We start from the raw sequence: 72,089 nt of genomic DNA on the forward strand, positions 1-72,089 counted from the left end.
CTACCAAGGAAGACCAATATTGGACAGAGTGTTGGATATTCATCGCTTTGTTGATGTAAACTAGGTTGGAGATCTGGATCATAGAAGATCTACAAGGTGGTATGTGTTTGACCTATTTGGAGGTGCAATCAGTTAGATGAGTAAGAAACAATCTGTAGTGGCACTATCAACTACAGAGGCAGAATACATGACATCCACTCATGCAAGCAAGGAAGCAGTTTGGTTGTAGAGATTGTGTTCAAGTATGGGGTTAGTATAGGGAGCTATAAGGATAGACTGTGATAGCCAAAGTGCAATTTTCTGGGCAAATAACCCTGCATATCATTCAAAGAAAAAGCACATTGATGTTCAGTATCACTTTGTGAGGGATATGATAGAAGACAAAAAGGTGTTGTTGATAAAGGTGGACACTTTGAAGAATACTACAAATGCATTGACAAAATCTGTGTGCTCTGAGTAGTTCTCTTGGTGTAGAGAAACAATGGGCATTGTAGTGCTGGATAAATGATTAAGCTCTCTTGTTGCCCCCTATGGAAAGAAAACAATAAGTGGGAGGATGTTGGGTTGTGTTGTATTGTTTCCCCGACTAGCCCACATAGTTAACCAAGGGGTTAGAAGGGGGGCAGAGCCCCCCCTTCGTTCCGCCGATTGCGTAGAGGGGGAGTCACTGGGGGTCTAAGGGGTGCAGGTAACCCCACTCTATGGGGTCTAGGACAGCGCCCTAGAAAATTTTGTTTTTGGACCCTATATTAGGTTGGGCAGACCTACCTATGGTTTTGTGCATGTTTTTCGAACATGGTTTTGGACACAATGGTTTTTGGTCCATAGTATTCGATGCTTCAGCATATATAAATATGTATTGTAACATTGAAATGAACATAATGAAAAATCAAGCTGGTAGTCCTAGTTTTGGGATCCAGGGGAAATCTATGTGTATATGTGTTTTATGTGTTATGCTCTCGCATTATTTATTTTCTATGTTTTAGAATTCGTATGCAGGTAATTTCTATATGGGGTTAAAACCTACATTCAGGTTTCAAATAAGTGTCCCATCAACCGTGGTTATTATTTTTGTCTTTATTAACTTTTATTACATGGAATTTTCACGAGGGATGTTACAATAGATACATGATATTCATAACATATCAACAATGGAAATCACTCATAGTGACAATCAACTAAATACATCAAGAAATCATACGCAACCATGTAAATAACTATGTAGCATAGGAAAGAATGAACAACCACAAGGATTTGCAAGTCCCTCAAATCCATGAGAACATTCAGATAAGTAGTTCATTGTAGACAAAGAGGAATAACACTTTCTTCCATTAATAATGTTTATATATAGCATATCATAACACATAACAGTAATAGTCATCTTTCACACTGCAATATGTATAACTAAATACACTTATTTGATTAACTTGAATGACTAACAACTAAGGGAGGGACTTCAACATTCCACCTAATGATTGGTTATCTACACTACATGTTTCTTGCAGTTAATCATCCCTGAGTCAAAATGATATTTTGAGGGGTTAAGTGCTTAGGGAAATTCACACCAATACAAGTCAAAGGATAATTAAGGAGGGGAGTCCACTATCCAGGTGGTTTATCAACTACTTCTAGTAGTAAGAACCACTTTGACCCTCTATCTTAATATAAATCAATCAAAAGAATTCACCTAATGCTGAGCGAAATACAACTTAGTTCCAAGAGATTGAATGCACATTTAGGTGGTTTATCAGTTGGTTTTTGTATGAATTCACTGTAGGATTCAGGAGGCCACTAAGAAAGCAGTTTATAATATTACTGAGCAAGAAAATAAGTGGTTTATCAACTCCCTTCCAACAATCATCCAATTGTCTGAGCATGCCAAGTGGTTTAACAACCTTCTAGGAAGCACCCTAGTGGTTCAAGCACACCAAGGCAACCATTAAGTGATTCAACTCTCCATTTAAATTCGTTGGCCAATCAAACATAGACACACACCACTAGCCTCAAAAATTCACTAGGAATGCTTTCCCAATCACAATGCAGTAGCTAGAAAATTGTCATTTCTCCCTTGTAGATCAATGCCCACTATGATTCTTGCAATCTACATTCTTTCCATTAAGAATTCACTATTCCTTTTTCCATAATATCTCTCTAACATCATATTCCTACACAACTAAGCATCCTTGATCCAACACCACATTGTATGTTTGTTCAGCCTTCTTGTATACCATCTCCTGCCAGTCTCCTTTGTTTCACATCACTTCTCTTGTGTGTTGACTACACCTAAATGTTCTAAAAGAAAAGGGACTATACAAGCTCATCCTTTGCTTAGGAGGCCCATACACCAATTAAATTCTTGCACAAAGGTCATAAGTTCATCACGGAGATAATTCATAAAATAAATATAGTGGCTTGGTTTACATTCAGTACAAACAAATCCTCCTCCATGGACCTTTGAATTTCTCTCCACTCATCGACTTACTCATTATTTACATTTCCACATTACATATATGAATTACATTTCATAGTAAAATTTACAAGCAAGGTAGCCAAAAAGCATTATCACATTACTAATATTATTAAAAATATATATATGAATATAATTTAATGTGATAAATATTAATTAAATTCTCTCCCTACCATATTTCTAGAAATGTTCGTTCCCATCAACTGATTCAAAATTCAATAAACAAGTCTCAAAATCAAAATGTATAACCATGACCTATACCCAACAAAATAGATTATATTTTGTTTTATTTTTTCAAAATTTAAAAAAAAAAAAAAAAACAAAAAAACTCAAATACAAAAAAAAATATTTGAACCAAACTTTTTACACAATTGTATTCCAATCAATTTTTTACCTACCATTTACTTAGACTGAATGAAAAAAAATGTCCTTTTGAAGATGAGGCATGCAATATAGAGATCCCACATATTATTATATGCTTTTCTCATTGCGGCGTTCTTTTTTTCAAAGAAATTTATTTCAAGTGCCTTTGAAGCTATGAAAAGAAAAATTATATGAAATATGAAATCAAAAGTATGAAGGAAATGGTTTATTATCGAATCTATTAGTATCCAATCTAACACCTAAGATGACATAAATAAAGTTTTCACCACTTGAAAGTTCCAATTATAGAAAATACCACAACGAGGGGATGAAATTTCTATATTTAAAACATAAATTGAACAATTTAGCTTGACTGAAAGTTTTTACAAATATTGACAAAGGGATTGTTTATAATTTCAAATAACCTTCATAGAAGGATAGCTAACTCTTTATCAAGACCTTTGTGGGTTAATATAAGTAGCTCTATCAAGCTAAATCCCTTCATGACCAATTAGAAAAGGATTTCATTTTAAGTATATATCTTAATCATGGGTTTATTTAACTTCAAGATGAAGATATATAGCTAAATGAAGGATTAACTTAACATTATATGATATTGATAAAAGGTTTACAATTTTGTATGTTTTTCTTTTGTTAAAAAAAATGAATTTTCTTTGTAGAATTTATAGTATTAGGGTAGTAAGAAAGGGAATTGTTGGGTTTTTGGAAATTTTGCTAATTACAGTATGTAAGGCTGTGCTTATGTCTTTGAGTGGATAATATTCTAAACTTGAATTTATTTTGAACTCTATATCTACAACTAGGAAGGAACTTGGTCATTTTTTACAATATCAATGAAATTAATAGTTTCAGTTAAAAAACATATAAAATAAACAAGTTATAAGTACATAATATCTAGATTTCGAAATGGATATGGAATCTCTCAAATATGTGAGAATTCAAATTATAAGTCAGTGATATAATAGAAGAGAATAACATGATCTAAATTCTAGAAACATAGTAGATATATAGCCTTATAGTACATATTTAATCCTTCTATCATCGTAAGAAAATGATGGATTGAATGTAGAGTCTAACAATTGGTTGAAGATCCTCTATTAATTCCTCATTATACCTTTCCATTAATACTAATATTTCTTCACCAAGATGAATAAAATGAATCTATATATATATATATATATATATATATATATATATATATATATATATATATGAATCCAAATTAACAAAAGTTCACCCTTTACTGACGATTGTGATAAAAACAAAATGCCTAAATCATGTCATCCTTATTCATTCAAGTTTTGAGAAAAAAACAAAAGGAAGTGCAAGGTTAGGTAAGATGACTGATAACTCATTTGAAAAATATTTTTTCACCTGATAAGTATCCTCTTCTTCTCATTTCTCATCATTACAAAAAACCTATTAAACGTAATGATATCGATAATAAATAAAAATGGTTAGAAAAAGAGAAATTACTTGAAAAATGAACTAACAAGCTCTTAGTGCTTAACATGAAATTGCTTTCATAATCATAACTTTGAACCACATCATTGTTTCTATTCACCTTGCTTGTCACTATATTACACATATGAAATCCTTTGAATTATGATAATGAATAAAATTCATTAAATAATTTGATAAGTTATGAGTACTTGATATGAAATTATGTTTTAGATTATAGTGGTCTTCATAATCATTAAAATACCTTCTCTTTTATCGTTGTTTTTATTACATATAAAAATATCAAATGTTTCAAATTTTTATAATAAATTAAATTCTATAAATAATAAGATAACCAGTAGAACATGTTGAGTTGTTATGCATAAATACCCCTTGTAGAAAGGTGATTAGTCCCTTGGATGTTTCCTTCATATAAGAGGAACTATGAGATAGGATACAAAATTCACATATCGTGCATTGATCCTAATACATGCTATGGTGATCCTTAATTTTGACTTGATATTCATACTAGTGTTATCCTAATTGATGTTTTTACAAAGGTCCAACTCCACTTTCTATTACCTACTCATTGGAGACAAGAAGACAATATTACCAACATCAAACATTGACAAGCAACATGAGTGTCAACGATACCTATATCTCACCGAGTTTACACGATGAAGAATAGATCTACCATTTGACTAGCATATAAACTTGAATAAAAATGAGAAATGAAGATGAAGACTCATATAGAGCTATATAAATGAAATTAGAAACATCACAACAACCAAGAATATACCTTGAGTTCATGGTTGAAGGGTCCTCCTATTCCCTTGATCTAGTTCATCCTTGAATATTACTTTAGTAGAAACACTATGATTATGAAGATTTTTGGAAAGAGTCACCCTACAGTTTAGTAGAAACACTATGATTATGAAGGTTGCTGGAAAGAGTCACCCTACAGTTTAGTAGAAACACTATGATTATGAAGGTTGTTGGAAAGAGTCACCCTACAGTTTAGTAGAAAGAATTTACCATGAAATATTCATCCCCATTTACATCATTTACATTAATGGAGGATGGTAGGGTACGTATATAAAACTATAAAAGTTAGTGAATTTTGAGCCTAATACAGGTTCCAAAACTCATGATATGAGCTATCCAACTCACTGAGTGACAATGTATTTTTGATTGTACACAAGAAAAATAGGAGTTACATCCTTCCTTCTCCTTTTCTATAGACAAAAAGAAGTGCAAACTAGAGTGAGCGAATGTCGAAGAATGCTTATGGAGGCCTCCTAGTGAATGATTTAGAGCTTGTTTGGATATATGCTGTTACAAAATGAGAGAATAAATGGAAAATTAACTTAATATTCATAACCGAGAAAACATGCAAGAACATAGATAGCCACCCCCTTTTATACTCCTCAAAAGTGGGAAGTAGTTATATCTAATTGCATTGTTTTTTTTTTTAATATATTTTTCTAAATATCTAGCGTTACTTAACATTTTTTTTTATTAGAGGAATTGTCAACTACGTCAATCTGATACTCGCATGACATAAGGTTGATTTCGATCTCTACCACTATAACCCTAGGTGAACGACACTAGCACCAACACATAGCCATGAGTAAAATCACGGAATTTCAACCTGAAATTTCATGACAGATAACATGATATTTTTAGAAGAAACACCAATAAAAATGCCCTCTAAAATTTAACGCTATTTAACATTATTATTCTATATATCTTTAGCATTAATGTTTCCCTTCACTAAAACTACAAACCAAAAACATATACTCATTATAAACGAAACCTGTCACATGAAATAATTAAACCCATATAAAAAAAATAATGAAATTTCTCATAGACACTAACTTCCATCCAATTAACTAACTAAAAATGAGATATATTACATTTTAAAATTTTCGTTCTTATAAAATACTACCACAATCTATATTTTGATTTCATGACTATTAATTTTAATACTAATGTGATTGGTTTTTATAATATAATTTTTTATGATAATATGAGTGTCAACAATATAAAAATCTAAAATTTTAAAAATAAATAGTACAATAGAGCATTATTACGCGGCTTTTATTTAAAAAAAAAAACTCTAATATATTCATTAATATATTTTTGGTATTCAATTGGTCATGGCCACGATATGAAATGTCATGTGAACTCGATTTAGCGCTCAAGTTCCAATACTATGAATAAACATATAATATAATTAATAGTTTATTTTTATTTTGAGAATAGTTTTTTAATTTTAGATTCCCATATTATTTTATTAAAATATTATTAATAACAATTTTAAAATATAAATCAAAATAATAAAAATCCAATTCATATATTATAATTATTAATAAGAACGGCTTTAAATATAAAATACAAAACATAACTTCTAGTGAATACCATGCAAATTCTTATTCAACAGGTAAAAAGTCCATGAACTGTATGATAGAAATTGATTAAAATTAAGTGTAAACTATAGAATTCAATAGATAATAGAAAATTATTGAAATAAAGTGTAAACCATATAACTGAATTGATTCAAATCATCTGAAAAACTATCAAATTCAATAAAATTGAATCAATTGGAAATAAAGTGTACTGCATTAATTCATGGATGCATCTAAACCTTAGGGAGAAGCACCTTGGAGACTTTCAATACTAAAATGAATCCACGGTACGAATGATACTCATCACGCAAGTAGATGAAGGATTCAACCGAAAAGCGATGGTGAGAATAGTGATGTATTGGATGTTGACCCACCATATATTAAAATAGTTAGAATAAGAAATTACGCCATACTTTTAAAATGCTGACATGTTAACCAACGAGAGCACTTCCAGACACATTCTGATTCTCGAATGCATTCCAGGTACCTATGAAAATGGTACTAAGATACCTATAATGTAAATAGAGCAAAGATTCAGCAAACAGAGACGCGCAGAGAATCGTTGGGTTATATGGAGAAATGAAGATATGCGGTCAACAACAAAACCTAAGGTGGTGACCGTTTCTGAATACTTGAAAAATGTATGTCTATGAGTGTAGGGATATACTTCTAAACATAGTAGTTTGGACAGTTGCTAGGAGAGCAAGGCAAGGATGAAATCCATCTGCAGAGCTCGGATCGATGTGCATGTGCATGTTCATAAATATTCTGATTAGAAGTATGCATTCGTATCAAATTGTTTTATGGAGTGTTTATAACAATTATCTCTGAAAATCAACGGATGGTAAGTGAGTGGTGGGATGGATTGTTGTTTTCTTTGTTACCTGGGTTAACTCTAAGGTTATGAAATGTGTGATTATGTAACGCTATTATCTAGGTTAACTTTTTGGTAACTTTTTGGAATAACAAGTCATGTCATTATTTACTTTGATTCCTTGAAATAGTAAGCAGATATTGTTAATATCTATTTACTTAGATTCTTTGAAATAATAAGTAGATATTGTTCGTAGCTATTTACTTAGATTCCTTAAAATAGTACGTAGATATTGTTCGTAGCTATAATTAGTACCATATTAATATAATAAAAGACAATTAAGAAAAACAATTATCTCTCTCAGAAAAAAAGATAATAAGTAAAGATCAGAAGATTTCAATGCTAGTTAATATTTATTGAAAAGCCGAAAGAATCTATAGCCTGAGATGTTTGTACTTACAAATAAATATAGAATCTTCTCTTTTCGTTGATTTGTCACGCAGGCATATGCCTCGGTTCTCTCTAAAGATTGTATGAAACCAAAATTTATGCTTTTCTAACAATATGCCCATAGCTTCACTTATTCGCAGCATGTTTACAGGGTGCATGTCACACAAAGTCATCTTCTTACAGGGATATCTCTATTTTTTCAAATTTAAAATATAATTTATTAATAAAGCAAAAACACATTATCGCAAGGGAGTTGACAAATGCGAATTGAGAAAAGTAAAGCAGGGTATATATGAAAATATATATATAAGTTAGAGATTTAAAAATACGTATATTAAATTAAAAAAATACATGTACTAAATTAAAGACAATTAAATATTATAACTACTGATGTTAGTTAATATGATAAGCATAATTATTATATTAATAATAAACATAAAAAAAATAAATTCAACATTATTATTATAAATTATTAAATACATAATTCATTATAATTTAATATTGTTTTGCTAATTTATATTAAATAATTTTCATTTTCATAAATAAATTATTTAAATATTTCTACCATGACTTGTATAGTTTGGAATATGATTTCTAAAATTTAAAATTATCTCTAATTATTAGTTAATGGTACAAATTTAATTTTTCTGAAATATTTTAAAATATTTACCAATAAAAAATTAAGATTAATTTAGTTAATTAATTAGAAATTTGTTACATCAATTTTGTGCTTGTGGTATCGATAACTACATATTATAAAATCATTCCAAAATTTAATTGTATGTTAAAAATCTCCACCACAAAGTGAAATTAAATTTCCCGACACAGGTATATATATCTATATCTATATCTATCTATATATATAGATAGATAGATATATGTTAATTTTTATAAATTATATAATTTTGATAATGTAAAAAATATCATAAAATAAATGTATTGATATTTAGTTATATTACTAAATATTTAATTTATATAACAACACTAATATATATTTAAGTAAATAATTACATCATAGTTTCTATGATAAACTTATTAAACCAATTAGATACATCGAAAAGTGACTAATACTTATATTGTTTTTTATTTAGATTTCTATAGTTAATATTTTTTTTTTTTAATTTTCCCCAATATAATCCATGGAGTTCTCATTTCGAGATCAACTTCTCTGATCTAAAACATGATTTCTATGGTTAGTATTGTTACTTGATTGGAAGTCCAGAGGATAATCCATGGAGCTCTTCATTTTGAGATCAACGTCTCTAATTTAAAACAAGATCCATCGTCACGACATGGTAAAGACTACTTTAAAACAAGATTCATCATCACAACATGGTAAAGAGAAGACCTACAAAAATTAAGGTGTATAAGAAAAAGGAGGTGGGTAGAAAATCAATGTAAAAGTTATCAACCAAAAACTTACTTTTATGGCTAAAGAGAAATCCTTGCAACTTAAATATAATATCATAACCATTTTGGGATCTTAAGCGATGGAAATATTTCTTATAACAAAATATGTTATATTATTGGAATGACTGTTCTATGAATATCTTATGTGGAATATTCTAACTTTTTACATACTTGCAATGGGATGGATTGACAATATTTTTCGATTATTAATATGATAAGCATAATTATTATATTAGTTAGAGATGATAAGCATAATTATTATATTAGTTAATATGATAAGTATAATTATTATATTAATAATAAACATAAAAAATTAAATTTAAAATTATTAAATATATAATTTATTATAATTTAATATTGTTTTGCTAATTTATATTATATAAATTCCATTTTCATAAACAAATTATTTTAATATTTTTCTCATGATTTGCATAGTTTGAAATATGATTTCTAAAATTTAAATTTAAATTTAATTGTCTATAGTTATTAGTTAATGGTACAAATTTATTTTTTATGAAATATTTTAAAATATTTAGCAATGAAAAATTAAGATTAATTTAGTTAATGTAACGCTACACGAGAGGATTATTATTGAATTGAAAATAAATAAAACATAGTAACAAAATTCAAATGCAATTTAATTGATTCTTTTTTTTTATTTAACATAGGAATGATATTATTTATTTATAGAGTTACATCTAATCATTGTACCATAATACATAGCATTGAATTCTAACTCTGTCCTCAATCTCGAGGATCAACCTTCGGATTTGCAATGGTATTTCACACTTACGGTGGGACTGATTAAACATAAGGTAGTCGTTGTACCACGGACTGAGTGGCCATTTATTAATTTCCTGATTGGGTTAATGTTATTCACCTAAATATCCGACCTGGGATAGAGAGATGCCGAGAACTTGCTCGGACTACTGGCGCTCGGTGATCTGATCTTCCATACACCGTCCATCTGGCACAATGAACGCTTGACCTGCCAGTTATCTTGTAATGCAGCGTGCTAGTTAAACTCTCAGGCTTTCCAGGATTTAATGCTTCTAGTGCAATTCACGAATAAACCGTACGGCGGCTACCTCCTGGGTTGCTATGCCCATTTCTACGGTGGAGATGAGACCATCCATATCGATGATCGTAATCACTCCAGGTGGGGGTGGTATGGTTTGAAATCTTTTCAATTCGTTTTTAGTAATTCTTTGCAGCTCATTGTTATGGTAACCTCTGCCGTCCACAGGTCTCTGGCATTTTGTATTTCCGCACAGGAACCCTCTGCAACATGCGATTCTATGGCGGAGGATGGACTTTGCTTCCCGTTCTCGAACAGGGTAACCTGGTGCTCCCTTACCCTGGTGAATTCCTTGATTGTTTTACGATTCGTTTTCTTTTCTTTCTTACCCTTATCTCTTTTCCCAGTTCAGATTCTTATTTCGTTTTTGGATGACCTCTTGTCTCAGGTGCTGTAGCCCGCGCTCAATGGAGAACCAGCTCGATCTTCCCTATTCACCCCACATTCTCAGGTAAGAGACGTTTAATCCCATGGTTAAAGTTTAGGAAGATACCCTAGGTAACAAACTGAGCCGTTGTCCTTCCTCGCAAGCTATCTGAACTGAGCTTGAGCAAGAGAGTATGTCGTTGTTTTGGGGGTTTTCCATCGTTGTGGAAAATTTAACGGCTTCCCGCCTCTGTTACATGGTATATCATTTGGGTTATGCGCAGAGCAGAATAGGCGGAAACCCTGTTGGGTTATGCTTAATTCCTGTCCATTATTTGTATAAACTGTTTCAGAGCCGAGGGTTACACCCTACGGCGAATAGTTGTATAATGCCTTAGTTATTATTGTTAATTGAATTTTGGGTTGGATAATGAATTGTGTGTTGTTTCATAGAATCGTTTACGGTACCATACTTTGTTTTAAAAATTGCTGGGCTTCCATGAACCGATTCTCACCTGGGTTGTAGTTTTCAATATTCTATGTATACTTGATACGCTTATCACTTCCGAAGGTTTCCTGTAAATTTCATTTAAGAGAAAACTATCTCAAATTTTTTTGTTTACTGTTGTTATCTCTATTGAGGAATATGAGTTGCCGACTTCGTTTTCAGAAGCTCTTCGTCGGCTACTCTATAATATTCACACAGGATACGACCGTTTTTCTTTATAGGCTCGTCCCTTGAATATTGGAATGTCTGTTATTGTTAATCGTGTTTATGCTGTGGCCGCTAATCTTCTTTTTCTTTCCACGAGTACTGAGATGTTTCATTACTGTATTATTCATTCTTATATCACATTATTAGGATGGAGATCTTGCGAATCTTTGATTGGTTGTTTAATCGGGAGAATACACGCGTTGATTCCTTTTTGACCTACTACAATTTTCATTTACAGTAGCGTTTTTTGAAATCTTTATATGCAATATATTTATATACATACTGTTTCGATTTACCTGCATAGGCTGGAATAAATATAGGCAGTATTATGTTTTCCATTTAACTGTTACTTATGCTACAGGATTTGTTCCCGTATGGAAATCTATGAACTTTAATTAAATTTGGTTTAACTGTTTCTTCCTTCTGCTAGTTGCACAGGAACGCGTTCTTAAATGTTATTTATGTGTTTTACATTTTCCACGTCTGCAATTACAGTAATTCTTCCAAAGCCATACACAGTTTTAAGCCTGACTTAGACCCTAGTTATTTAAACAATATACATATACCATTAATAACCATTAAGTTTCTCAGTTAAAATCCATACCTAAACAGAGGCGAACCTCTCTATTGCGCTTGTCAACCCCCCGACCTTAGGAGGGTCCTCCTCAACCATCCACCCCCCAAGCACTTCTGCAGATTTTTTAGCTGTCTGCAAACCCTCTGGCTCTACCAGAGTCACGCTATTTGGTCCTTCCCAGATGTAGCGGTTCAGGAAAGCTTCCGCCTTCCAAACATATGCCATCTGATCTTTACCAGACATAGCGGTTCAGGAAAGCTTCCGCCTTCCAAACATATGCCATCTGATCTTTACCAGACATAGCATTTCTTTTTCCCAAAAAGAGCAACTCTCTTTTTGTTTCTTTCTGCCTGCTATCTAGTCTTTACCAGACTTAGCATAACTTCCCCCTTTTCCTATGAGGTCTCAACCGTCTCGTGAAGGTAGTTAGGTTTCTTTTTCCAACCACCTCAATAGCTACTAACAACAATTAATCAACATAATTAATTAAATAGTAGTAGCAACAATTAATCAACATAATTAATTAAATAGTAGTAGCAACAATTAATCAACATAATTAATTAAACAGGAGTAGCAACATAGTTATTTAATTTCACCAAACATAACCTTAGTCAACAGTTAAATTTTACTGCCTTACTTAAAACACTATCGATTTACTAGGGGCATTACATCTCCCCCTCCTGAAGTTCAACATCGTCCCGATGTTGTTCACCCAGAAACAATTCGGGATAGGCTTCTTTCATGCTCTGCTCATCTTCCCAGGTGGCCTCATCTGGCCCAAAGTGCTGCCATTGCACTTTAACCTGGGTGATGACTCGTTTCCATAGCTCGACCCTTCTCCAATCTAGTATGTTCACTGGCTCGACCAGGAATTCTCCTTCCGGTTCCACTTGAAACACACAATATTCGGATTAGCGTTTTCTTAACAATCAATCTTTGGTTTATGTTGTCTTACAACATCTTCTTACCTGAATGTCCTGCCAACTTATTATGTGTCTAGGGTCATAAACATATTTCTTTAAAACGGACACGTGGAAGACATTATGGACCCGGATGTGGCTAGGTAGGGCTAGCTGATAAGCTACCGGCCCCACTCGTGCTAAAATCTAGAAGGGTCCACAGAAATGGGGTGCCAGTTTGGCACAACCATTCCATTGTAGAGTACTTCTCCTTGCCAGAATTCTGACATATACATGCTCACCCACTTGGTACTCCCTAAAGGTCCTTTTCCGATCTGCAAAACTTTTTTGTCTGTCCTGAGCTACTTTTAAATTAGCCCGCACTCTCTTAACCATTGCTTCCATCTCTTTTAACATTTCAGGACCCAACATGAGTCTGTCCTCTGGTCCACCCCAGCTGGATGGCGTGCGGCATTTTCGGCCGTAAAGTGCTTCGAATGGGCTCATCTGCAAGGATGCATGATATCCATTGTTATAGGAAAACTCCACAAGATGTAAATACTCTTCCCATCGAGTGGGTTGCTGCATCACATATGACCTCAGCATGTCTTCCACCACTTGATTCACCCGCTCAGTCTGTCCGTCAGTCTACGGATGATATGCGGTGCTAAAATTCAATTGAGTTCCCAGACCTTCAAACAAGGTCTTCCAGAAGGCCGATGTGAATTTAACATCGCGATCGGATATTATAGTTTTTGGCAGCCCATGGAGCTTAAATATGTTCTGCATAAAAACATTTGCAATTTGTGCTGCACGATACGTAGATTGAACTGGTATGAAGTGGGCTGACTTACTGAGTTTGTCCACTACAACCATAATAGAGTCATTATTCCTCTTGGACTTCGGTAACCCTGTAATAAAGTCCATGGTGATAGTCTCCCACTTCCATTCTGGTATAGGTAATGGTTGTAGCAACCCCGCAGGGTGTTGATGTTCAGCCTTAATCTGTTGACATTCTATGCATCGTGCCAGATATTCTATTACATCTCTTTTCATGCCTGGCTAGTAATATTCCCTTTGAAGCGAGGTGATTAACTTTTGATAACCCGGGTGTCCAGCATAAGGACTTTTATGATATTCATCCAGAATCTTTTCCTTAATATCGCCCTGACTGGGTACATATATTCTTTTCTTGCAGCATAAAATGCCTGCTGCGTCCAATTCATAACCTTTTTGCATTATGTGGATGTTTAAGTTCTGCACTAATCTTTTCTTTTGCTGGTAGATTTGATCTTGCTCAGCAACCCCTTTAATTTCTTTGCTAAGGGTAGACCGTCCTTCACTAATGCCAATTTCATAAAGACAATGCACCTTTCGGCTTAAAGCATCCGCCACCCGATTCTCCTTTCCTTTTAGGTGTTTGATTTCAAAATCAAAACTGCCCAAAATTCCACCCACCTAGCTTGCCTAGCATTTAAAGTTGGTTGATTAAAGTAGCTAGTTAAGTTGTGGTGATCTGTCATCAATAAAAATTTCCTTCCCACCAAATAATGGCGCCACATTTTTAGTGCATGTACTACAGCAGTTAGTTCCAGATCATAAGCAGAATACTTCTGCTCATGTTCTTTCAATTTTCTGGATTCGTACGCGATCACCTTCCCTTCTTGCATCAGCACCCCTCCTACACCCTCTTTGCTTGCATCTGTGCAGACTACGTAATCTTTTTCCGGGTCTGCAATGCTCAGCACAGGTGCAGTGGTGAGCAGATGTTTGAGCTGTTCAAAGCTCCGTTGACACTCTGCTGTCCGCTTAAATATTTTTCCTTTCTTCTGCAAGGTAGTAATAGGGTGCGCAACCCTGGAAAAACCTTCCACAAATCGCCTATAGTATCCAGCCAGCCCCATGAAAGATCTGATATCTGCCACGTCTTTTGGTGTTGGCCATTCTATTATGGTTCTAATATTTTCAGGGTCCACGGCAATGCCTTCCTTGGTGATGATATGCCCCAAATACTGGATCTGCTCTTTATAGAAGTCACATTTGCTAAATTTACCATATAGCTGATGTTCTCGTAGCGTCTGTAACATGAGTCTGAGGTGCTCCTCATGCTCTTTAATATTCTGGGGGTATATAAGTATACCAACAATAAAAATTAATACGAATTTGTCCATGTACTGATGAAATACACTATTCATCAGGCACATAAATGTCGCAGGTGCATTGGTCAACCCGAAAGGCAGTACCACAAACTCATAATGCCCATAACAGGTTCGAAAGGTTGTTTTGGCTATGTCCTCCTCCTTAATTCTGATTTGATGATAACCAGACCTCAAATCGATCTTTGAAAATATCATCGCTCCTTTCACCTGATCAAACAGTTCATCGATGCGGGGTAGTGGATATTTATTTTTAACTGTCAATTTATTCAGCTGTCGATAATCTATGCACATACGGAGGGTTCTGTCCTTTTTCTAACAAATAGTACAGGGGCTCCCCAAGGGGATACGCTGGGACGGATGTACTTCTTATCCAACAGCTCTTGCAACTGCATTTTTAATTCTGTTAATTCCGGCACAATCATCCGGTATGGTGCCCCGGACACTGGGGCTGCACCGGGTACTAATTCTATGGTAAAATCTAAATCTCTTTTGGGTGGCAGCCCTGGTACTTCTTCGGGAAATACATCTGTAAATTCTCGCACTACTGGTATGCTTTCCATAGTAGCAATTTTATCTTCAGATTTGGCATAACCCACTTGAACCACATATATTTGACATTTTTTCCTGATGCTTTTAGCTAGCTGTGAGGCAGTAATTGGCTCGATCTACACTGGCTTCAGGATACCCTGAATTTCCTGTTCGTTTCCCAGTTCATCCCGATAAGAAATTGTTTTTGTCTTGCAATTTATTATGGACCACCGCCTTTCCAGCCAGTCCATCCCGATCAGTACATCATACGAGCCGAGAGGAAGTACATTCAATTCTGTCATCACTGTTTGACCTGCTATCCTCAGTGGGCAGTTGCTGACCTTGGCCAGCACCCGTCTTTTTGCCCTCAGTGAGAAGTTGCTGACGTTGCTAGCTATACTAACCATGGACTCTTAAACTTAATGGATTGCAAATTACAATTTTCCACAAATTTGGGACTAACATAGCTTAATGTAGCTCCTGGGTCTACTAAAACGGAAACAGTTCGACAAAAAATCTTACCTTCAAACTCTACCATCGTTGGCTGGTAATCAGCTTGACGATCCTGGAGGGCAGCATTTATTCTTGGTATGGACCGAGCCACGTATCCCACTGTGGAGGCTTCATAAACCTGGGACACCTGATCACTTCCCTTTCGGTGAGGGAAATTTTTAATATAGTGTGGCCCGCCACAACCCCAACACTGTACTGGTGGCCTAGCTGATCCCTCATTATCAACTCTACCCGGCTGCTCACTGTATTTAGGTTCATTAGGTGGCTTTAATCTGAGCTGATTTTTGGACTGGTTTCTATTGTTGGCCCCTTTGGAGAATCCCTTGTTGAAATTGCTGCGAGCTCCCTTAACTCCCATAGTTGTTCTGCTGCCTTTTCTATCTGCCCAACGCTTCCCAGAATTTTCTCCTTTTTGTTTATTCTGCTGATAACATATTCTAGCTTTCCATATCGCTTCGTCCATGGTCTTCGGATTATCAAATTCGATCCTTTCCCGCATTGTCTGGGGTAGGCTGCTAACGAACCGCTGCACCTTTGCCTTTTCCTCCCGAATATACGGTACATAGCGAAGCAGAGATGTAAATTTAGTAATGAACTCATCCATGGTCTGCTGCCCAAGCCGCAGATCATGAAATTCCCGTGCTTTTTCATCGTAGAAGCATTCAGTCAAGTATTTCTCCTTGAAGTATCTTTGAAACATTTCCCAAGTTACATCTTGGTCACTCACCCCCCTCACCATCTTGACTTCCTCCCACCATAATGTGGCTTTAGCCTGCAGCTGGAAAAAAGCCAGCCGTGCCTTAAGATGGTGATCATACTCATAGACTTGGAAATATTTGTTCATGTTGATTAACCAAGCTTCTGCGGCCTCCTCGGATTCCCCGTCAAAATGTGGTGGCTTGATCTTCCGAAACTCCCCTTGCAGTTCTATCCGCTGTCTTTTTGGGGTTTGATGTTCAGAGGCGTTATCAGATTTCTCTCCTCGAACCTCCGCTCTTTCCTCTGTTTCTTCCTGTTCGGTATGATAGCCCTGTTCATCTGATACTCGCGTTTGCTCAGGACTAGGATGAGGCTGGTGCTGGTTTTGTTTATCTGATAAACTTTTCATGATCCTTTCTTGTTCCATGGTTAATCTGGCGTTGTCCTCACGCAAACGGGCCATCTCGTTCTTCAGTTCCTGGACTGTCTCCAATATAGTCAAATTGGTGTTGCGTGCTTCCTCCCCCAGCTGTACCCATATCTCAGGATTTCCCTGAGGGTGGGTAACGTTGTCTGGTCGATTCATATTTCCATGAGGAGCGCTGCTCGTTCTCCTCATTCTGCTGTCACCTGATCAGGAGATTAGTTCATTTCAACAAATATGATGTGCAATATATTGGAATAACCCCTGCTTGCTTGTTAATTTGGTTATTTATGTATTGTTGTCTCTGTTATGATTAACCCGAGGTCACAGAGTTGTAACCTGGGCTCTGATACCACTTGTAACGCTACACGATAGGATTATTATTTAATTGAAAATAAATAAAACATAGTGACAAAATTCAGATGCGATTTAATTGATTGTTATGATATTATTTATTTATAGAGTTACATCTAATCACTATACCATAATACGCAGCATTGAAATTCTAACTCTGTCCTAAATCTCAAGGATCAACCTTCGGATTTTCAATGGTATTTCACACTTACGGTGGGACTGATTAAACATAAGGTAGTCGTTGTACCACGGGCTGAGTGGCCATTTATTAATTTCCTGATTGGGTTAATGTTATTCACCTAAATATCCGGCCTGGGATAGAGAGATGCCGAGAACTTGCTCGGACTACTGGCGCTCGGCGACCTGATCTTCCATACAACGTCCATCTATCACGATGAACATTCGACCTACCATCTATCTTGTAATGCAGCGTGCTAGTTAAACTCTCAGGCTTTCCAGGATTTAATGCTTCTGGTGCAATTCACGAGTAAACCATACGGCGGCTACCTCCAGGGTTTCTATGCCCATTTCTACGGTGGAGATCAGACCATCCATATCGACGGTCGTAGTCACTCCAGGTGTGGGTGGTATGGTTTGAAAGCTTTTCAATGCGTTTTGGTAATTCTTTGCAGCTCATTGTTATGGTAACCTCTGTCGTCCACAGGTCTCTGGCATTTTGTATTTCCGCACAGGAACCCTCTCCAACATGCGATTCTATGGTGGAGGATGGACTTTGCTTCCCGTCATCGGACAGGGTAACCTGGTGCTCCCTTATCCTGGTGAATGCCTTGATTGTTTTACGGTTCGTTTTCTTTTCTTCTTACCCTTATCTCTTTTCATAGTTCGGATTCTTATTTCATTTTTGGATGACCTCTTGTCTCAGGTGTGAAGCCTCGGTGCTGTAGCTTGTGCAATGGAGAACCAGCTCGATCTTCCCTACTCACCCCACATTCTCAGGTAAGAGATGTTTAATCCCGTGGTTAAAGTTTAGGAAGATACCCTAGGTAACAGACTGAGCCGTTGTCCTTCCTGGCAAGCTATCTGAACTGAGCTTGAGCAAGAGAGTGTGTCATTGTTTTGGGGGCTTTCCATCGTTGTGGAAAATTTAACGGCTTCCCGCCTCTGTTACGTGGTATATCATTTGGGTTCTGTGTAGAGCAGAACAGGCGAAAACCCTGTTGGTTATGCTTAATTCCTGTCCATTATTTGTATAAATTGTTTCAGAGCCGAGGGTTATACCCTATGGCGAATAGTTGTATAATGCCTCAGTTATTATTGTTAATTGAATTTTGGGTTGGATAATGAATTTTGTGTTGTTCCATAGAATTGTTTACGGTACCATACTTTGTTTTAAAATTTATTGGGCTTCCATGAACCGATTCTCACCTGGGTTGTAGTTTTCAATATTCTGTGTATACTTGATACGCTTATCACTCCCGAAGGTTTCCTGTAAATATCATTTAAGAGAAAACTACCTCAAATGTTTTTGTTTACTGTTGTTATCTCTGTTGAGGAATATGAGTTTCCGACTTCGTTTTCAGAAGCTCTTCGTCGGCTACACTATAATATTCACATAGGATACGACTGTTTTTATTTGTAGGCTCGTCCCTTGAATATTGGAATGGCTGTTATTGTTAATCGTGTTTATGTTGTGGCCGCTAATCTTCTTTTTTTTTCCATGAGTACTGAGATGTTTCATTACTGTATTATTCATTCTTATATCACATTATTAGGATGGAGATCTTGCGAATCTTCGATTGGTTGTTTAATCTGGAGAATACACGCATAGATTCATTTTTGACCTACCACAGTTTTCATTTACAGTAACGTTTTCTTTTTGAAATCTTTATATGCAATATATGTATATACATACTGTTTCGATTTATCTACGTAGGCTGGAATAAATATATGCAGTATTATGTTTTCCATGTTACTGTTAGTTATGCTACAAGATTTGTTCCCGTATGGAAATCTATGAACTTTAATTAAATCTGGTTAAACTGTTTTCTTCCTTCTGTCAGTTGCACAGGATCGCGTTCCTAAATGTTATTTATGTGTTTTACATTTTCCACGTCTGCAATTACAGTAATTCTTCCAATGCCATACACAGCCTGACTTAGACCCTAGTTGTTTACACAGTATACATATACCATTAATATCCATTAAGTTTTCTCAGTTAAAATCCATACCTGAACAGAGGCGAACCTCTCTATTGCGCTTGTCAACCTCCCGACCTTAGGAGGGTCCTCCTCGACCTTCCACCCCCAAGCACTTCTGCAGATTTTTGCTGTCTGCAAACCCTCTGGCTCTACCAGAGTCACGCTATCTGGTCCTTACCAGACGTAGCGGTTCAGGAAAGCTTCCGCCTTCCAAACATATGCCATCTGATCTTTACCAGACATAGCGGTTCAGGAAAGCTTCCGCCTTCCAAACATATGCCATCTGATCTTTACCAGACATAGCATTTCTTTTTCCCAAAAAGAGAAACTCTCTTTTTTTTCTTTCTGTCCTGCTATCTGGTCTCTACCAGACTTAGCATAACTTCCCCCTTTTCCTATGAGGTCTCAACCGTCTCTTGAAGGTAGTTAGGTTTCTTTTTCCAACCACCTCAATAGCTACTAACAACAATTAATCAACATAATTAATTAAACAGTAGTAGCAACAATTAATGAACATAATTAATTAAACAGTAGTAGCAACAATTAATCAACATGATTAATTAAACAGGAGTAGTAACATAGTTATTTAATTTCACCAAACATAACCTTAGTCAACAGTTAAATTTTATTGCCTTACTGAAAACACTATCGATTTACTAAGAGCATTACAGTTAATTAATTAAAAAATTGTTACATCAATTTTGTACTTGTAGTATCAATAACTACATATTATAAAATCATTCCAAAATTTAATTGCATGTTAAAAATCTCCACCACAAAGTGGAATTAAATTATATATAAATTATATATATATGTATGTTAATTTTTATAAATTATAGAATTTTGATAATGTAAAAAATATCATAAAATATTACTTAGTTATATTACTAAATATTTAATCTATATAACAACACTAATATATATTTATGTAAACAAGTACATCATAGTTTCTATCACAAACTTATTAAACCAATTAGATACATCAAAAAGTGACCTATCTTGTTTTCTATTTTGATTTTTATATATATATATATGTTTTATTTCTCAAAATAATCCTTGGTGGTCTTCATTTTGAGATCAACGTCTCTACTTTAAAACAATATCCATCGTCCCAACATGGTAAAGAGAAGACTTACAAAAATCAAGGTGTATAAGAAAGAGGAGGTGGGTAGGAAATCAACGTAAAAGTTATCAACCTAAAACGTACTTTTATGGCTAAAGAGAAATCCTTGTAACATAAATATAATATCATAACCATTTTGGAATCTTAGGCGATGGAAATGTTTCTTATAACGAAAAACGAAATATGTTATATGATTGGAATGACTGTTTTATGAATATTTGATGGCGAATATTCTAAATTTTTACATACATGGGATTGACAATATTTTCAATTAAATACTATAACTATTTACATTAGTTATCATAATTATTATATTAATAACAAATATAAAAAATTAAATTTAACATTATTATTATAAATTATTAAATATATAATTCATTATAATTTAATATTTTTTTCCAATTTATATTAAATAATTTCCATTTTCATAAATAAATTATTTAAATATTTTTACCATGACTTGTATAGTTTGGAATATGATTTCTAAAATTTAAGTTGAATTAAATTATTTATAGTTATTAGTTAATGGTACAAATTTAATTTTTATGAAATCTTTTAAAATATTTACCCATCAAAAATTAAGATTAATTTAATTAATTAATTAGAAAATAGTTACATCAATTTTGTGCTTGTGGTATCAATAACTACCTATTATAAAATTATTCCAAAATTTAATTGCATGTTAAAAATATCCACCAAAAAGTGAAATTAAATTTCCATATATATATATAAATTAGTTAATTTTTGTAAATTATAAAATTTTGATAATGTAAAAAATATCAAATAGATGTGTTGATATTTAGTTATATTACTAAATATTTAATTTATATAAAAACACTACTATATATTTATCTAAACAATTACGTCATAATTTATGTCACAAACTTATTAAACCAATTAGATAGACCAAAAAGTGACTAATACCTATCTTGTTTTCTATTTAGATTTCCATAATTAATATTTTTTTATTTTATTTTTGAGATCAACTTCTTTGATCTAAAACATGATTTCTATGGTTAGTATTGTTGCTTGATTGGAAGTCGAGAGGATAATCCATGGAGCTCTTCATTTTGAGATCAAAGTCTATGCTCTAAAACAAGATCCATCATCACAACATGGCGAAGACTACTCTAAAACAAGATTCATCGTCACAACAAGGTGGGTAGGTAAAGAGAAGACCTAAAAAATCAAGGTGTATAAGAAAAAGTAGGGGTAGGAAATCAACGTAAAAGTTATCAACCTAAAACTTACTTTTATGGCTAAAGAGAAATCCTTCCCACATAAATATAATATCATAACCATTTTGGAATCTTAAGCGATGGAAATGTTTCTTATAGCAAAATATGTTATATCATTGGAATGATTGTTCTATGAATATTTGATGTGGAATATTCTAAATTTTTACATACTTGCAATGGGATGAGATTGTCAATATTTTTCGAACAAGAAACGTTTTTCTTATGTATTTTTTTTAATATAATAAAATATTGTAGAGGAGTGTGAAGTTTCTAATAACAAAGAGGTAAATCTTGAGAACATCACTATGATATTATTATAAAATAAAATTATAATCATGAAAAAAATTAATTTATATGATTTTTTTTTGTAATTTTTAATAATTTGTACATGTTATATAATTTTTTTAAAACAACATCATTTTCTATATTTGAAACTTTTATATATATATATATATATATATATTTAAATGTGTTTGTTAACTTTACAACGAGTTTATATATTATATGTGTTGGTTAACTTTACATCTTTTAATTTAGTTTTTCTTGAATATTCAATATTTGATATTAAATTATCTATTTTATTAATTATTGTTTTAACATTTTTGATATAGCAATAAAACAAAACAAAAAATAATCATTTCTCATATAAGTTTTTATCACTTTTTCTAATTTTTAAAAATATTATATTATATTATTAATAACTAAAATATATAATTAAAAAAATAATAGAATTTCAAAACTATATATCTATCTATATTAATAATAAGTATTATATACAATTTAATAAAAATTTATCAAAACAGTTATTAAAATAATCCACTAACCTAAACAATTTAATACAAAATATAAATCACTTACATTTTTAAAACTGAAAAACGTTCGTGGGTATAATCACGTTCTGTTTAGATATCAAACAAAATAATAATATTCCTTTAAAATTATTTATTAATTATCAATTATCCTAATTATATTTATATTAGAAAAAGATTAGAATAGTTGATAGTGTTTATGGTAAACATAACATTTAATACTTTATAGGTTATGATATACAACATTGCATCATATTATGGGTTAAATATGCATATTATTTACCAAATTTTATTAAAAAAAATTAAAATAATCCACTAACCTAAACATTTTAATACAAAATACAAATCAATTACATTTTTAAAACTGAAAAACTTTGGTCGGTATAATCACGTTCTCTTGGTATCAAACAAAATACAAATTAATAATATTCTGTTAAAATTATTTATTAATTATCAATTACCCTAATTATACACCTAATTATATTTGTATGTTAGAAATATATTAGAATAGTTAATAGTGTATATGGTAAAGATACCAATTATAATAGTGCATTCAATACTTTATAGGTTATGATATACAACATTAAACCATATTATGGTTTAAATATGTATATTATTTACCAACTTTTCATCACTAACACATTTTTGTTTGGTTGATTTTTGTATTTTCTCCTATTTAAGATAAAAATTTATTAACAGAATAAAAGTTCATTGAAATTGAATTGAATGTAATATTTTGATTCATTTGGTATCTATTTAACAATATTATATAATATTATCTAGTCTTCTTTAGTGAATACTAGATTTTGTTAGAGCTAGCTATTTTTAAATATGTGTAACATTTAAAGCAAATAAAAAAATTAGATGAACACATAAAATCACAAACAAAGTCAAGAGTTATAGAGTTATCTTGTCATTCAGAGTACAATGGTATATTTTGAAAGTATTTTAAAATATAATAAATATAAGGAAATGAATTTAAACAATGGGCATTTTCTTTGTTTCTCATTTATCCACAGTTCACAAAATATGAAAAAATAGTGGCCATAAGCATCCATAAGTCTGGCCTGATATAAGCCTAGCAACAAAATGATGTCGATTGGTCTCATAATCTCCTTCGTTCCTTGTTTGAATATGATCTCATAGAGAAGTATGGTCCAAATTTCCCAATACCATAAATCCAGGGATCTAAAGTTTTTTCCTCAGGCCAAAATATCTTTTCATCGTTGTTGTATTCAAATCCTTTAAACGTATGGTTATTCCCGAATAAATTTTTAATCACTTAATAAAATATGTAACTTTCCACGATCCACACACAACACTAAGGTCTACAATAGAGTTTGATTCAAATACATCGAGGATCCAAAAGATTTTAATAAGTGACATGTCTACTGTGAAATGAATCTCTTCCAACTATGATATCTGGCTCGACCAAGTGGTCTAGAATATTTCGCAATTGAAACTTTTTCAATTATTGAGATTAACTCTATTCTAGATCTACTCAACACATGATCTACACAACTAGATCTAACAATAGATGTCCCCAACCGAAGAATTTCAGATGTTTGCAATTTTTTGTTTTGTTTTAGCATCAAATATGTTTTGGACCAATTCTAATCCTTTCTTGATACAATGTTATTTTCACTTGTATTTTTCTTTCTACCTAAAATTAATTAATCCTACAACTCCCTCTAATTCAATTGAACCAGTAATCACTTGGTAAAACAACCTGCAACCACAATTAAACTTTGCAGCTATAAATAGTTTAATTATATGCACAAAGACAAAACCTATAATTAAACAAATTAACAAAGGCATATAAATCCATAAGTTGGTTTTGGGGCACTCTGCTTCGTCACCTGTGATGGGAGAAAAAGGGGAGGGTCGCAAAATAAAACCCTAATTTGTTTCATTGCATTTTGTCACTTGTTCAACATTTTAAAAAGAAACTAGTAGATAATATTTTAAGTGGCTAACTAATAGAAACAACTAGATTGAAAACAAAATGTGGTGATAAAAAATAGGTTTTATTCTATTCATAAATAAAATTACACAGTTTGATTTAATATCCTTAGAGTCATCCCCATTCTTTGTCGCACACTCTCGTGGGCTTATAGGTTACATGTATTTATTTACAAAAACATAGAAGAGAGAATATCTTATGACATAAAAGAGGGGTTGCTTGTTATTAGTGCCTCTTTGAAGGTTACATTTGGGAATTATCTATAAACTTACTAACCAACTACCTACAATTCTCCCATAAGGGATACATAAGCATAACACACCATATATTTTTCCCACAAGGGATACATAAGCATAACACACCATATATTTTGTAGGATATAACTACAAGGAGTTTTCCCTCATGGGAAAAAATAAAAATTGTTAGGATGCTCCTACATTAGACTCTCTCAAAAAAAAAAATTTCCTGGACTCTTTTCCATGATATATTTCATAGTTTTCCATGCTTCTAGATCTCGATATCATTCATCAAGGTTGCATCTTCTTCTGAGAGTCCTTTCCATTTAACAACATATTCATAATAATCCTTCTTCTTAACCTTTTTGACAAGGTTTTGATCAAGGATCATCTCCATCTAGAGCTTTTGGATAGTAGGCAACTGGTCCTTCCACTAAATCTTTTCTTTCTCATCCTCCTTGTCATCTTAGCTGTCCTATAAGGGTACAAATCTATGGAATTAAATATGGGAGAGATCCCTATGTTAGGGGTAAATCAATTTCATATGAATTAGCTAAGAACTTTCTCAATATTTTTTAGGGCCCAATTTTCTCCAGTTTCATGTTATTATACTCATGTTTTGGAAATCTTTCTTTCTCAAATTGACTAGTACCATATCACCAACTTCAAATTTAGCTGATCTTTTTCTTAGATCTCACCTTTTCTTATAATTTTTTTTGTTGTATTGAAGATATCTCTTAACTTGTTCATGTAGATTTTGCATTATTTAACCAAATTCCTCTACATCAGCGCTTCAAATTTCCTCTTTCCTTAAATTTCTAAGTTCAGAGATGCCTCTTCAGTGGATTCCAATAAAAATTGAAATGGCCTTTTTCATAAGAGCCTTTTAGGATAATCATTGTAGGAAAATTTAGCCTAGGGAAGAACTTGTTGTCATTGTTTATTGTGTTCATTTACGAAGAACCTCAAGAGGTTTCCCAAGCTTCTATTTACTACTCCAGACTACCAATCTATTTGAAGGTGATAGGTTGATCTATATGCAAGGTTTGTCCCAATTTTCTTCCATAAAGTCTTCAAAAAGTTCCCAACATTTTTTTTCCTTAGTCGTGGACTATAATTCTAGGTAGTCTATCAGGTCTTACAATTTATTTGAAAAATAATTTTGTATTTTGGGTGGCATCATTATTTTTTGAACATGGTACAAAATGTGTCAATTTTGAGATTTTGTCCACCACTTTAAAAAACAAATCATTTTTATTCAAATTTCTGGGCAAACCCAGAATAAAATCCACACTAATGGAACTCCATGGTTTTCTTGGTATGGGCAGTGGTTCATATAGACCAACATTTTTTCTTCCCTTTTACATATTGACAAATTTTACATATGTCTACAAATTTATTTATGTCAAATCTCATTCCTAGCTAGAAATAAAATGAACTTAGTTGAACATACATTTTAGCATAGCAAACGTGGCATAAGAAACGTGACCAACTAGTCCTCCATTATTTCTTTCTTTCATAAAATAGTCTCTCATCAATCCTCTTGAAATTTGAAATTGACTACCCTTGAACAATAATCCTTCCTAAATCACGTATTTGAGCCAGGGAGTCCTATCCCTTAGCAATAGATTATTTATTTCTTCATAGACTCTCTAAGTTATGGGTCCTCTTTGTAAATTTCTTTGAGTTGTTCAAATCCCAAAATATCCACTTGGAATTACTAAAAGGTCAAACACATCTTGCTCAAAGAATTTGCAACCTTCTCAGGATTCCCAATAATATGTTTAACAACAAAAGTAAAACTTATCATGGACTCAACCCACTTGGCATCCTTCTAACTCGCCTTCTCATGCCTAATTATAAACTACAATGAATACTTCTCAGTATATAAATTAAACTCCTAGGCAATGAGATAGTGCCTCCATTTTTTTAGTACGTGTACCATTGCATAAAATTCGTTCTCATGCATGGAATAATTTTGTTTAGTTTCATTTAGCTTCTAATTGAAATATGAAAAAGTGATGCATCCATGATCCAAACCTAGCACAATTTCAACTTTTTTCATCGGCTAAACATGTTCTTTCACTCTCTAATATATTTGAATATCTAAATATTTCATTATATACCATGAACATGCATCATCCATGATGTACTTATGATGTTAAACAAATATATAACAAATTTCATAACAACTCTTTATCCCTCCTTTCACTAATTCCACCACTCAATCTCTCTCATAAACATGTGTTTTACATTCTCATATAATTAACATTCCACTTGAAATTGAACTTTCACATATATATCTAGCCATGAAATTCAATAGGGAAATTTCATATTGAAGTAATATACCAACATATCATATGGAAATTGCTTCACAGAGACTTTATACGGTTCAATTTAAACAAAACCAAATTACCATGGGTGGAACCGAATATTGAGAATACTTCTAATAAATAAGCCCTCAGTTATATCCACCATCTCACATAAGACGAAAATGGCACAATCAGAGAACAAGGTATTCCAATAAAAAAAAAAAATTGTGCTATTACATGGCAATTTCTTTCAACATTTTAATTCATCTCATTTCTCAAATGGAAAAAATCTCTTTGCTATGCTTCAATAATTAATGCCAAAATTTTGGCACTACACGACCTGATAAATCACTTCAACCTCCATTTATCTTCAATGCATTCTCCATTTCAATCAGTAGAAACCTTGGCTTATTTACACATAGATAGAAAATCCCCTAAACATTTGGCCACACCCATACCGAGAGCTTAGTGCATATCATAGGTATCAATTTTAAACCCCAAGGGTTGTTCCAATGTGTCTACAGTAAAATAAAGTTCTTATGCCAATTCTACTAGAAATCACAATCATTTATAAATACCATATAGGAATTTCACAATGAACCCATGTGCATATTCTCACACACTTCTATATTTCCTCACAAAAAAATCAACTTAGGTAATACATATAACCATTTACAGATTTGATATAAAATCTACATTAAACATAATTGTTCACTTAATCAATGGCATGACAAGATATGCATCATATATTGTGGCCCTATTCTCCTCTCTCCATCCACCCCTTCTCCCCATGCACCCTCCAAGAAAACTAGATTACAAATTCATTACTAAAACCCAATCACTCTAATCTAGATCCACATATTTTGGATTTGACAACAACCCTAAGAAATCCTTGGTCCTAATTCTAGATAAAACATTTAAATTAGCCATCAATAATTTGAGACAACGTTCTAGCAACAATTGTCATTATTTCATACTTATCAATTAGCTAACTCCTATTAAAAAGAAATCCAACTAATCATTGACTTTCTAGGAGTCAAAACAAAAACCAAATGATGCCCCTGCATCAAGCAAGGTTATCCTCTTGACTTAGAACAACACTATTGGTCATTCCGCCTGCATCACACTTAACTTGGAAAAGTTTTCAAAAACCAAGAAGAGTAAAAATAGGCTGCTCCGTTATCTTCTCTTTCAACATTTCAAACACACTGTCCATAGTCCATTTAATTGATCGTCATTCCATTTTAATGGTCTCAATTATAGGTGGACAGATATGAATGCAATTTCTAATAAAATTTCTATAAAAGCTATCCAACCCTTGAAAACTTCTTACCTCGTGAATATTTCTCTCGAGCTAGGCCATTCTTTAACAAATTTCACCTTTTCGAGGTCCATCTTCAGTCCTTCTACATAGATTATAAAATATAGTCAAGTTAACTTTGTTTTCATGAAGGAACATTTTCTCAAATTTATCACGAGTTTCTCCTGCTACGACTTTTCCAACACCAACTTCATGAACTTCAAATGTTCTTCCCTACTTTTACTAAATACACGAATATCATTCAAATATAAAATTACAAATTTTCCAATAAAATCCTTAATGACATAATTCAAGAGTGGCTACTCCAACTTTTTCAACACCAACTTCATGAACTTCAAATGTTTTTCCCTGTTTTTACTAAATACATGAATATCATTCAAATATACAATTACAGATTTTCCAACAAAATCCTTAATGGGTTCATTCACGAGTGCCATGAAAGCATCTCTGGTTTTGAAGAAAGTATTTCATTCATCTCCAACTCTCATCTTAATCTGGTGATACCGAACTCGAACAATCCATTAAATTATCTATATGGGTTAAAGAAGTGATTCAGTTGGAAAGTAATTACCGTAGTTAATAGTTATTTTTTTATCAATGGTTTTTGATAATGCTTGACAAATTAATCCTGGAGATCTGATGATTTCAGTTTTACCATAGTAATTATGATAGTTACTCATGGTATTTAATGATGGATTTTGTAAATCTTGGTAATTACCCATAATATCATAATTTGTTATATTTACCCATAGTGTGGTGATTTATTATATTTTCCCATGGTATTCACCCATGTATTTTGTAAATCATGATATTTATCTATGGTATTTAATTGGAGACATGACTCTCCATGAAAGATACCCATAACCATTGTATTTACCAATGGTATCATAGTTTATTATATTTACCCGTAGTGTGGTAATTTATTATATTTTCCCATGGTATTAACCGCGGATTTTGTAAATCATGATATTTACCCATTGTATTTGAAATGTAACTCAATATAAATACTAACTTTTTTGTCATAATGTAGTATCATTGTATATTACCCATTTCAATAAATATTTGAATTCCTCTTGCCTTATTTTTTGCAATATTTCTCTTAGGCATTGACTTCTTATTATAATGTTTTTATACAATATCTCTTTTATGCATCATGCCATATTTTGAGTTCTTATGATACTATTGTTGTGCAATATTTGTCTTAAGCATTGTGACATATTCCTTTGTCATTCATGGCGTTTCCTTTGTTAAAAAACTTGGATCATAATGACATTAATGCATTAGATATCAAAAAGACTTTGTAGTTGATCACACTTGGGCCACTGGATTATTAGGATGGGTGACTTGTTGCAAAATTTTATTTTTTATTCTTGTGTCAGTATTTAAGTATCGTTCATCCTACTATTTGGATCAACAGTATCAAAGCCGTATGCTCTTGTCTATTTTTTTGTTCATGTCTCCAACGAGGTAAGAGTACAAGGACCCAAGACTCAAACTATTATAGCCTTTGCAAGACCATCCTCATCGACCCCAACAAACTCACATGCAAGATGAAGAGAAAAATGACAAAGTAGGGGATCCTGTCAAAAAGGTGCTCAAGGAAGCACTTACATGATCGAGGAGTCAGATGATGGATAGCTTCGTCAAGATCCTTTAATGAATCCCAGCAGTGGTAGAAAAACCTTCAACAATCAAAGATATTGGAAGTTTGTGATGAGTGGCAATATTGCAGCAAGAATGTTGCAACTCCTGGGCTATTGTCTTTACTTTGTTAACCCGAGGTTTGTACAAACTTGGAGGTGCTAGTGATGTATACACAGGTAAAAGTGATGGTTCTACCTTTTGTCATGGTTCAGCTGGCGAGAGACCACTGTGGTTTTTAAGCTAGACTTCTATGGAGTCAAAAGAAGATTGGCTTCTTGATGGAATAAAGGGAAATATTCTTTAAGGGAGAGCTATTCTACTGCAATAATGGAAAAGACTGAAACTCAATGCTAAATCACACAATTTCGTAATTACCTGCCAAGAAACTATGCTTTGCATTAATGCTAAATTAACATGAACCAAATGCTATTATCTAAGCATGGATGTAAGAAGAATCAACCATCACTAATGTGAAAGTAAAAGCACAGAAATAAACATGTTTTTGTATTTTTGTATTTTCATGCAAAATCAAGTGTGAAAACTAATTTCTTTTGGTGATGTGGCAGGTGAATTAAGGACGATGGAGGATGGATGGAAGGGTTAGGAGGTGATTGGATGGTGTGGGAGACCCTTGGAAGGATTTTTGTTACTTCCCAGAGGTTTTCCCTCAATTCAGCCTCGAAACAAGGCATTTCAGGAACACCTACAGGATATACTAGAAACCTACAAGATTCCCTGTAAACCTACAGGATACAACCGAGAGAAAAATGGAAGGTGTTGGAGGTGATGGAAGGAAGGTGGTATGTGGGTGGAATCAAGTGAGGAAAGGTCTAGGATCACTTAGAAGTCAACAACAAATATAGAGGATGGCTGGATTTTCTCAATTTGCTTGGAAGAATTTCTATGAAAAATGATGAAAACTAGTGAAGGCAATGGTGAAAACAAGGAATGACTATGGTGGATGGAGTGGAAGGTCATTTCTGGCTATGTAGTCTTTGTCACCTCCTAAAGCACCTACTTTACATAAAACATGTATAATTCCCAAAAAAACTATGTAAATAAGAAACATTCTCATAAGCTAGAAAAGAAGAATTAATGAACTAACTTCCTACATGATGCATGAGTAAAGTTGCTAAAAAGAATGAAAGCATGGATGAGATCCACTGCAAGAGTGCAGATAAAAGAGATGGAAATGAAATCCTACTTTGCAAAACTGATCAAATGCTAACTTAAATACAATAAACTATAAATCTTATGCAAGAAATAGAAATTTGTGTTTTTGGGACTACACAAGGGCCCCTTCCTCAAATCATGATCACAAAGGAAGGAAATGACACTACAACAAAACCAGCGATTTGCGCCAGATTTTGCGCCAGATTTTAGTGCATTTTTTTTGTAATTGTGATGAGCAACCTGGCGCTAAATCTGGCTCTATTGTAAAATTTTTAAAGCGTCCTTTTTTGCGCCTGATTTTGCATCCTTTTTCACGCTAGATTTTGCATCATTTTTTACACCAAACTATGCATCATTTTTTGAGTCAAATTTTGAACCAAGATTTGTATCTTATTTTATGACAGGTTTTGCTTCTAGTTTTGTGTCATTTTTTGCATCTATTTTTCATTCTCTTTTGCTTCCTATTTTGTGTCATTCTTTGCTTCCATTTTTGCACCATCATTTGCATCAAGTTTACACTATATTTTGAATCCAATTTAACGTCTTTTTATGCATCCATTTTGTGTCAGTTTTTGCATCTAGTCTTACACCAGGTTTTGTATCTAGTCTTACACTAGTTTTTGCTTCTATTTTTGCACCAGCTTTGGTGCCTATCTTTGCACCATGTGTTGAATTTGATTTAGCACCAAATTTTGCATCCATTTTTGTGCCCATTTTTGCATCTTTTTTTGGACCCTTTTTTACATCCACATTTACGTTTGATTTGTCTCTATTTTTCCCATCTCATTTTGCACCATATTTTGCGTCATTTGTTTCATCCAATTTTGCATCATTTTTAACACCATCTCTTGCATCTAATGTTACATCATTTTGAGCATCCAAATTTGCATTTATATTTGCATCTTATGTTGAGTCATGTGTTGTGTCCACCTTTGCATCTTATTTTGTGTCTAATGGTACATTCAATTTAGAGCCATTTTTAACGTCTACTTTTGTATTTGTTTTTGCACCAAGTTTTGCATCCAATTTTAAGCTATTTTATGCCCCTTTTTGCACCATTTTTTGTGTCTACTTGTGTCCAATGTTGCACCATTATTTACACCGACTTTTTCATCCAATTTTGCATTTTTTTGGTGTCTAGTTTTACATCGTTTTCACCATCCAAATTTGCATCTTTTTTTGCCTCATTTTGTGTCCACATTTGCATATAATTTTGTGTCAGAGTTCGAGCCTAAATTTGCATGTTATTAGGAATCATTTTTTACATCCAATATGGCATCCTTGGTTTCACCTTTTTTCAGCCCCATTTTGCATCTTGTTTTATGTCTTTCTTACATCCTTTTTTTTTTTCTTTTTTGCACCCAAGTTTGCATCCCAAATTTACACCATTATTTGCATCATCATTTGGCATATTAATTTGTAACGTTTTTTGCTTCTTTTTAACGCTAAACTTTGCATCTTATTTTACATCTAGTTGTTGTCTTTTTTGCATCTAATTTGGTGCCCATTTATGTGTCCTTGTTATTGCCCAATTTGATATCCTTTTGTATGCCATGTTTTGTTCCCTTCTTTGTGTCAACTATTGCACAATTTTTCACTTCTAATTTAAAACACTTTGTATGTCAATTGTTTGCATTTTGTATTAAATCCTAGTTTAACATCCAATTTTACTTTCAATTTTGCATCCATGGTTACATCCGCATTTGACTTCTTATATAGAGTATATTTTTCTTTACATATATGACCCCCTTTATAGATTCATAGTGAAATATATGATAGTTTCTAAATATCATTAAAGCAGATATCACAATTCAAAATCATTTGTAAAGAAATTTAAGAGAAATTGACAACATCCATCCAAAAAAATAACAATGTGTCATTAACAATTTTCAAAACATGTATAAAATAGCAACATAATACTAATAAAATCAGTATTATTTTTAATCAAAACAAGTAAAATTCAAATATGATTAACAAATCAAAATATTTCATGAATATCGTTATTCTACGATAAATTAACAACATACATAAATCAAACTCATCGTATGATTACAAAATCAAAATGTCTCATTGATATAGGGTAAATTCACAACACCCATCTAAACATAACAATGTCATTCTACACAATAATTTCTTTATAAAAAACAATGCATGTGCATGCCTAGCTACCACCACCAAGATCATCCTCATGATCATCTTGACCATCCTCATTACTCTGATCCACATCATCACCAACACCGCAACTATCATCATCATCTCCTCCTTCACCACCATCATCCTCATCCTCATCCTCATCATCTCCTGATATATGTTGAACATAATTTGGATCATCGTCTTGGCAATCATTACCTATAGCATTCTGACAAAAAAAATCAATATTACATGTTAGTATTAATTACATAACACAACGCATGTTTTTGTTATACAATGTTAACCATAAAATGAGGTAAGATATACTAGCATTTGCACCAGATGTTGCAAAGGAAACGCCGTAAGGCATAAATTGAAAAATACAAATACAACAAAAGAATACTTTGATCAAGAATAAAAATATATTGAATGCTCAAATCAATGCCCCATAAACTGGAAGCATTTAGTAGACATATCTAATGCAAAGACAAGCAAAAATATATAATTCTTCAAATTCTAGATGGATGCAATCACTTAGTAATGCCATGTTGAGAACCTTCCTCTACTTGTAATATCCTCTATCAAGGGCAACCTTCACGCCTCTACCTTATATCAACACTGACGAAGTTAGCAATCCCATTGGCCCATCCTATTTATCTGTCAAGTTTGAAGCATAAGGCAAGTGACTGGACACTGGTATTATACAATAAGTTGAAACCTAAACTGAACTTCCCCCATGGGCATGACGGACAAGAGATGGGGCTTTTATTAAATAGAAGAGATAGGGCAATCTTTACATCCCTACCTCATCAACACTGATGAAGTTAGCAATCCCATTGGCCTATCCTATTTACCTGTCAAGTTTGAAACATACGGGAAGAGACTGGACACTGGCCAATCCTATCAGATATCCCTCTATCAAAGCAACATTCTAATGGCCCCTGCTACAATTATACAATATCTAGAGAGCATCATTAGAAACATCCTTTGGAGAAATAAAAATGAAAACAAGTGGCCTCTACTCCATTGGAAATGGGTGGCATTTCTTAAATAAGGTACGAGGGATAGAATGCAAGATCTTTTTAGCAAGGTCCCCTATACGAAAATCTATTGATACTATTGATGGAAACACACTTTGGAATAAATCAATTAGAAGTATCTGGTGTGAGGCAAAAAATAGAAGAGATAATCAAGAAAATATGTATGCCTAAAGGTTGTATAATCTACAACGATGTGCTTCAAAGTAAAATTTTATCTAAGGTAGACACAGAAGTTTCAATTCATACAAAATTAACTATCAAATTGTTTTTTTTAGACTCTTAGAGCTAACTTTAAGTTTTAACAGCAGAAGATCAGACAGACCAATAGTTTAGGAACTCTGCACTCCTCACCATTTTTGTATACTTATGGAGAAATTATATATTTGTCAGATGGATGAAGATGTTTCTGAAAGCATCATTTTGCAAACATGCAAATTCTCCTCTCCGTAAACAAATAAAAGTTGAAAAAAGAGAAGAAACCAAAAAAGGGGTAGAAGTGTAGGCCAACCCAATGTGAAATTTCAATATAACCTTCTCTAACCTTGTCTAATTTCTAAACAACACATTTAACTAGTCATTGATGTCATGTTTCCTCTTTGATGCTTTACATCAAATTAACTTCATCTAACCCCAGCAAGGTAGATGTGCCCACCACACCACTTCATGAGAATGTGTACACAGTTGTACGTCCCTTCATTATCTCAGATGATGCTTTTACTCTCCACCAAACTCCTCGCATGAGAAAAGCAATCTTTGCAAGGTCTCAGTTCAGATTTGGGAAGCTTTGCAAAGGCACATTGTGTTGTTTCATGATGGTAAATGTTATTCATGAATGGCAATTTCTATCTGATTATGCTGAATCCAGGGCATCCTCTGTTATTCCTTGCTGCTTTATGGTTTTTCTGGTTTTGTTTATGGTGGTGTGAGGCTTTGTCGAGGTGTGGTGTGAGAGAGGGACCAGACCATCTTGGGCTACCCTCCTCTTGGGATCAGCTCCTACTCAGGTCTCTTTATTTTCTTCCTCTCGTCAAGTCCTTACTCCTTAGTTGGCCGGGGCACGCACTTCTGAGGTGGATTCTATCTGCAGCAGGGCCTCCTCAGGGCATACATAACCCCGAAAGCTCATCAATTGCCGTGTGAGTTGGAACTAGCATTTGAGGGTGGGAAAATGGAAATGGAAATTTGAGAGGTATCACTGCTTCATTGCTGAAAGGTCATCTATCAAGAGTAGATGTACCAGTCCCATTACAACTAGACAGCTACAGGGAAGGGTACTCCTTTCCAAAAATGACACTAAAAACAAAATTCTGATGATGATGAACATGATGCAGTTGGAATTTAAAGCCATGGACAAGCATTTGACAAGGATAAAAGCAGTCTTACTGCATGGCAAAGGCCCAACTCATCTAGACAGTCCAGGTGATCAAGCACCCATAGATGTGGAGGTTTCCACCTCCTAGTCTCCTCATGAAAATTTATGTTTTCTATCTTTACTATTATAGTAGGATTATGTGTTATATTTTGTGGCTGTTAAGCCAAGGCACTGTAGGCTTTTTTAGAACTCAGTATATTTTTTTTAAATGTATATTTTTGGACAGCAGACCTCCTGTATTGCCAATGGTCTGGTTTCCCTAGTGGAAGACCAGAGGCATACAGAAGGTTGGATCATATGTGATCATCAACAGTTAATAAAAGGGCTTTAAATTACCTCCCCACCCCCTCCCAAAAATAAAAAATAAAAATCATCTATAAAGTTTTGAAACTCAATTATTGAGAAGATTTTTCGGCATAAATCACATCATAAATCATTTGTCGACGTGTTCCAAACCAACAAGTGTGGTTCATCGTCAGGACAAGTTGAAGATCCAGACCATGGCAGATTATTTTCCAACTAGCAAAATTAAATCACTACTAGGTTATTATCCAGCTAAGATTAATCAGAAATCAATTTTTTAAAAGTATGTTCTTATCAAGCCCAAATTTAATCAAACTTCAAAAGTATGTTCTTATCAAGCCCAAATTTAATCAAACTTCAATTATACCCTGAAGATGAGCTCTGCAGTGTGGTCAAAAAATTGAGGAATAATCTACTCCAACACAGCTCTCCTCTTGAATAAAATAATGTCCAGCTACCTGAGCTTTAAAGTCATTCTAACCTTTTGTATGGAAGATTTATAGAATTCATTTCCATTTTAGTTATAGAAAATCCCAATAAAGATAGTGATTGATTTCATGTTTGTACATATGTAATGAACACTTAGCACAATAGTATAGCTCAGTTTGCCCAACCCTTTCTACAGAAGGCATAATACCCATGGAGGTTACAGGATCTATTCCCAAGTAGTTTTGTCCAGTTACCAGCTGGTATTTCAACTAGAAGTCAATTCCATTCCTCACCTAGAAAAAAAAATATAGGGAAAGGAGGGAGGAAGGGGGATTCCATCACTCTGACAATGTACCAACTTCCTCACTTGGAACAGTTAATATGTGGGCAAGTTAAGGGAACATCTTTCTCTGGGAAAATTAATATAAACAATTACTGATGCAGTTACCTCCTTAAAATGGCATAAATAAAAATTTTGTTGAATTAATGTTTGTAAGGAATTATCTTTGTAAGGTTCCAATTTTGATGTACGGGTAGAATAAATTATAAACCTATCCATCAACCAAATGAGTCTTGCAAAAAGAAAGAGATAAAGAGAAACTATTCACAAAACTTACCTTTAGCATTTGATGGCCTCCACTATCACTAGTGCTGAAAAGTTGCAACATCGGTGTCTCTTTTTGCGAAGGAGAGTGAGTAATTTCACTGCCTTTCTCAAAATTTGATAAATCACCCTCCTAGTCCTGTAGTAGTCACAAAGAAACATCTTAATATAATGAGGCATTTTCCAAACAAAACCTTTTTAAGAATGGTGCATTGGATAAGGTAGCCTACGTCAGAACACTGTATAGGTCATAGAGGGAAGACCTGTAGCTACTCTCGGATGGCAGGCACAACCTTATGCAAACTGTCAAAACAGCATGGCGCACTTCCCGACTTCACATCATTGTATGTCGAATCTATGCTTCGAATAAGACACAGTAGCTCTTTTGAAGATACCAAAACACTTAATACCTACAGATGAAAACAAAATATTACATTAGAATACAACAGACTTTAACAAATTATAAAACCGGTTTTCTGGAAAAGCAAAGAATAGAGGTAACACTGCAAAGGACACGTTCAGAAAAAGATGTTATTGCCATTACATATCTCAGTTCTAATGATACAATGAAATACACATGGAAATTCAACTGTGAATAACCACAGTCCACCCTTTTGAATCCCACTTGATATACTTGTCAGAAAATACATTAACAAACAAAATTATACATGTACTATGAACTCCAGTATAAACTGACATAAATCTCAGCCAAATACCAAACCTGTTGAAAATTAAAGTGATCATGAATATACAAGGAAAATGCACGAATGTAAATTGGATTTCAAGTATTGTTTCTATCTGGATAAAAGAAACAAATTAGAAATAATAACCACCAACTGCTACCGTTATCAAAGGAGTGAACTTGTTAGAAGATCAAGCTAAAACAGTGAAATATTGAAATCCAGGAACATTTTCAATAAGACATTAAAAAACAATCATCAAACTTGGCAGGAAACGCAAGGTCTCAGGCAAGACCACTGCCCACCCAACCATGATCCACCTAAGTAACATTGAGTTGCACTCACTTCTTATGTGACTTGAGAATGGATTACGAATGCCGACTATTGGCATATCAACATTATCCAGACAATTATAGGGAAAGATTTGAGAAACTTAGGACTTCAATTTTCTTTGAAAGCAACAGACTTACTACACACATTCAGGACATTTTTTGGTCAGAAAATCATTATGATTTACCAGCATGGATCCATCTTAAGCACGGATTCACATAAGTTGATATTCACATAAGTTATTGATATAGATCTTCAAGTCTTACTACACACATTCAGGACATTTTTTGGTCAGAAAAGCATTATGATTTACCAGCATGGATCCATCTTAAGCACGGATTCACATAAGTTGATATTCACACAAGTTATTAATATAGATCTTCAAGTAATTTATTTATATAAAGTGTTAACTTATTTTTTGAAAAGTATAAGGTTTAAACATCTTACTCGCATAATTTTTTTTACTTCTAATTACTTTACATGAAATTATATTATAGGTCAAATGGATAACTAATTAAACATGTATAGCATATTTTTTTTTCCTTTTTTATTATAGCCAACATTACTTTTCTATTTAGAGAATATTTTATTTTTATTTTAAGAGGGACACATGTCAACTCTAGAGTCCAAGTTGAGCACGGACATACTTACACATCACGTTCACACTGGGCTGTAAAATGAGCCTCCTAGCCCAATTATACTATAAAGACAGCAAACATGATCACTCCCAATTTGTGTTGAGAACCCTTGACAGTGCATAAGAATATACCAAAAAACATTTTCTTCAAAATTGCATAGTCAAACCAGGTTTGGGTTGGGATCACAAGTTTGTCCATATCCATTCAATATCTATGCCCATTATACAAAGTTAGCGAAGTACCTATCAGATGTAAAATGCAAAACTCAATCCTTCTTTGTAGAACTCGTCCAAAACGTGAAGCATATAAATTGCTCGCTGAATTATCAAATAGAAGTAACTTCAATGCAATGACATCAGGCTGAATTTACCCATTGTTTCTCGAGCAATAGACATGATAATTTATGGAAATGACCCTCCACAAAAGACTGTAAATAGATGGTGTGCTTAGCTATTTGATTGGAAATCTTGTCTACAACTATTTAAACTACAATGAATTTGTCAACATAAAATAATAAGTTGGATAGGTATTTTTCAGACACAAAGCATTTGAGATCCAAAAAATAGATGCTAATCTAAATGTCTCTAATTTAAACCACAGACAATTATTTGTTTGTTGAATTAACAACCAAATTAAGTTTCAATAACACGACGTAATTTTCACATATAAAGCATTTGAGTGCAAAATAAGAAAGATAGTTTAAACGCCTATAAAATAAACCAAGGACATTTTTTGTCTGTTAAACTAATAAACAATTATATCAAATTCAAGCCTACATTTACATGCATGAAGACTGCTCATAACTTAATCTATCAGGAATGGATCATTTGTTGTTAATGTTGAATTTTTCTGTTAATATAGCACTGACAGAAAGGCAAATTCAATATTTAAAAGGCAGCAATCTACATTCGGATCTGGACAACACTTTTTCTCCTTTCTTGCTATGTGATTATTCCCATGCAAGAGGAAGTTCCAACTAATTGATTTTCACACTTCCAAAAGTAAATTCCTCATGTCTGAATTTTCTAGATACAAAACCTAGGTATAATAATCCTAATTGTTGATCCTACCTTGAAATAAGTACCTTTAATCCACCATTGGATCTTGCTTTAAATAAACATGGGGTCTTGCTTGAAGTGTCAAATTTTATTCATCTATTCCTTGCTATTATCAATAAGACATAATAGAATAAAGGAAAGAGCAATGCACCTTGTGAGTCATCTGAAGAACTGCCTTGGTATTGATGTGCACGAACTTGTGGGCAAATACAAGAAACTGAACAACAAGAGAGCTATAAAAAGGATAATTAGCCAGAACATAGTTTTGCCAATGATCATTATATCCATAACAACTTTCTTTCGTGCTTCTTTTTACTAATGATCCCACAGAATCAATACCAGTCTTTTGCTTTTGAAGCAAGCTACCTGAAAGTGGAGACAATCGTTGATCCCTATCCCTAAGCATCTTATTCTCTGCCTCCAAATAATGATCCTCTTCGAGAGCGGGCATCATTTCGCCTTCTTCACCAATATTCCAAGGCTGTAAATAATCCAACCATAGATCAATAATGTGTGTAGCCTTCTTCAGACAAGCACCTACTGGCCAATAACTGAAAGCTCGTAATATAAACCTGTACAAAGGCCTCTGTAACAGAAGGGACCATGTAGCAGGCACAACCAAACTACTCCGTGGCAAGGAAAATGACCTCAATCTCAAGGTATCCATTTGTGATGCATCTCTCCATCCAGAATTCAACTCTTCTTGAGGACAACACAAAGTACTGCTTACATAATTGACCAGTATTTTCACAGCCTCTATGATTTCTACACTGGGGAGACCATACCTATGATATCGATTATTAACAGGTAACAAAATACCAAAAGACTGGCAAACCCGTGAAGGTAAGGGCGAAAAATCGTCATTCACTAACCAAAACTGTACAAAGGTATGAACAACAAACTCGGCGCGAGAAAATATCGATGGATTCTCCTCGAAAAAATGATGTACAGACACACTGGGAGCACAAAAATCAGATATAGGAACAAATTTGTGTAGATACAAATTCAGAAGATGTAAATAAGGGCTATAATTGAACTTCACAGGCCTTCCATTGTCATGGCTACCGTGCAAACTATGCAGAGAAGACGCCCATTTCTCGAAACGAGACCGGGAAGCCTTCTTAAACCCCAATTTCATTTCATTTGAATCCGAACGATGCATAATATCATTATCTTTGCATACAGCGTAATAAGAAAACCAAAACATAAAATACTCAAATGCATTCAACTGCACCTGAAACCTCCTCCATGGCCGTCCTCCTTCAATCGGTCTTTAAATAAAGCAGGGCAGACTTCAGATAAGATATGCAAACCCCTCTCCGACTGAAGCATGTGACGAATCCACGCCAGAAGGCGCTCGGATGGAAACACATAGCGAACCACATTTTCCTCGTCTGCGGAAAAGATTGACGAAAACAAAGCTCCAGACGGCGAGAGAAGATTTACGACTGCATTCGCGGAATGCTCAGAGGTCTGCGCGATCCATCCGCCAATGCTGGACGGCTGTAAGACCTCCTCGAAGCCGAAGATCTTGCGGAGCAGAACAGGGAAGCATGTTATGTAAAAATGCCTGGTCTGATCCCAGCTGTGCCTATCGATGAAGGATTCCACGACCCGGCATGAATTCAAAATATCAGACGATGATGAGGAAGCATTCAATAACAGCGAACTTAATTCTTGGGCTTCGAAAGAGAAATCTGTCGAAGGTGAAGAAGACACAGCCATTGCACCTCAATTTTACAGTCTCTCTACTGATCCGGTCAGAGGCTTAAATCCCGAGATAAACCCCTTGAATCTTCCTGAACCCTCATGCAGAACCACTAAACCCTACACTACATCGGATCGCAGCACTCACTGATCTAGTATTATAGGCATTCGAAGGTGGGGATACTCTTCTCTTTATTTCAAAATATTTGCATCGCCTTAAGTAGCTTTTCAACTTTTGCCATTTCCCTTGAAAGACGTTAGTGTGGGGTGGGGAAATTATGTTGTTTTTGAGGAGTTTTTTGGTTTGTGGGGACAGGGCCACTCTTTATGTGACCATCCGGGCAAGCGAGGCGGTAATCTTAAGTTCTTGCAGGGATATCTTATCTCTTATGGATTAATATGATTATTGATACTCTCTTATGAATTACTTACATTAGTGATAAGGATAGGGGATTAAAAATTTAAATATAATAATAAATTATATAAAAATAAATAAAAATTTGATGGGGTGTTGAGATGTGTGTTAGGTTACTGAGCGGATTTGTTATTCCGTTGTCACCCCAAACATTAAAGAGAGGGATAGTGTCGCCCACATTTAATGATAATGCACTGTTTTAATTTGGAAATCTTTGAAACTTCTTCAATTTCCTACAATTGTTGGGGTCAAATTGATGATATTTGGTGTCAATGTCGTTTTGTCGGGTTATCTATGGGATATTTCCTCTGCGGCTTCTATAGTAGTTCCTTAAGCAACGTGGAAGGTCCAAGCTGTTCTTCCATGTTGGTTTGGCCTTCCATCCTTCACTCCATTTCATGAGCTAGACTATCTACATTTTCCAAGTATTGGCAAGGTTGCATGTGGCCCGCATACCCACTGGTGGGAGTACCTGCACTTAAACTCTTCTAGGATTATGGGAGCTCAACTCCAACAAGTATACTAGTATTGTCTTTGCTCTTAATTTTTTCCACTGGGTCGGCTACATTTATATTACTTTGGTTTGCTTGGTTTAGGATTCTTTGGGGAAGGTTCAACGTGTTATCTGGGGGTGAGGTAGCCTTGTCCTCCTCCTGCCTACGACAATCTTCCTCACATTGTGTCTTGGTTTTACCATTCCTTTGCAACTCCTTTAGCCTTTGGTTTACCTTCCACCTTTATCCCTAAAATCCTTCATTTTGTACATTGTCCATTGGCCTCACTTTGGTTTTCAATCCCCTAAAATCCTTTTGTCTTTCGAGACTTCACCAATTAGGTTCACTCGCCTCATTATCACCGTGCCTCAACAATGGATGTGGTCGAGACGTGGCTCTGATGGTTAAGGCCCTTTTGGCAAACCCTGTGCTCAGTTGCAAGCCCTAATTGTTGTTTACCTCTTCAATGCAACTACCCCCCCCCCCCCGCCTTCCCACGAGAAGTCCAGGATGAAATTGTTAGAAAATCGATAATGGCAGCTTATTGTACTTATTTTCCTTTAACTTGATATTTGCTTGTGAATTTTATTTATCTTCTTTGTGTTCTTTAGTTAGATCTATTCATCAAACAATGTCAAGAACAATAATAACAACAATAGACACATATATTGGCTTTCTTCTTAAAATATGCTTCAAATGATATACAAAGACCTAAACCCTAGACCAATCCTTCTCCTAGTACCAAGTCATCCCTTCCTTAAATCCTTCCTTGATTCTAAACCAAAATGTTAGACACTGCAATTTTGACCTGCCAGCTTCAATACTGCTACCCAACCTGCAACTTCGACCCGGCAATTTCGACCTTAAAGCTTCCAAGGAAACCCTAGAGCAGCCTCCTCTTGGGACCTTCCTAATAGCAAGACAACTCCTTATGAGTTCTAGATCAAGTATCCTTCCTTCTAGTTACAAGATGTTGCACTTCATCTTCCTACAACTCAGACCTGTAACTTCACTTCTTCCTGCAGCCCAGAAACCCTAGAATTTCGCACGTGTGAGAGAGATAGAGCCCAAAACAAAATATTTATGTCCTTCTTGTGCTTTCTTGGCCTTCACTCTTCTTTTCCTGCTCTTCCCAGCTATAGATTGAACTCTTTCTTGTAGATTGAACTTGTTGAGTGAGTTTTTCCAAATGAGGTTGAATTGCTTCCTTTTATATCCTTCTCAAGGGGTTGAATTCTCTCCTTTAGGCCGACTTGATTTTCCCAGGGTCGACTTGTACTTTAGGAGCTTCCAGGATTTTCTAAACTCAAAAATAATTATTTTTACAAATATATTTTTGCCCATAAGGGTCTTATAAACATGATGTTGACTCCTTTGACTCGAGACAGTAAATCCTAAGACCTAACAAACCCTATAAGCATGAAGAACATGCTTTACCTAAAACACAATCAATAATGAGCATGAAACCCATGCTTTAATAATAATATATTTTCTTTTCTTTTCTTGTTTGTTACATAGGATACATATTGAAATGAGTACAACAATTATGAAGACCGAAACTAGTCACATTTTCAATAATCCCTCTTAACTAGGGAGGTATTCATAATTGTACACTCAGTACAACATCATATCTCAAATTGAAGAGTTATCACAAAAAGAGTCGGATTGATAAGCCATATTGTAAGCATCATCATCATGACCAGCATTGTCTCTTAGGCCTAACTAGACAATCTCTTCTTTAATCAAGAGCATTATGTTGGGAGGCTTTATGTGTGATACCACACTACCTCTACAAGGCACATACCCCATCTGGATGTCTATAAGATATTTCCTATTAGGACTATTCTTATCTTGGATCTCGAATCTTGAGTCCTCAAAGAATATCAGTCCTCTTCGACCACTCTTCACTTGGATACTTATCACATCCTCAAACAGTGTTGGTCCCTTTCCTTTCTTGAATGTAATATCATCAAGGAAACTGCAAATTCTTATCCAATTATCTGCCATTCTCTCTTCATCACTTGAAGAGGATAATGTACAAGTGATGTCCCACATCACTCCCTCTCAACCAAAGACAACATCCCTATTCTCCTTTAATCTTGAGAATAACCCCCTCTAAAAAATAGAGGAGATCTAGACTTCCCTTTTATTTGAGAATTCATCATCACAAGCCTTACAATTTGCCTTCATAAGAGTATTAGCTACCAGTTCTTCATAGTTTTCTGGCTCCCTCTTTCCTCTACATCATCGAGCTTTCTTTCTTTCAAGATATCATGGAGCCACCTTCTCTCTTCAATCTTGTGACAAGTTTCAGGGTACCTTTCTTGCTTATCACTTTCATATTCAACGTAAAGGCATTGCATTGAGCTTTCCCAAACTTGAAGCTTGATCATGGCTTCCTTATAAATGTGATATTATTTAACCTTCAGGTTATCTTATCGTACTTCTACCATCCCTTTCCAAATTAACATTTCTTGAACTTACAGCTTTCCAGTACCAAATATTGAGCTTCCCTCAATATTCTTCATCCATACAATTGCACTTGCCTCAACTGCCATCATATATTCCTGCGACATTCTTCCAGGTAGAAAAATAATATGTTAACCAAATAACCAACAATAATGAAAATTAGACTTGCCTCGTTATGATGACCTTCTCATTCCATCAACATCCTCATGATCCATCTCCATATGAATCTTCCTTCATGCATCAAAGTGCCGAAGGATCGAACTTTATTACCAAGTTACAATTTTTCTTCTAGGGACTAGACTAGATGTTAATCATCATTATACATATATTTTAGAGAAAGTATTAAATTATTTACACATCCTTAAGTAAGCCAAATCATATTCCTTTCAAGCATCATATATCCATATACATAAGCATATTTTATGACCAACTTTCTTTCACAAGATTCTATACACAAGAATCTTATCTAGAGTTTTAGATCCAACATGCATTCCTATGCTTTCATCCAATCATTTAGATATTCATATATCTCGCAAAGAGCCTACATCCTGACCATTGCATTCTTTCATCCCTTTACTAGTATTGGTTCCACATTACATGGAATGTCTACTTAACCTTTCCATGATGATTTTTCCAAAGACCTTCAAAAAAAGATGGTCTTTCCTGAATCATGATGATTCAACTAAGCAGGATGATATCTTCTAATATAATGTTAGATAATGCTTGGATGGTCAATATGCAAAATGGTTTATCTATCCATATATCTAGATGATCTCTACAAAGAAACTTAATCATGTAAATTCTATACATGCTACTATCATATGCTTCTTTCTAACATGTTAAACAAAACATATTATCCTAAAATAAATATTAAACTTCACAGAGAGCCGGACAGTCAGTGAACCTTCTTTAGTAGTAAAGATCCTTCACTTCTTCCTTCTTTGCCTTCTTCTCAGGTTCTCCCATTGCTTCGGCCACATGAGCTTCATTCCTTTCCTTTATCTTATTGTTATGCTAGTTTGGAAAGTCCCTCCTAGAGTGTCCAAATTTGTTACATCCAAAACATTGCGCTTTGGATATGTCTTTCTTCTTGGCCTTGCGAAACTTTCCCTTCTTCAACTTCTTAACTCGGGCTAGAAAGGCTTGAGATTGCCCATCTGATCCAATATCATCCCTGACCTTGATCCTTGATTCTTCCAATATGCATTGCACCCACAACTTATCAAAGGGAGTTGAATCCTTCTTGGAGTAGATGCTTGTTGCAAAGTTGCTCCATTATGGTGGCAATGCATTTAGTATACAGATGGCTACTTCAGAATCAATGATTGGTTCCCCAAGTCCTTACAGATGGCCTCTTAGTTGAGAGATTGTCATGAGGAAGGATGCCACATCCTAATCCTTTGATTTCCTCATTATGTACAACTTGTTCCTTAACAACATATTTTGACCTGTTGTACTGATGTCATCGACGGCCATATGGTAAACCTCTACTCTAGAGGTTCTATTATTGTAAAATTTCACAACTATGGAAGTTGTGGCAAGGTCTCAAAGGAGGGACTTTCTTTTTGGGGAAAAACTAACCTTTTTTCAAAAGATAGTTTCTATAATTGAATCCATCTTCAATATCCATTTCTTCAACCCCACTCTGCCGGATTTGAATATTGAATCCCCCCTACTTATTTTGGGATGAGATGATCTTTCAAAAACCAACATAAATATATTGGGGACTTACAACAATATACAAACTAAGCAAGGAAGGGTATACACACATGTGTTAGAATTTGAATTTAAGTTGACTTGAGCAAAGGTATAACAATACATATTTAATTAAATATTGGTGATTTTAACAACCACGTCCATTAGATTAAAATAATGATACTTTATGTGTATCTATATGCAAAGACAAAATACTTGAAAGGCACCTTCCCAACAACAAAGGTCATTATAAGAAAAATGGAAAAATAACAAGTTGATGGGTGGTATGATTGAATGAAGAATCAAAGGGAAAGAAAGAAGAGACATCCAAGTTTAGTCCTAATAAAAGATTTTATGGCCCCTTCCAAGGAGTGCGTAATTAAGAGGGACACAAACATGATCATGGAGTCTGTGCTAAAGTCTTATGGGAGAAATAGGAAGCATGTGAATGAGATATTATGGATTTCAAAAGAGAAATCATGTTATTCAATCCAATAGAAGCAAGTGGATTGGTGCTACTTGAGACTCCATAAGCTCTAAATCAATTGGTGAAAGCAAGAAGTCTAAAAGATAAATGCAAAGAAAGGAATATCCATCTATGTACAAATCTACAATAAATAAATTCAAAACTATACAGTGTTTCCATATAGACAATGTTAGGTCCCTATAACACTAGTGATTCCCCCATTACTAGTGTCATTGTGGCCCTTACTGTTGTTGTTGTGCCCTTATTGTCCCCATATTGTTATTATTGTGCCCCATAGAAGCCCACTATTGTTATTTTTGTGCCCTTATATTATTATTGTTATGTTGACTTTGATTATATTGTGACCCCTTAGACTCCTATATATAGAAATGAGGCTTTGTCATTTGTATCATCCAATAATTGTTCTTTTGTGTAATGTAAAGGAGGTTGCCCCCTCGAAGAGGCTGATTTCTAAGTTGTTGATCTATCTTTTCTAACTTTTTGTGAGTTGGTTTCATAATAGACAACCTAGGTTCGAACCCTAAAAAGTGTAGGGTCTTTGTGAGTGTTTGTGAGGGAATGTGTTTGACATCACATAATTGGATTCCCTTCATCATCAAAGAGACATGTGTCCCAAAGGTCAATTTGGTTTAAGTGGATGTTAATATGATACATTGTATATTTTCTTAGGGTAGTAGCACAATTGGAAAAAAGCATGTTGGCAAGCCCTTGTGTATCCAAGTGATCGAAAGTTCAATCCCCCAGACATATCTCACCAATTGAACTTAAAAAAAATATGATACATTGTATATTGCAAAGCCATTAAGTTAAGTAATGACCTTGGCTAACCCAAATATTTAATTAGAATTTAAGCTCAAACACAACATTAGAAATGAAACCTTCACTCTAGATCTAAGGATATAGGGGTCAACATTGGATATTGGATACAAGACAAGGTGATCAAATGTATCTCTTGGACTAGCATTTTTTACAAAGGAATACAAATTTTAATGCTTATATTAACATGTATGTATAATATAATAATGAAATAGTCACTCTTTAGTTCATGGATAAAAGTGTTGGTGTGGAAGGAAATCTCGAGGGATGTGTCACTATAGTCATAAAAATTGCATTTATTGTGGCACATGGAGAACTTATTAATTGGGTGTAGCTTTAAAAATGGATAGGAGTGTTATCCTCCCCACCTAGCTGCAATTCCTACAAATGACATATTTAGTGATTAATGAGTATATTGTTGTAATAATTTTGAACCCTGTGTTAAGAAATTACCCACTTTTTCTAAGAGATCTAGATGGGTAAAGTGAATGGGAAAACTGGGAATCTTACCCATACTAGAGTAGTCATCGGCAACATAGTGAGAGGATTGAAGTTGGGAAACCATGGCTTCACTAGAAGACCAACTCATCCCCAAAACCATGGACCTTGGTCAAGGATTTTTTTCTTATCCTCAAGACATTTGAAGATCACCACAAAAAAACATGGGTCTACATCCACCCAAACCGGCGCTCATCCAATCCTATCATAATCCAACAGAAAAACGCTACTTTTTCAATAGAAAATGGGGAATAAAAGTATCACCCAAGGATAATGACCATCGCATCAAGCGCTCAATCATAAGGGAGGAGCAATAATTTGACAATCGCACGTCCTTGATTTCTGTTGATTTAACTCTGAACACTCACGTAATATTCTCTTGCTTGGCGAATTAAACACCACTGCATGGAATGGACGAGGATTGAGCCGAACCCTGGATGAATCCCACTTCATTCTCATCTAAACACAAAACTATATATACGTCAAAGCTATTACAATAGATTCTGACTGTCAACACCTCGAGGTTCTGTTTATATGTGGCTACCTTTTATGGTTACTATTGAATGTGTGATTGGCAATAGTAATGGCAACTTAGGGCTGCCAAATTTCCTTCGATTCCCTCACTACATCCTAACGCAAATAGTTGTTCAATGCCTTGGGTGTCTTTCAAAACTGGTAGGCAGCGTCTTCTTTGATATTTCTCGATGGTTTTAATTCCACTACAATCACAACTTTCATTTACATAAACTTCGTGTTTTCGCACGAGCGACAATTGTTCCAAGGTGAAATGTCACTTGGATGGTTTCAATGTTGTTGACCCATCAAAACTAACTAACGGATATGCCCATTACAATTTTATACCACCCCATTATCAATATCAATTATGCATGGGAACCAATTAAAGCAACTTTTCACATTAATTTTATATGAGCATGAGAACATGTGTTAACAAGCAGCCCATAAAGCCTCATTTTGAATGCCATAGTCACTTAGAAGGAATTCCTCTTGTAGTAGCATCCTCCCTACTAAACTTTGCTAGTGCTAACATTAGAACCACCATTACAACAAGATATCTTTCTAGTGTTGACAACACCATTATAGTAAGATACCTCAAGAGAGACAGAAAATTTAAAAAGTATGATAGTAATACTTATCCAGAAGATGGTATTGAAACTAGTAATTGTTCACGAATCCATAAGATTGTAAGGTCATTCTCATTATCATAATCATTGTCATCATCATCACCATCATCCTTGTCATTGTTATTACCATCATTACATTATCATCATAATCACCATTCATGCCATCATCATCATCATTATGGACATTGTTTGCAATTGTTCATAATTGTAGATGTTGTAAGAAATATCATCAACCCAAAAAATGTGACTAGTGCTAGAAAAGGGTTGTTTAGGACACATTGATATACGTAAGAGAAATAACAACTCTATTTTTTACAGATGATCGATGATCACCATCATCACCACAATTATCATCGTCATTGTCATTTTTATCATCCCCATCATCATCATTAATGTAATTTCTATCGACATTGTTGTAATCATGCATCATCATCATTCATGCCATTATTGTTTTTGATGATGACCTAGATGAAAATGATGATCTTGACACCAAAGATAATGCTTATGATTATGACAATGACAACTTCTAAAATTGGGAAGATTTGCCAACGTCATTAGCATCGTCATCATCATAATCATTGCCATCATCATCATTGTCATTGTAACCACTATCGTATTTATCATCATAATCACAATTCATGTCATCGCCATCATCTTCATTTTCATCATTGTCAATATTATTGACATTGTCATCAATTGTTCATAATTGTCAATGCCATAAGGAATATCATCAATGCAGAAAATATGATGAGTGTTGGAAAAGGTATAGAAGTAAAATTGGATGAAAAGTGGATACAACATAAGTAGATGCACAACAACATGAAAAACCTGACACAAAAGTGGATGCAAAAGTAGATGCAGTTGTCAATGCAAACTTGGATGCAAACATGAAGGAAAAAGTGGAAGCAAACATGGGTCCAATGGTAGGTGTAAAACTTGGCACAAATTGTGGTGAAACAAATGTGGATGCAACAACGGAAACAAAAGTATATGCAAAAATGGATGAAACAAAAGTGGATGCAATAGGGGATGCAAACGTGGAAGCAAATGTGGTTGCAATGGTAGGCGCAAGATATGGTGCAAAAAAAGTGGATGTAACAATAGACAAAAAATATGCAAAATAAGATGCAAAAATGGATGTAAAAGTGGAAGCAAACATTGATGCAATAGGCAAAACAAAATTGGATGCAAAAAATGGATATAATGTAAGTAGATGCAAAAGTAGATACAAAACGAGATGCAAAACCCAATGCATAAACCTGACATAAAAGTGGATGCAAAAATAGATGCAATATTTGATGCAAAAGAGGATGTGAACATGGATGCAAAATTGGAAGCAAACGTGGATACAACAGTGAGTGCAAAACATGGTGCAAATTGTGGCATAACAAAAGTGGATGTAATGATAGATGCAAAAAAAGAATCAAAGTATGATGCAAATGGAGATGTAAAAAGGGATGCAAAAAGTTAAATTTAAAATGGGTGCAACAGTGGATGCAAAATTGTGTGCAAAAGTGGATGCAATAGAAGTCGATGCAAAAGTAGATGCAAAACGAGACACAAAACTCGATGCAAATCCCAGTCCAAAATTGGATACAAAAAGGGATGCAAAAATAGATGTAGTAGTTGATGAAAACCTAGATGCAAACGAGGATGCAAACGTGGATGCAAAATTATAATCAAAAGTGGGTGCAAAAGGAGGTGCCAAACTAGGCGCTAATTGTGGCACAAAAATATTAGATGCAATAGTGGGTACAATAATAGATGCAAAAGAGGATGTAAATATGGATGCCAAACAAGAGGGAAAAGTGGATGCAACAAAAGTAGATGCAAAATTTTATGCAAAACTAGACACAAAACATGATGTAAAACTTGGCACAAAAGGGATGCACAAATGGATGAAAAAATGGATGCAAAAAATGATTTAAAAAAGGATGCAAAAAAGGATGCAAAAGTCGATGCAAAAGTTGATGCAAGTGTAGGTGCAAAAAGTGGATGCAAATGAGGATGCAAAAGTATGTCAAACAAAATTAGGTGCCAAACTTGATGCAAAACCTGGAACAAAACCTGGTGTAAAGGATGACACAAAACTTGGCATAAAATTTGGTGCAAAACGTGGTGCAAAACCTATTGCAATACCTGGTGCTAAACTTGGTGTAAGATTTGGTGCAAAACTTGATGCAAATTTTGTGTCAAGTTTTGCACCATATTTGATAAATGGATGCAAATAGCACCAAAAATGGGCTCTAGATGCAAAAAAAGAAGTAAAAAGGGACGCTAATCGCTGGTTTTGTTGTAGTGTGAGGCCAAGAAACCCATTGACAACCTTTTGTTATTCCTTTTATCACCGCTAACGTGCTACTGAAGTAAGACACAAATGGAAGAAAAATAATAAACAATCTATCCAATCTACACTACTTGCAATGAAAACACATCTAAAAGCACATTAACAATGAAGCTATGAGAATAATATAGACATACAGATACAAGAAAGAGGAGCCTTGGATGCTAGGGTTGGGCCCTGGCCCAATAGCTTCATCCCTCTAAGTTAACTCAGTGCTTGCTCAAAACAAAACTCATTCTTATTACCAAAACAAAAAATTACATGAATAAAACTTTCACAAGTCTGGAGCTCGAAAATAGCTTAGAGTTTTACAACAAAAATTCAAATCCTAATGAGGCTCTAAGCCTCTCTAATTATGCAGCCAAAGTCCTCAACGACTTCCTTAAAATTAGGGAGGCTTGACTCCCGAACTCTAGATAAACTAGCTCTTTGTCCCATTTGAGTTTTAACCTTAGTATTTACCATAACTCCTTCATTTTCTCCTTGAATCCTCCATTTAATGCACATTAATCCACTGGGCATAATATCCAACTCTAACTCATCTCATAAACAAAATATAATAGAAAACATGTAATAAGTTGTGAGAAAATTTGTTTTCACTAAGCTAGGAGGTGAACTAATAAGCATATAATTGCCCAATGATGAGCCTGATCATCACCACCCTAGTGAAAGTGTTGCTCACCCTCCGAGCAATTAAATCAATATCCATATCTTTCATAGCTCTAGTGGCCTCCCTGACATCCCATGCCTCTACCGTGGTTTCCTATTCTTGTTCATAGAAGCCTGCTTTCCTTTCTACCTCCTCCCACTGCCTCTTTTCTTCTTCTTCCTTCCTTCCTTCCTTCTAGCATTCCTAAGAGTAGTGGTGGATTGAGTTTCAGGCCAATCCAATTGAATTTCAGACTTTGCATAGATTTCTTGTACATGGGTGTCCTATTTAGTTCTTCTCTCAATCTTTGAGGAAAGTGGTACTCTCTTATCTTTAAGATGTATGGCAATGTGTTCCACCTCCTCAGGCAAGAATGTATGCTATCATCCCCTAACACCTTGGACATGTCCTCAAAATGTGAAATTTATTGCTCATGGGCAACAAGATATCTAGGTGCAAGTAGAGTATCATTTTCAATCAAATTATGGGTACTAATGAGGGCCATGGGATCTGACTATTCAGCTTTGATCATAAGAGGTTCATTTTTCTCCCTTGCCAATATCTTCTTCATCTATGTAGTCCTTAATTCTTCATGGTTCGTCCATGATGCCAAAGACATCAACTGTAAATCTCCTAGCTTGGCATTAGGGTTCCATACATTCAAGTTTGTTTAGGCCATGTTGTGCAAATAAAACTCAGACATCTTGGCCCTATATTCTAGTGTGCTATGATCACAAAGATCAATGAAGTGCTTGTAGTCTTGAAATGGCATGGTGCCTCTCTGTGCTAGGGTCCTGATCTGGAACAACAACTATTGTTCCTTGACATATAGGGCATAAAATTTAGCTGGCATACTACACTGGACTACTTCCAAAGAGAGACTGGATATACATGCCAATTCATTCTCTCGTTCTTGCAGTTGTCCTCTCAAACATGCATTTTCTATTTCTAGTTGATTTTCATTATGGCCTCATTATCTCTCAAGCTACTTAGCTCTCTGCCCATCTCCTTGAGCTTCTGCTCCATGTTCCCAATGTTCTCCACCCCCCTTGGATTTGGAAATATGCATCCATCAGTGCGTTCTGGCTCTCTCTTTCTCAAGCTTGAAGAACAGTGGAATAGCAAACTTTTGAGGAATGACCTTGCCTCCTTCAATAAACTTGTAGTAGGAGTGAAGGTTAGGTTGGGGGCTAGGATCTTTTGATTATGGGCCCTCTTATTTAGTTTCTTGTTGTTGGCCTACTTCCTTTTCCAATTTTTGTGTCTCCTGTAGTTTCAACACAGTATCCTACAGGACCACTTTTCCTTCCTATAGATCCTACTTTGTACCATGTAGGATTGCTTTTCACTTAGAGGAGGTGGATCTAGTCATAGGCCTTCTCACATAGGTGATGGGAGACTTAGCGGAAGGCATTTTCTCCTCATGTTTAGGTGATTATTTAATCACAATGGGAATTTTGGTTGGTGTTTGGGGTTTCCCCTGCCTTATTCTTGTGCTTTTCCTTGTCATTAAATATAAGGGGGTCTACCTCTCCCTTTTGCCTTTTTTCTTGATGGGTGTGCTAAGAGCAGTGAGGGAATCTACTACCTCTCTCTCAATGGGTTCTAGAGACACCCTAGGGGACTTCTCCTTGTCTTCTATCCCCTCTTTCCAATTGCTTTCTTCACCTATGTCATTCCTTTCCTCTTCCTCTTGTAGATCCTCATTTTCTTTATCAGTTTCCTCCTTAACACCCTCCTCCGTATCTTCATCATCCTCCTTCTTTTTCTCCTCTTCCTCTTCATCTTCCTCATTTTCTTCTGCTTCATCTTCTTCATCATCCATCTCATCCTCATGTCCTTTTGTTTCTTCTTCTTCCTGCTCTCCTTCTTCTTCCTCTACTTTAGTCTCTTCCTCTTCCTCTCCACTGATAGTAGGACTAACATCATAAGTGAGAGCTTTGATGTCTTCCTATGCTTGCATGTCTCTGAAAACTCACCATTGTATATGAATTCTGAGGTTTTGGAGGCAATCTTCAATAAGGATTCTAATTAACCCATGGCAAGCTAACTATTGGGAATTTCCCTCTTGCACCTTGGTGCTTGTATCTATCAGTGATTGCAGCAGGAACTATGGCATGCTGAGACTGTGGTGAGGGGGTGTTTATGCTCCAAATTTCAATTATTCAAGGAGCCTAAAATGATATCCATATACCACACTATACCTACTCTCACATGAAATGTATTTGATAAGTTGGTAGCACACCTCCTTCCATGGGTATGGCAGACTTTCTCTCCTTACTCCAGTTTTGTCTTCAATGGGTTTGTCACCTTCTAAAAAGAATTTCCTTTTGGAAACCTAGCTATCTCCTTTGTCTTCCTTCCTCCATGGTACTCCTAGGGGAAGTGTGGTAACTCTGCTAATGAGTTCAGGGGTGAGTTCTATGGAGAGGCCTCTTACCACAAAAATGGAATGGACTCTAGAAAGTGGAATAAGGGAGAGAGAAAAATCTCGGGCCACCTCACCATCATACCCCCTTAATTTTTTGAAAAACACCATCCAATTATGCCTTGTAAATATTTCTAGTACCTGAGGGTGTTGTTGGATTCTCATAGTGTTAGTGGGCTCCCTTCTATTAAACCCTCCTATCATCTTGGTTGGTGGGGTTTGAGGATATGAGATGGTTGATACAATTTTCAAATGCAGAAGTAAAAGGCTAAGCTGAATGTGTGGAAAATTCTCTTGCACAACTACCGAATTCACTCAAACTAGTGTGTTTTTTTGTTCATTTTTCTTGGAAAGAGGGATGTAATTACAGATCCTACCTCTTAATAGTATTTGTTGTGGCCAACCCCCGTGTTTTCCCTTCTGAAACTCCTCTTGGCCTATCCTTTAGATTGTCTCTGTGTATCCTGTAGGAATCCTGTGCGCAATCCTGTAGGATTTCTTGTGCAATCCTATAGGAGTTCCTGTGCAAAAAAATGATGTTGAATTCCTTGTTGTAGGTTTCTGGGGTATGAAGACAACTTGTGAGAGCGAGCCTCAAGGAAATGAATGCATGAATACATGGGGATGATGATTATTTCCTCTTATGGTAATTTGGGGTTAATTGGTGTGCTTGCAATCGAGTTAGGGTTTCCATTTTTAGACCGTTGGTCCCCACTACCAGCTCATCACTCCCCACCTCCTCGTAATAAACTCCAACTTCATACTTTCGTAGCCTTAACTGCTTTTTTCCTTCTCCTTTCTATTTTTTAGTTGACTACTACCACGTGAGAAGGGACAAATTGTTTTGTCTTTGTTGACTAATTGAAGGTGGCTAATTTAACTAGCCACCTTTCACATATAATCAAAATTAATCATAACCTTTAAATCTTTTGAATACATTATGCACATGAGAGATTGAGCGATATACTTACCTGTGGTGCTTAATACCTTGTTGTAGTGGTTGAAGACTAGAGGTGCTTGTTGTGTGTATTGGTTGCATGCTATTCTTCTTCCCCATTTTGTTGATCTCTGATGATTTTTGTGTGGTGAAGGTACCTGGTGTTGATGATGATGGTGTTGCTACTAATTTCGAGTCCCTTCTACTCTTGGATCATCATGCTAGAAGCTTGTTGTTCTTATGATTTTTATTCTGTGGGATAGGCTGCTACAGGATGTCCTATACTTGCTTCTCCCTCAGAAATCTGAATCATACCTTCTCTTGGGAGTTTGAGGATGGGGACATGGATGGAGAGGGAGACTAGGAGTGTGGAGAATGAGGAATAGTCAAGTGATGCTCCCTATTTCTCTATGTTTCCTTCTTTTTCGAAAAAAATAAAAATAAAATTGAAAATGATATTTTTTTAATAGTGAATGGAGGGGCGATGAAGGTGGACATAGGTATGGTCATGGAATGATAATGTAAGGGTGCTATTTCAATGACATAGCAGGTCATTTTTCCTTTAGGGTCAGCTCTTGTAGGATTTCCGGGCCATTATGATTCCTACAGGATCATCCTGTAGGTTTTCAAGGGATCCTGTGGTTTATAGAGGATCTTGTAGAAAACACAGTCCCCACGTAAACTGAAGGAAAGGAGTGGAAAAAATGAAAGAAATGGTAGACTGATGAATGAAAATGAGTGCAAAAGAAAAATGTGAGTGAAATAGGTCTCTTTGTGATCCTCCTTTGCTCTCTAATCATCCTTCTTGCGGACCTGCAAAATATAAATTTTCATGATTTTTCTCTTTTCTCTCTCTCTTTTGTTTTTTTTTGAAAACAACTAGGCTTCCTCTGAGAGGTTTTCATCCTAGCTGTTTTCCCTGGGCACCTCAAGAGAGATTTTCACCCAGGGATCTTTTTATTTTCATTTGTCTCTCTCTTTTTTTTATTGACACCATTGGGTTGCCCTAAGAGGTTTTCAATCTGATAGTGGGACTCAGATGCCTCATAGAGGTATCACCTGAGTCCTTATGCTTTTTCTTTTTTTTCTTAGTGATTTCATGAGGTAGGAGTTCAAACTTTCTCCACTACCATCACTGTTTTATTGATATCATCAACGAACTCTTGTCTCGATAATGGTCTCTTGTAAATTTTTAATCGGTGTCCAAGAATGGCCTCTTTCATTTATGGTTTTGATATGTATTGTACCATTACCATGGAACCTTTCTACAACATAAGGTCCTAGCCATCTCATCTTTAACTTGCCCTTGAAGTCTTTATACCTAGAATCATATAGCAAATCCCAATCACCTTCTTGAAATTGCTTTTCGTTGATGTTCTTACCATGCAATATCTTCCTTTGACGTTGAATTACCTCTGTATGTAGGAGGGATTACATTCTAAACTCATCTATCCAATTCAACTAGAGCAATCTTTCTTTCTATGTACTGCTCAGATCTAGATCTAGTTGGGCTACCATCCTTAATGTGATATACTCAAATTCAATGGATAGCAGGGCCTCTTTCCCATAGACCAGCTCATAGGGTGTGAATCCAGTGGTGGCCTTCCAGGTGGTATTAGAGGCCCAGGTGGCCTGAACTAGTCTATCTTCTCAATCCTTCCTGGTGCTTTTTACCACTTTGGTCAAGATGCCCTCCAGTGCTCTATTGGTCACCTACAGTTGTTCATTAGCTTATGGATGATAGGGAGTGGAGGTTCTATGCTTGATCTTGTGCTAGTTGAGCATGTCCTCAATCATGTTGGAGGTAAAGTGACTGCCTTGGTCTGTGACAACCTCTCTAGGGTACCTAAATTTGTAAAATACATTCTCCCTTAGGAACCCAACTACCTTCTCTTCTGTTGTTGCCTTAATTGCCTTGGTTTCAGTGAACTTAGTCAGATGGTCAGTGCACACAATGATGTACCTTTTTTTTGGAAGGAGGGTCAATAGGTCCAATGAAGTCCATTCCCCACTTGCCAAATGGCTCGAAAGTCACCTAAGGTTGTAGAGGAATTTCATCTATTGGACTAGGCCTTCCCATCATTTGGCACCGATCACACTGACTAGTATATCCTCTCACATCCTGATTAAGAGTGGGCAAATAATAGCTTGCTTGTAATACTTTGAATGTTATCCTCCTTACTGCAAAGTGACCTCCACAAGGCCCATCACGACAGGTCATAAGGATGTCAAAGACTTTCTCCTCCCTAACACACCTTGTCAAGATTTCATCTGGGCCAAGTTTGAAGAGATTTCCCCCAATCCAAGTGAAGGGGATGCTCCTCCTCACTATCTTGCTTTTCTCTTTGGAGGACAAATTCAGTGGGAACTATGAAGATACCAAATAGTTTTTTATATCAGCAAACCATGGAGAGAGAACTGAGATAGAAAATAAGTTCTCATCCAGTAATTGGTCATCAACCATTCCTTCTTCACCTGCAGGCAAATTTAATCTGGACAAAAAGTTTGCAACAACATTTTCCTTACTAGGCTTATCAACAATAGCTAGATCAAACTAATTTAATAAAAGTAAGAATATTGTAATCCTAGCATCCATATATGGTTTATTCATTAAATATTTGATTGCAGCATGGTCAATATGCACGAATGTTTGACACCCTATAATATAATGCCTAAATTTTTCAATGAATGCACAACAGTTAGGAGTTCCTTTTCAGTCACTATGTAATTTAGTTCATCTTTTGATAGATTCTTACTGATAAAGTAGAAAATGTAAGGCAATGTTTCATCTATCTGACCTAGGGCTTCTCCTATGGCCTTATGTGATGGATGAGCATGAATATGAAATGGAATGGGACAATTTGGTCCTTGAAGAATCAGTGCAGTGGTTAACTTGTTCTTTAGGGTGTCTAAGGCCTCTTGACAACTTTTTGACCATATAAACTCGGAGTCCTTGGCCAACAACCCAAATAAAGGAGAGCCCATCTTGCTGAAGTCCTTTATAAACCTTCGGTAGTATCCAGATAACCTTAGCAAACTTATGACATCCCTCTTCTTTTGAGGGGGTGAGACCCTTTGGATGATAGCTATCTTGTTTGGGTCTCCCTACAATCCTTGCTGAGATATTGAATGACCTAGCATGACCCCTGTAGTCATCAAGAATTTGCATTTTTCAGGGCTGAAGGATAGGTTCATTTCAATGCATTTGTTGAGTACTTTTCCTAGGTTGGATAGAGCCTCTTCAAAATCACATCCCTAAGGTATAAAATCATTCATATAAATTTCTACCGCATGATGGACTAACTCGGAAAAAATACTCAGGACTGCTCTCTGGAAAGTGGCAGGAGCACTGCATAGGCCAAAAGGAAGAACCCTATAGGAAAAAGTACCCAAAGAAAAAGTGAAGGTGATTTTATCCTAGTGTTCCGAGATGATCTGGATTTGGTTGTACCCACTGAATCCATCTAGGAAAGAGAAAAAAAATTTCCCTGCCAGGCCATCGAACACATGGTCAATGGAAGGTAGAGGAAAATGGTGCTTCTTTGTGGCTTTGTTCAATTCCCTGTAATCAACACAAATCATCCACCTACCATTTTTCTTTGGAACTAACACCAAAGGAGATACGGTCCACTCACTGTCGGAGATAGGGTAAATGAATGTTGCATCTAACAGTTTTTGCAATTCTTCTTTGACTATATCTTCAAGAGCTAGATTCATCCTCCTTTGGGGCTGCCAGACTCACTTGCAACCTTATATGATGTATATGTGGTGAGCACACACTGAAGGGTGTACTCCCTTCATTTCTTTGTAACTCCAAGTGAAGGCATCTAGATTTTCCTTTAGCATGTTTCATAAATTCTGTTCTTGGAGAGCAGAAAGAGATGGATTGATTTTCAACGTTCTCTCAGGGCTGAATTCTATGGTTTTCACATGGAGGGGTTTGGAATCCGCCAAGCATAGGTCAATTGGATGATTGTTCTCAGTTTCCTTTACTACAGCTTCTAAGGGAAATGTACTAGGAGTTGGACTTTGGAGTAGGTGTTCGATCAAATCATCTTAATCCTGTTGTCCTCCTCCCATGATTGTCTCTAAAGTATAAAGTTTGGTGGAATAAACTTCATCTTCTTCCTCATCCTCAAACAATAAAGGTAGATCATGCTCTGGAGATGGATGAGCAGGAGGGTATAGGACTAACTACTTAGGCATATGCCCATTCTTGATGGTCATATTCCCAACTCTCCAACTAATGTAAGCATCAGCAGTGGTCAACCAGGGTCTCCTAAGGATGAGAGGGTAACTAGTAAGCTTAGCCTTAGGCTGGAGAGCTAGGAAATCTGCAGGATACTCCCAAGAGTCGATGGAGACCATCACATCCTCCACCCTTCCTTTAGGGGTCACTTTGGAATGGTCTACAAGTTGCAGAACTATTGTGATCTTCCTCAATGAACCTTTGAGGTTGAGCTTGAGCATGGTGTCCTTGGTCATCACATTAATAGCGGCCCCAAGATAGACCAAAGTGTGTGGGACAATGGTGCCATTTATGTGCACAGCTACTACAGGGCTTCTAGGGTCCAAATACTTTGGACAGATTACCTGCCCCAGCATTAAGTTGGACAGTTGTCCAATGACATCAATGGTAGGCGTATCTCTTTTTCACCTCCTTGGATGCTTGAAGAACTTCTCCTTAATCAACTAATTGTAAATAGGAACATCTTTTATTGCTTGGAGAAGTGAAATCTTTACACATATATTTTACAATTCTCCCAGGAGTTCAGTCTCTTCTGGGGTAGACTGGAGTGGTTGGGTTAATCTCTCAGGAAAGGGTGGATTCACTTTAAGAATGCTCTCTTCACTTTCTTCCTTAACCTTCCTAGGTGGAGTGGAGGTTCGTTATCCAGGAAAATTCTCCCAGATCTCAAGTTAATCTCTTGGATTTCTACAACATAAGTTGGATATGATGTCTCTCCATTGTATACTTACTGAGCTTATCTGTTGTTCGAGTTTGGATTTGGCTGGGAAGGCACCCGCGGCTGCTTGGGAGAAGTAGAGTGTAATAGTTGTGGTTGGGTAGGTGGTGGAGGAAATAAAGCTGGAGCATTACTGTGTTGGGGTTTGCACCCCTAGGGAGGTGCATTTCACTAAGGTTGTGGAAGAGCATATGGTTGAAATGACTAGCTAGCTAGCTGGGAGTGATACTAAGATGCAAAGGATCAAGGAGGGGGTGTAGACCAAGAAGTATGGGTAGGAGGTCCCCAAGAAGGTATGGTCATGGTCTAGTTCTGGTTGTAATATTCATGGGATGACCTTTGCATGCCCTGTTGGTATGGTCTAGGCCCATGAGGTCTCCTTTGGTTTATGTAGCAGAGCTTCTCAATGACCCCTTCAGCTCCTTGATATATAGCTTTGAGTCTAGGAAAAGAAGGGTACTTGTCTGTGGAGTAGTCTTCTTCACAGACTGAGAAAATTTCAATAGAATTCAGTGGATGTTCATTACTCAAATGCCTCCTCGTGCATCTAGGACAAAAAATGGCCAAGGCTCTCTCTACTTCCTCCTACTTTCCCTTAATGTGCATAGTGTCCATTTGCAAGGCAAGGTTTTGTAGCAGCTCACTTTTGAAATCTTCCAGCATGTTTCCAATTTCACCCTTGATGGATGAGTTGGAGGAGGATGTACTAACCATAGCTCTACTACCCCTACCATTTTTCCTATCTGCCCTAGAATGGTTTCTAAAGACAGTCTTAATATCCTCATAGGGTAGTTGGTAGATATATCCAATTTCTAACAAGTGTAGGGTATCGAGAAGATCTTTGCTTACTCCACTAAGTAGGACCAACTTTAGTGAATTAGGGTCAAGTGTGCACCTGGCCTTTTGTAACTAAGTTGGAATTTCTTCATAATCCTCTAGGGATTTGTCATTTCCTATGGTCATCCTAAAAATTTCCTCTTTAGTATCCTTTGACCGATAGTAGTCTCGATACTTGTTGTTAAAATATTGTTGCATCTGAGCCCAAGTTTTGATATTATCCCCAGGTAAACCCATGAACCAATGTAATGATGCATCCTTGAGGGTAGATGGAAATAGTTTTAACTTCTGTTCATCATTTGTATAGTCATAGGTTCGCATATAACAACAAACTCAAATAGGAAAGTGCCAGGGTCTTCTGTGTTCAAGCCATGGAAATGAGGTAGGGAATAGGGGCTTATATTTTTCATCTTAGTGTACCCATTGGTTCCCCTGATTAGGAAGGCACCCTAAACTCTCTCTATATTCCCTCTATCATTTCTATTTTCAGCCATTGGTTCAGTAGGAATGGGTTCTTCTTCTTCTTCTTCCCCTGTAGGTTCTTCAAATATGTGAGGTTTCTCACCTAAGGGTTCCTCCAGTTCATAGCCACCGAAGAAGAGAGAAGGTTGTTTTTTTGATAAATTTCCCTAAGTTATCCCTATTCCTATGAGGCATGAAAGGAAATGTTATTAGGTTGGTTTTGTGTTTTTTTCAAACTTGGAAAGTACTTTGCATAATTTAAGTTTCCAATTAAATGAAAAATACTGACTTAGTGAAAAACTACTTATTGAATTGAAATCTTGCTTACAAAATGGAAAGGAAAGAAAAAAATGTAGAATGAAAAAGGAAGCAACTAAATTACTTTTGCAGATATAAACTAATGGCAGAATATTAGAGAAAAGAAAATAGAAGAAAGAAGCAGTATTGACATATTAATTAGACACCTCCCTGGAAAGGGCACTAAAAAAGTGATGAGCAGTAGTATTGCAGAAAGAATGCTACAACTCCTAGGCTACTAGCTTTACTTTGTCAAGCTGGGGTTCATACAAACATGGAGGTGTCAGTGTTGTATACACAAATAAAAGTGATGGTTCTTCCTTTTTCAGGGTTCAGATGATGAGAGACCACTTGGGTTTTCAAGCCAAACTTATATGGAGTCAGAAGAATCTTGGTTTCTTGATGGAAGAAAGGGAAATTTTCTCTAAGGGAGAGCTACACTACTGCAATAATGGAAAAGACAGAAATTCAATGCTAAATCACTCCATTTCCTACTTAACCACCAAAAAACTATGCTTTGTAATAATTCTAAATTAACATGAAACAAATTCTAGTCTCTAAGCATGGAAGTAAGAAGCATCAAACATCACTAATGTGCAAGTAAAGGGATTGAAATAAATTTGTTTTTTTCCTTTTGTCTTTTCATGCAAAATCAAGTATGCAAACTAATTTCTTTTGGTGATGTGGTAGGTGAAATAAGGATGTTGGAGGATGAATGGAAGGGTTAGGAGATGGTTAGATGGTGTGGGAGACCCTTGGGAGGCTTTTAGTGACTTCCTAGGGGTTTTCCCTCAATTTGACCTCAAAACAAGCCATTTTAGGAAAACATACTGGATGTACTAGAAACCTAGAAGATTCCCTGTAAACCTATATGATATAGTCAAGATAAAAATGGAAAGTGTTGGAGGTGATGGAAGGCTTAGGGAAGGTAGTAGATGGGTGGAATGAATTGGGGAAAGGTCTAGGATCACTCAGAAGTCAACAAAAAGGATAGAGGATGGTTGGATTCGCTCAATGTTCTTGGAATAAATTCTATGAAAAATGATGAAAACTAGTGAAGGAAATGGTGAAAACAAAGAATGGCTATGCTAGATGGAGTGAAAGGTGGTTTCTAGCTATTAAGTCTTTGTCTCCTCCTGAAGCACCTGCTCTGCATAAAACATGTATAATTCCCAAAAATATTTGTAAATAAGAAGCATTCTCATAAGCTAGAAAAGCACAATTAATGAACTAACTGCCTACATGATGCATGAGGAAAGTTGTTGAAAGGAATGAAAGCATGGATTATATCTACTACAAGAGTGAAGATATAAGAGATGGAAATGATATCCTACTTTGCAAAACTGATCAAATGCAAACTCTAAAGCTTATGCAAGAAATAGAAAATTATGTTTTTGGGGCTACACAAGGGTCCCTTCCTGAAATCATGATCCCAAAGGGAAGAAATGAGGCCAATACACCCACTAACAACCTTTTGGTACTCCTTTTATCCCTGCTATCCTGCTACCTATGTAAGGTACAAATGGAAGAAAACTAATAAACAACCAATCCAATCTACACTACTTGCAATGAAAACACATCTAAAAGGAAATTAACAATGAAGCTATGAGTCTAATATAAACATACAAATCCAAGAAAAAGGAGCTTTGGCTGCTAGGGTTAGGCACTAACTCAGGAGCTTCATCCCTCTAAGTTAACTTAGTGCTCGCTCAAAACAAAACTCATTCTTATTACCAAAACAAAAAATTACATCAATAAATCTTTCACAAGTTTGGAGCCGAAAATAACTTAGAGTTTTACAACAAAAATTTGAGTCCTAATGAGGCTTTATGCCTCTCTACTTATACAACTAAATTCCTCAATGAATTCCTTAAAATCAGGGAGGCTCGACTCCCAAACTTGAGATAAACTAGCTCTTTCTCTCTCACTTGCTCGACTACCTTCTAATCCTCATGGCTTGGCTGCTTGCACTCCAAGATGGTGTGATGGATGGAGTAATATCTGAATGGGGGGGAAGTAAATGAGGAGGATTTACCTCCTAAAATTCCTCTCCCTTGTCCCATTTGAGTTTTAACCTTAGCATTTTCCAAAATTCCTTGATTTTTGCCTTCAATCATGTATTCAATGCATATTACTCCACTAGGCATAATATCCAACTCTAACTCATCAAATAAACAAAATATAATAAAAAACATTTAATAAGTTGTGAGAAAAGTTTGTTTGACTAGCCTAGGAGGTGAATTAAAGCCCATATAATTACCCAATGATGGGGCTCATCAGTTTCACACCCTTTTAGGTACAAATTAACTTCGATATCCCCCTATTCAAATGACAAATAAATGTAAAATCTTTAGATAAATCTTTGAATATGGTATTGGGTTATTATGTGGTTGAGAAGTTTTCCAATAATGAGGAAATCAGATTCGCATTCCTAAAATCTCTACCCATATCAAATATTGGTGGGAATATTACTAGGAGAGACTCAATGAAGATGAGTTTGTGGTATACAAGGTAGAACCTGCCTGGTCCATTTTTCTGGGTGCCATCAAGGAGGAATTCTACCCTATAGATACTATGAATACCAATTCAGGAGGTGGACCAAACTAAAGAAGGAAAGGGACCAGGCAGTACTAGATCTCACAAACATATTTCATACCTTATGCACCAAACTGGGTATCAAACACTGTGAGCGAAATTTGGTGTGCAAATATTGTGGATGTATGCAAAGATACATAAAGATAAAAATGTAGTTCCTAGACATCTCCTCACTTGGTGGAACAAACTGATACACATTCAACATAGAGAAAGAATGTAAATAGAAGAATTGATACTTTGGATATGAAAATCTTTCACAACAGGAGTAGGGTAAGGGAAAAATCATGGGTGGATTGTGCCCCAAGGAAAAGAAAACTAATATACAAATAAATAATGGTTATGGAAATTCAAAGGTAAACACTATGAAGTAGTGTTGGCTCCATAAAAGTCCCCCACACAACATTGCTACATGTCACTTGAAATAGTCATTACTAGTAGAGCTTAAAGAGAAAAAAATCTAGCTACAATTTTGATTCAGAATAGGATAAAGGAAAGTTGATCAGTGCCACTATTGCCACCAAAAAGGTATAGAAAATTCATCCTAAATACTAAGAGGAAAGTGAGCATCTCTTCCACTCATAAATGTGGGTGAAGAGTACTCCACTACATTTCATTGTTGACAATAAGAGGCAAAGAAACCTCATCTCAACAGAGGTTGTTAAGTAGTTGGGCCTGTTAGTGTCAGTCTTTCCAGCCTTCCTCCAGTGATCAAACATGCTCTTACAAAGTGATTTTGAAGTGTCAAGGTCAAATTTTGTCATTTCAGTGAGTCTTCAAGCAAAATTTGGTCACTGGGCATTATGTCTAGGGTTTGCCCAAATGTCAGTCCATGTCATCATTCAGCTGAGACTATCATCATTAAGAGGGTTATCATTATCATGTCAGTGTCTAATGAGTCATTTCACACCTTGTTCATGCTTCAGTTGTGCCTAGGCAAGGTCATTTCCCTCTCCTAGGGTTTTGAAGCCAATTTTTCTTGGATGGTCAAATCACCGGCAAAACTTGTTTCCTGATGTTCATACACCTTCCCCTGTCCTTAAAGTACCTTATCAAACACTTCCCATCCCTTAGATCCACCAAATTCCTCATTTTTGCACAAACTCTAGTTTCTAGCTACAACCTGGCAATTTTCTAGGTTTGGCCTGTGTTTTGCCCTTTTCGACCCCTTCCCCTCACTCAATCTCTGAGATTCCACTTTCCCCTGCTTCCTAACATCCCTCCCCACTCCCAAAAATTTCCCCAAGAATTTAGAAGCCCCCTATCCCCTTCATTTCGCTCCATTTCGACAAAATCCCTTGTTTCACACATCGGGACAAGTTTAACTCAAATGATGTTTCAGAGCAATAAAAGATGAATTTTGGAAAACTGAGAGAGGTTTTTGTCCATAACATGCTAAAGACGAAAAACCTCCTTCACTTTTTTCACAGGTGTTATGGTTTTAGAGAAATTCCAAAATTACAGTCGCCGGATGCAAGGCGGTTGGCCAAGGCACAAAAAAGGAGAAAGAGGCCCGACCCACTCCGCATCTTCGCCGAGGCTTCTCTCACTCATCATGATACTCATTAGCATCCTCCTAGCAGCAAACCCAAGAATTTTTGAGAGTTTTGAAGCATTTTGGGCATTTTTGGGAATTTTACAGGTTTTGGCCATTTCACTGGTCTCACCCCGCGCGCGACCATACATGGGGGCAACTCAGAACAAGGAAAACTTTGCATTTTTGTAATTTTCATGCAAAAATACATTTGACTATGGATGGGTTTCATATTTTATGGAGATTTGGGCTTCCAAAAGCTCAAAATACATGCAAATTTTGACTTTCTGCCCCTATTTTGAGTTGCAGAAAGCTGTCTTGGGATAAATGACTTTGAGGGGTCAAATCAACTCCAAATTAAGAAATTCCAGTGGGGTTGGAAAGTAGACTCGTAGACCTTTCCAACGAGTTATCTTTCACCTGATTTGGACACCGGGAAGGCCCTCAAACAGAGCTGTGAATGTGCGCGACCAGTCAGAGTGATGTGCGCGACCAGTCAGGGAAATTTGCCTGTTTTGACCAGTTCGGCCAGCAAAACACTGTTTTCATCTTGGTTGACTTTTGAGGCATGTAAATGATGGATTTTTGTGTAATTTTCATGGCATTTAGATGCTTTTACTCTCCTTCATCACTTCTAGAAGATTCTTTGATGTAAATGGTAAATATTTAATGCATGGATAGGTTCCCTAAGTTTTAGAGGCAAGTTGTTTTGACTGCCTATTATCTAGTGCTCAGTTTAGAATTAGTTGAAACAGCTCCTAGGAAGCTGAGCTCAACCCCTAGAGGTGGGGAAAGGAGTTAGATCATCTATATTATGCCTTCTCTTGCTCATTTTCATGGTTGGACTCTTGAGGGAGAAGCTCCTATTGTATATTTTACTTGTATCTCTGCAATTTGAGGAAAAGGAAGACCAGGGTTTTTGCAGACATCATTGGGATTCTTGTGGACTCTTGTGTTGATGGTGTGTTCTCTTATTGTAATTGTAAGTGTGTTTATGTGTTCCATACCTTTCTTTACTGCTGCTAATTAAACAAATGAAGTGATAAAGTTTGAATTCATGCATGTCATGCTCAGCTTTCAAATTTGTTTAATGTTTATGCTTTCCACTGTCTAAAGAGGATTCAAAGTCATTGTTTGCCCTCTTTAGCTTCTCTTCTTTCCTCCTTGATCATCCATCTCAGCTAAAGGCATCAGCACAAACTCCTACCTTGCCCCAAAGACCCACCTGCAAAAAACTGACCTCAATCCCCGCACCCTGAATTGCACTCCCTTCAATTGCCACCAAAAACCCAAAAAAATTTAAATCAACCTTCCTAATCAGTTTACTAGCCTAATATCAGTGTTAAATTGTTGGTCATCTCACCCCATTGAAAATTTGCCGAGATAGACCGGAGAGAGCCTTCTCATACCCCGTAGGGCTAGCTACGAGGTGAAATGGTTTGATGTTGCCTTGAAAGTTTACCTTCCTCAGCCTAGGGTGAAATCTCAAGCGCTAACAGGGCCTACCAACAACACCACACCCACATCCATACACCAGCAGATGGTTCCACCAAGGATGAGATATCTACATCAACCAATAATTTCACATACCCTATAACATTAGGCTTTTGACGAATGAGGTATTATACGATGTTTCACCCTTGAAGTTTCTGATGTGCTTTTAAAACAACCTTATATGTGGAAGCATTATGTTGTTTATGAGCCTTGACCCCATATTGTCATTGTTACTTTGTGAGACCTACAGGATACCAAAAGTAGTTATGACTACTACAATGTCATTGATCTTTGAAAAATAATGCAAGAAGGTAGTCTCATACATGCAAGTTTGTCCTTTCCAAGATTTAGCTAGAAGGTAAGAAATAGGTCACTACAACCACAACAACTTCAGTACCAGTTCTCTCTACAAAACACAAGCAGTTGGACAAAGGGCCTAAATATATATTCACCTCACCTACAAAGTCACCCCTACTCTTCCAAGTCACACATCCACTTACAATGGATGAAATAATTCCACATGTTCATTGTCATTACAACAAAGCTCTTTAAAAATATATTATTTCTTTTGTTAAATGTTTAGGATTCCATCTAGCAATCCCCAAGGATGTCACCTTTCAAACTGCATCATCACCAACAAGGTCCCCACATCATGCAACCAATTTCGACACTTCCAAAAAGGGGTTCATGATACCCTACCAATAGCTAATTCTAATTAATAATAATTATATTCTAAACATCATGTTCAATGTAATTTTTAGTGTACAACTAATGGAATTACCAACACCAGATGAAGGGTACTCAATAGAAGAACATACAACTTTATTGAGTGGTTAAGGTAAGGAAGCTTCTTCACTAGGGAAAATGATTCACTAGGAACCAATTTAACAAAAAAATTCCTCATGTGATGAGGTAACTTTACACAATGGGGATCATTGCATCCTAAGGGGGAAGGATTAATCTAGGTTGAAAATAATTATCGTAGCTAAAATTTATTTCCTATCAATCGTTATTAAAACCGAGAATCATGCACGATAATAAATAAAATAAATCCTAATATTAAAGTGAGAATCTAATCTCATGAAAATTTCAATATTTTCATCATAATTATGATAGTCACCATGGTATTCACACATGGATGATGTAAACCATGGGATTTTCCCATGGTATTATAATTTATTATATTTACCCATGGTGTCATAATTTATTATATTTCCCCATGGTATTCATCAATGGATTTTGTAAAGCATGGTATTTGAAATGTAACAAGAGGCATGACTCTTGGTGAAAGACAACTATAAAAATTATAAATACGAACCATCATTGTGGATTAAATCATCATTTTTCTCATAATGTAGTCTCATGGTATATTACCCATTTCAATAAATATTTGAGTTCCTCTTATGTTGTTTTTCTTCAATATTTCTCTTACTGTTAGGTCCCTATAATGCTAGTGTATTCCCTTATTATTATTGTCATTGTAACCCTTCATTGTTATTGTTATGCCCATGTTGGCCCCATATTGTTATTATTGTGCCCCATAGAAGCCAGTTATTATTATTATTGTACCCTTACGTTATTATTGTTATGTTGGATCTGATTATATTATGACCCCATAGACTCCTATATATATAGAAAGGAGGATTTGTCATTTGAATCATCCAAGAATTTTTCATTTGTGTAATTAAAAAGAGGTTGCCCCATTGAAGAGGATGACGTGGAAGTTGTTTATCTATCTTTTCTTCTATTTTGTGAGTTGGTTGCATAACATTTGGTATCATAGCTTTGGATTCTAGAGTTTTGTTCCTTCAAACAGGCCATCGTGGCATTTTTCTATAATGTTTTTTTAGAAAGTATCAGAAGCAGAAATTAAAACCCCTTTGAACCAAAATTGTGATGAACCTTGGGTCTGCATTTCAGATCTTTTCTCTCTATATTTTTGGAGATAGGATCCAAGGGAGTTAGGGTTTTTATAGGCTCCTGAATTATATCTCAAACATGTAACCTTGGGAAAATAATCATAAATTCCTCTCTAAGCATCAGAATGAAATTTCATAAAATGTTACAGAAGAGGATGGACTGTAGTTTTCTTTGTATAGTTTATAGGCCTTAAGGTTGAAAGATTGATACGTGGCAATTCTTAGAAGTTCTCTCTATTGAACGAGTCTATAATCAAGTCATCATGGGAGATTCGGAATAACACTTTCTTGGAGAATCCAATATTGACCATACTTGTGGGGTTATAAAGAGGACTCGGAGGGATACCAAAAAATGAAATTCAAAACCTTAGAGATCTGAAATTACATAGATACAATGGATTCAATATCTAGCTCCTACAAAGTGAAAAAAGGTGTGTAGCCTTTTTAAAAATTTACATAAGTTTGGTTTGAAAACTTAATTTGAAGTAATTCAAAGGGAATATTGAAGCATAACTATCATTAATTTATGACCCAAAGAAAGAAAATGGAAACACATAGTAAGAAACCTGAAATCTTTACCATGACTCATTAAGAAGATGAAGAAATTCAACATGATATATCAAAATTACGAGACCAAGTGCAACAAATTTCACTCTCACAAAAAGTAATAGAAGCTAAGATGGATGTTTTAAAGAAAGGAATGGAAGATAAGATGAATGGTGTGGAGGCTAAGATGAATGCTATGGAAAATAAGATGGACGGTTTAGAAGTAAACATTGAATATTTGAGGAAAGACATGGAAGCATTGAAAGGAGGTTTGGTAAAGTTGCTTCAAGAAATTCTTCCTAATGTTGAAAAGATAGTAGAGGAAAATCATCATGAGGACAAAAGAAATGTTAATCATGCTTCCATAGGTTCTAATGTTGGATTGTAGACCCACCATGTTCCAAATATTGATATAAGGAAGTTTGATGGCAAGGATCCCTTAACATGAATACTACAGATGGAGCAATATTTTGATCTCCATAATGTGCAAAACATACAAAAGGTACTCATTGCAAATTTATATTTATAAGCCAATTAGGTTGTATGGTATCGATGACTTTTCTTTGATCTATAAATTGTCACTTGGTTAATTTTTATGGAGGAAATGATAACACATTATGAGGATACGAAAAACAATACCTTCTTGAGCCAATAGATAAATCTCAAACAAAAGGGTTCAATTGTGGAGCACATTGAGGAATTCCAAAAATGAATATAAGGGTAAAATATATTCTAGAGGAGAATAGAATTAATGTGCTCATAGGCACTTTAAAGGATAACATCCAACATGAGGTTCACCTTTGGGAACCTGATTCATTGGAGAATGCATTCTGGTTAGAAAGAAAAATTGAAAGCAAAATTATGGAAAAAATAATTTCTACCACTCACAACTAAAATATGGAAGTGTTGTTGCCCCTATCCTTCCACAACCTAAAAGGTTCACACCACAACAACTGGAAGAAAAAGGAACAAAAGGGCTTTGTTATAGTTATGATAACAAATACACTAAAGATCATAAGTGTGCTAAGAGTAAATTATTTTACATATATTGTGAAGAGGAGGAAGAAAAGGAACAATAAATGTTAAAAGAAGACAATATACACCATGAACCAA

The 72,089-nt window shown here is 35.4% G+C and overlaps 1 protein-coding gene across 1 annotated transcript; it reads right to left on the bottom strand.

The window, feature by feature from the left end:
* Window positions 1–37,810: 37,810 nt before the first annotated feature.
* LOC149260136 (uncharacterized) lies at window positions 37,811–41,409 on the bottom strand. Its single transcript, XM_089456844.1, has 2 exons — window positions 40,399–41,409; window positions 37,811–37,951 (listed from the first exon to the last, which is right to left on the bottom strand). Exons 1-2 carry the CDS (start codon window positions 41,407–41,409, stop codon window positions 37,811–37,813), a joined length of 1,152 nt encoding a protein of 383 aa, XP_089312970.1.
* Between the last annotated feature and the right edge of the window lie 30,680 nt (window positions 41,410–72,089).

Source organism: Pinus tabuliformis, chromosome 6, assembly GCF_031772625.1.
Source record: "Pinus tabuliformis cultivar Carrire ecotype Pingquan chromosome 6, CPIR1, whole genome shotgun sequence".
Lineage (NCBI taxonomy): Eukaryota > Viridiplantae > Streptophyta > Pinopsida > Pinales > Pinaceae > Pinus > Pinus tabuliformis.

What these genes read in the sequence shown, in the direction of transcription:
- LOC149260136 (XM_089456844.1), bottom strand. Translation starts at nt 41,409, where the DNA reads ATGCATCGTTCGGATTCAAATGAAATGAAATTGGGGTTTAAGAAGGCT. An exon ending in TTCTTCAGATGACTCACAAG is followed by an intron (nt 37,952 to 40,398) that starts GTGCATTGCTCT and finishes TTTCATCTGTAG; the next exon opens with GTATTAAGTGTTTTGGTATC.